The sequence below is a fragment of the Amblyomma maculatum genome, chromosome 2, assembly GCF_055883805.1.
Source record: "Amblyomma maculatum isolate TAMU_Amacu chromosome 2, ASM5588380v1, whole genome shotgun sequence".
Taxonomy (NCBI): domain Eukaryota; kingdom Metazoa; phylum Arthropoda; class Arachnida; order Ixodida; family Ixodidae; genus Amblyomma; species Amblyomma maculatum.
Genome location: NC_139345.1, coordinates 33,484,535 through 33,556,623, shown reverse-complemented (window position 1 = coordinate 33,556,623; position 72,089 = coordinate 33,484,535). Strand labels below are relative to the sequence as shown.

The window sequence follows — 72,089 nt, the reverse complement described above, 5'->3', positions numbered from 1 at the left end:
CCAAGCTGCACTCAGCGGGGATTCGAGACGTCGAAAGAAACTCCCCCGCGTTCACACGCGGTCGGAGACGTCGGCGCTTCACTTGCTTGCTCGCGCACCGCTAGCACCGAGAAAAGTCACCAGGACAGCGGGGCATCCTCGGTGGGGCGTCCCTGCAACGGACAACAGGGGCACAATACCGTTCCCAGATCATCGCCTGTGATCACCGGGGTTTTGGGCCGTGAAAAGGGGACGCTTTACGATCCGGCTTCCTGACTCTTCGTGTTCCTCATTAGGGAGCCTCCCTGCCAGTCCAGAAGAAGCAGCGCGAGCTACTTCTCCTTCGTTCCTTTTTATTTTCTTATTTTTTGCCAGTTTTCTTCACTGTCCCGTTCCCACGAGCCGCTTTGTGGACGGGCGTTGTGTCCATCAGAGGCTCGTGGAAAAGCTTAGGCTTCCTCACAGCGGTGTCCGCTGTTTCACGTGACTTCTCGCTAGAAGCCTCCCCGCGTGTGGTCAGCAACACAAAGAACAACAAGAAGGGGCAGAAGTGGAAGAAGGAAGAGACCTCCTCGCTCCAGATGCGTGCGTGTGTGGTCGCTGCCGTCATTACAAGGGTGACACACGCGCCCCGCAGGGGTTGCGCGCTGGCGCGACGACGGTGTGCATGACCAGGACGGCGGGCACAACAACCCGGTGTGGCCGCCTGCGGCCGGTTTCGAGAATCGCTAATCATCCCCGGCGCTTCTTCTCAGGCCGCTGCTCGTCAAGTGCCTGGCAGGCCGGGTGACGACAGGCGGTAGCAGCTCTCTTCGCTGCTTCGGGAACGCCGTCGGCCGCGCCACACGACACCCCGCTCCTCGACCGGCCTGGACACTGGCGGGGCCTGGACAGCGACGGCGCACACGCGTGTAAAAAGAGCCTCGTGCGCTGGGTTGTATCTCGCCTTGGTATGTAGGAATCCAGGGGATGTATTACTGCAAGGTTGCCTCTCAAGAGGGTGCGAGAGTTGGGTACTTTCTTTTTCTGGGACCGACAATGAATATTCGGCCATCACACTTTCTACGCGCGGATTGATGGCTGGATGATATCGCTAATAGTTACGTTTCGTGCATGTGGTTTTGCTGATAATACAGAAAGCATCGCTGGTTACATACGTCGTGACAGTGTCTGATAGAGGTTACCCACCTGAAGACTACGATCAAATCTCGATTGCTTAAGGCTCACTAACGACTCCTCGGATAGGCTTCCAGGAAAAAAGCTTTCTTTGGGCTGTGGCGGCCGTTACACTTTCACGATCTGAAAATGGCTGTGCCCCCTTCTATCCCGTGCCCAAAAGGTGTGGGCACGATGCTTTTCCGCAGCAACGGAAGTGTCGGAGACGGGCGGGTTTGCGGGTGGGCGGAGGAACTGGCTCATCTTTGCTTTTCGGCACGCCGCCTCCCATTCTCAACGGGAGGAAGCTCGCTCCTTTGTTCCATGTCTCCGCGGATTCCCGCGAGCTTTCCCAGTTACCGGAACGCTGCGTCGTTTGCATCGTCGTATTGCACGGCACCACTTCTCGGTTCTTTTCTTTCGCCGTGGGTCGCACTGTATACTCTCTACCTAGAACAATCGGGTCAGTCTCTACGGCGAAGCCTCCCACCTCCGTGCTCACTTTCTACTTCGCACAGCCGTGTGACTATCCTTGCGTGTGTATTTGTTTGTGAGAGTGTGCGCGCGCGCGAGTGTTGATCACTTTCTGCAGTCTTTTTCTCCGTTTTCTTATGTCGGCCGCCGCAAAAAGCAGTAAAGGGGGAGGGAGTGCGCTCACTCTCTGACGCCCGAGAGAAACCATCATCATTACTTTTCTTCTTCGCGGGCTCGCTGCTGCCAGCGGTGTCCGCCGTCGCCGCCGGAGAGCGCGCGCACTCGAAGCCAAAGGCAAAGCGCGTCCCGCCGCTGCTCCGCGGCCGCCGCTGCTTTCCAGGGATCCCGTAATGAGCTCCTTTCTCCTTACCGTAGATCGTCTTCTTCGTCTGGCCGCCGCCGCCGGCCGGATGGCCCACTGAGCCAGCGCTCCGGGGCGGTTGTTGCCGTTCGCTCCCTCTCCTTCCCTCACCACTCTCTCTTTTTTTTACAACTGCTCCCGAGCGTCGAAGGGGTGGGGGAGGAAAGTAAAGAGGTGGGGGCAACCTTAGGGGCAACTTTACCCTCCCTTCGACGCCCCCTCACCGATACCGGGAGGTACCCCTCCAGCCCCCTTGGTGGTACGCCGAGAGAACCCGAGCGACCGGCGGCAGGCCGGCTTCAAAGTTAACGCGCGTCGGCTCGCGTGCGGACGTCCTCTCGTGCCTCACCGAACAACAAAAAGAGGAGCGCTGATCGTGAGGAGGAGGAAGGAAGGAAGCGAGCAAGGCGCGTTCTCCACTGCCACTACTGCCACATCGCCACTACCACCTCGTCGGTCGGGGCCTCGCTGGGCACTTTTTGTTTACGCTGTCGTCGGTCCGATGCGTGTCGGCCGCGGTCACGGTCGCCTCCGCCTCCTGCTTCTCCTCCGGTTCGTGGTGATCACCGTCGCGTCTTCGGCCAGGACTCATCGTCATCTTCGATCGTGCGTGATCCGATTGCCGAACAACCGGCGGTGCGCCGCTGCAGCCTGATCGTCCCGCAGTCCACGACTCAGCGATCGCCGGAGCCCGTACACCCAGAGGAAGCAACCATCATGCTACTGGCAGGTTTGTTTTCGCTCTCCGGGTGTGGGATCGGAGCGGTCACTTGTCGAGCCTGTTCATGCTCTTGCGAAGTGGCACATAATATGGTGCGGTTTGCGAAAGATGCGATACTGTTGTGGCAACAACAGCTTTGCTACGTTTACATTGTGGCAAAGTACTGAACCACGTACGAAGAGTACGCTATGAAAGTTAAAAAAGCTTGGCCGCTTACCAGTACTATATGATGCTAGCACGTGGTTTTTCATCGACGATCTTCTTCACGTTTTGTCGCCTGAGGACATCAGCCTGGGCACGAGTTTGCATTTCCGTGGAGTCGGCTGCGGAGAGTTGGACAGTAGATCGTTTCAATTGATGATAGTGCTCACAACCGGCATATTCACAGTGGCGGGAAGACAATATAGCAAATTTGAAGAGTTTAGAGCGGTGGGATCATATAAACTATGCCTTGATACCAGTAATCGAAACTTACGTTTCTGAAATTCGCCTAGTCCGCGTGTGCCTTCCTTTGATGTTTTTGCTGCCCATATAAGACGATATGAATCTATCAAGTTTATTTGAAACTAGTTCTATTAACTCCAAGAGCCTTGATATTTTTGCTGCCACATGCGTAGAAAAAAAAAAGAAATAAGAGAAAAAGGAAAATTGATGTGACGCTCAGCGCTTCTCATCACGTGTTTGGCACCTCTCCCTTTCCGATACATCACGAAACATTACCTAATACTAGGTTTTCCCGGTCGATTCCTCGGGGCACGTCTGCAATAGCAATAGCTCTGGGGCATATTGCTTCGAAGTGGACACATTTACTCAGTTTCTTCGCGACATCCTTGCAAGCTATTCCGCACTATCGCCCCATTCGCGCCGCGAGACGATGCGTCCTCTGCAGCTATAGTAGCGAGGGGATCTTCCCGGTGTGCGACGTTGTCTCGAATCGATGCGACGTGGCCTTGAATCGCTGCCTGCGCGCTCGGTGCAGACCGTAGTACAGTCGCTGCAGAGTCGCGGCGGCGCTATTCTCGACGTCTTGCGTCATGGCTGGCGCGGTGCCAGAGGCCCCCGTGAAAGGGCCGAGGAGGAGAGAAGAGGGGCTAATTGAAGCCGAGCAGGTGGCGCCTAATTGTGTCTGCCCACTCGCGCCTTCCTCTGCCGCTGGCATCAATGTGACGAGCCAGGTATGCAACGGCATGACTCTCCGCTGTCTGCTGGAAATTTTTCTGCTGGATTGCATGCGGGGACGGCTGGATTGCTGAATGCACGCGGGATGACTAGCATGCTATCGCGATCGAGCTCATCATGACCCATGCCACACTGGAGTTGGCTGGAAGGCTCGATACAACAACGCGAGCTCATCATGACCGGCTTGCTCGGCATGAGGATACGCATGTCTGCTAGAAATTTTGATGCTGGGTTGCATGCGGGTACGACTGGATTGCTGGATGCACGCGGGATGGCTAGCATGCTATCGCGTTCGAGGTCGTTATAAAATATGCCACAAAAAATGTGGCGGGAAGAATCGATAAAACAACGTGAGCTTGTCATGAATGGCGTAGCCGGAGTCCTATAGTTAATGCAGTGCCAGTGCAGTAATTAAATCTTATATAGACTGAGCTTCGCTCAGTCTGAAGGAGCCACAGTTCCTCAGATGCTGTTATCTGAAAGGTCGTATTCGGTCACCGGCGTATAGTTCCTGCGGGGTTGTCCGCTGCATGGTCGAACTGTTTCACGCAATTTTTTTCTGTGAATGTTTTGTTGCTCACCACCGAAATGTCTCGATTAAGCAGCACAGTGACTGACTAGTTTAGTGAACACGTGCACACTGACACAAAACTGAATGTTGTTGCCTTTTGCCGCGAGAGATTACATGCATGTTGCTTGAGGCGTTCAGAACAGGCACGTCCACAGGGTTTTTCTTCAGCAGGTGCATGAGGTAATTAAAGCGGGTTGTGTGAGCCTAACAAGAGCACACCTGATAAGAAGGGATATGCAACCTTCCCTTAAATACGTGGCTGGTCCAGAAACTGACATTTTGCGCTAGAATTCTTGTTGAAACCGCGATGCTCACGTTCTTTGCCTTTTTTGTTGCTGCGTTTTGTTGAGAGGATTTTCTGATCCATTTATTATTGGGTACTTTCAGCTAGTATAATATCCCAAGACTTGTTCGTAGACTTTAATTTTCTGCAGAATACAGTGCTAGTAAAATAGAAAGGCAATAAGTGTAAACGAGTCAGGAGCAGCAGTAGGAAAGCTACTGAATTGTTGACAAATTTTAAAAATTTCCAAGGAACGAACGTAAGAACGTTTCTTAGTTGAAGTTGACCGCGTTCATGGTAGAAATAGCACTTTTCACCTTTTTTATTCCCACTCGCGAGGGCATTGTATCTCCAGAGTCGGAAGGATTCATTATGGCACACAAGAGATGAAATGTGGTGGCGCATCTCGACGAAGTGCCGTTATACTGGATTTTTTTTAAAGCTTTTTACTGGCGCAAAACATAGAAAATAATTTGCTGACTTTCTCACCTACACAATTATTACTGTGTTTGGCGCATCATAGCCGCAGTTGCTTTTGGCGCCATAAAACCCATATAACTAACTAACTAACAATTATTCCGGAGAGTTTTATGGATGTTCATAATTTGTTAGCCCATATGGCCATTCGCTTGGTTATATAATCACAAGTTACAAGTGCTTTCGTATGTTTTTGACATCCATGAACAAGCATGGACGAAGGCCTGTACTAAACTAATTGGCTTATTTGTCGCTGCACTATAATACCAACGTGAATGGTAAGCTGACTGTGGCGATGCGCCTGCTAAAGAGCTCGCCTATCAGCTCATTGAACTCGTCGAAGGTCGTCATTGAGATCCGCAGAAGTACTGCTTAATATTGCAGCTTAATTCATTTGTGCACTGTTATACGTTTTTGATTGTGTTTATTGCGGGTGAGAACGTGGTCGACATTAATCTAAATGAAATACAAATACGAAATTGAGAAAGGCGTCCCATTTTTTTTTTTAATTTTAAGGACAGCTAGAACAAATATAAGATGGCCTGTATCTATATACAAGATACCGTATTCGACCGTTACAAAAGCACCGCTTTCACCAAATATCCATTAAATTTTTATAGCACACAAAAGATCAAGTACAGCTCTGCCGCTGTGGATCAGTAGTTAGGGCGCTCGACTGCTGATGCCTAGGGCGCGTGTTCGATCGCGGTCGAGAAGGCCATATTTCGAAGCAGGCAAGCCGCATGCATGGCGCCTGTGTACTGTGCGATTTCTGTACACGTCAAGGAAGTTCAGATGGTCGAAATTACCGGAGCCCTCCACTACGGCGTCGCCCATAGCCGATATTGCTCTGGGTCGTTGAGGTCTTATATAATATCGTGCCCCATGCCAAAGGACCTATAATTCTATAGAAACGAAATACGGCTGTCTACGTCACTGGTGTCTACGTCACTGGTGTCTGCATCACTGGTGTCTACGTCACTGGTGTCTACGTCACCGGTGTCTGCGTCACCGCCCGGAGTCTGCGTCACCGGAGTCTACAATTCGCGAGTGAAATGAGTGTGTCGACCCTCTTAGCCGCTCATTACGCTACGCTAAAGCACCGTTCATTTCGAAAGTTGTGGCAATCCGCCCTTTTCTGCAAGAACGTCGCAAGTTTTCATCGACTGGCAGCAGGATTTCTTTATCTATTTTCTGGCGATAAATTAGTCTTTTATGCCGAAAAAAAAAAGATCATGGCTAGAAACTTAGTCACCTAATCAAGTTTTCCCGAAAACAATAGTCGGTCATATAGAGGCCCATAGTGTCCCGTTAAAGGCGAGAAGAAACGAACAACACGCGTATATGGGTTGCGACTTCGGTTCATTCAGAATATATAAAGATCAATTATTTTTGTGCTGCATATGGAAACATCGAAACTGGCTTTTGACAAGGTATTTAAGCAGACAGGTGAAGAGAAAGGCTGTTATAGTACAGGAACCTTGAAAAAATAAACCCTGCGCCTCTTAACAACACTATTTTCTGCGCCTGCTAATGCTTTTAAAAAATACATAACGGAGTCAGTAGGCGGTTACTGAGAAAAGCGCGAATGTTGTTCTTTTTTTTTTCTTGAAATCTGTGCCCAGTCATCGATGATAAACTGCCAGTATTTGATTAAATCTCCTGTTTCTCTCTCAAAATTAAGCTTATAGCTACTTGAAAATGTCCTCGAGAGTATATGAAACGAGAGAAGGGAAGCGAAGCAAAGAAAGTATATACCCCTTCCGGAGAAAACTATTGTCTCCGTGCCCCTTCTCTTTCACATGCATGTGGCTTACCTATAGTGTCACTCGCTTTCACGTAAAACCTGCCGTAATTCTTCACCGAGAACCGATTATTAGATCTCAGCAACTGCCCGAATTCCAAAAAATACGCCCCATAGGAAACTCAGTTTTGCAATGCACTAAGCCACATGAATGTTGGCGCATATTTTTTGTTTATTACAGCTGGATGTTCTCAGTTACCTGATAATTTTAAATTTCAGTTAACAATCGTTAAATCAGGTTATTCATGAATAACTTCATAAGTTAATCTGAGGATAAGTGAGAGAAGTACGCGTTAGAAATGACAGACCGAAAGACAGATATCGACCATGAAGTACTCTATATCGGTATCACGGAACCAAGCGCAATCCAGCCAAGAAACCTCCCGCTGCAAGCTTACATGGAACTGCCATGCAGGCCGTGATGACGCAGATGACAAAACTAGAATTGTAATAAGTTGTAATAAATCAGAACAAATAAAAGTACAGGTAGTCTCCAAAAAGTAATTATTGTAATTTTTTTCTCGAACAACGCTCATTTGAAATTTGCGAATTCACAAATATTACGTGGGTATATCTGCTAGACCTATGTTATTTTTCAGTGATATCTCGGTCAACATGTAATGCGTTGAGCCCGCGATGGGCATAGCCGTGACATTTGCTACAGCTTGTTTCCTTAAAGATGCCTATGGTCACTCGGGGGTCCGTTGCAACTTCCTATATATATTAAGCGCTGACTTCAACGCGCTCATTGCCTTCACGTACCGCTTTTCAATCCATTGGAAAGAACGGACATGCATTGGTGGCCTACAGTGGTATCCGTGTATGACTCGCGATCGAATGTTCAGGGGTTCGATTCTATACCATGCACTCGTCTACCGAATTTTGCTTTTAAGAAACTTCTTTGTGCACGTGTAACGTGCAACGACCTCTCTCGAATAATCAGGATTTTCCACTTACACCGACGCCATTTTTGCGCCGAACGGGATCTTAAAGCTTCCTCGCCGAAAGCTGAAAAGAAGGCATGCGTGTCTTGTGTTACCGTTTGGGAAAGGAATACAATTTGACCGAGATCACATTGAAAAGTAATATAGGTCTGGAAGATATGTGGATGTAACATTTGCGGATTTCCTCAGTTGAGAATAAACAGTGTCCGAGAAAAAAAAAAAAAAATGGAGCATCACTTTTTGGACACCCCTCGTACCTTATTTGGCAAAAAGGCTGTCAGTGAAACTTTCGATCTTCTATTGTTTATGAAAATAATGAACGAAAAAAAAAAAAGAAAGCATTCATTGTCCAGTACAAAAACGAGCTTTATATAGTTAGCGCTAATTAAAACACCTGAATTATGGAAGATTTTGCTGAATAATGGAACGTGTATAATAATTTTAGCTCAAAACTTATCGTCCGTCTTTAACGCGCGGAATTCTGGATGACGAAAATTATGGAGCGGAGAGTGTTTGCAGCCTTCGCTATTGCAGCATTTATACCGGCCGCGATGTTTCCACGTATTGCTAGTGATTATAAGCAAATCACGAAAAAAAAAAAAAACGAAAACAATATTTATGCTCAAAAAGAAAGGAAAAGAGAGATAACTTGTTGAACTCGTTTTGCCGATAGTTCGCATGTTGCTCCGCTCACACAGACGCGCTCATTTTTTTTTTCTTCTACGCATTCCTCGATCCATTCCAAAGCTCCTCTTTTTCCCAGCCTTCGCGAGAACCCAGTGGTCCCGACTTCGCTCAGGCCGTTCCTTTGTGTACATAATAGACACTTCGGAACATAGAAGCGCGCTTTTCGGAGAGCTGCGCGGTTCTTCGCCTCCCCACATGGAAACGAACTTGTCCCCTATTGGTCGTCAGTGAAGAGAGAAAGGCTCACACTCGCCGCGACAACGAATATGAAAGGTATACATGATTTGTGATTAGATTCGTAATAGGCATACCCCGATAAAAGCAAACGGAAAACATTTTATTTCGGTTGAGCTTCAATATTCAACACTTCCGTGTTGTACTGACAAATATTGAGTGTCGTCTCGCAAACGAGGGATAGTAAATTAGTCTCAGATGTTTACAGTGGTTACTTCTACTAAATTAAATGGCGACCATAGTGCAGTAAGTTTGCAGAGAATGTTTCTATAGACATGAAACAACGAATAGCAGCGAGCCATCCCCTTGCTTGAAAAAAGAATATTTCCTTGCAATCGATGTAAACAAGAGCAATTTGCTCAATGTAATGTCTTAATCAAACGATTAAAGGGCTACACGTTGAAGCCTTTACTTCTCGCTGATTGGTTTAAGCATTCAATGCTGCAAAGAAGCTGCACGCATCCACATGTTGCGCGCTCTCGCCGAACAACAAATGTGCCCCGACGGCTGCCGCATATATTCACAAGAGTAAGAACTGACAGTTTAATTTTCCTTTTTCTGCACCTGTAATAACACACATTCATCAAGCTATGCTTCCCTGAGCATGTTCTTATTTTATGTGCGAGCGAGCGAATTTTTATTGATCGTCACTATAGAGTGCATGCGTGCGAGTAGCAGACATATTGACTCGTCAGCCACGAACAAATACGCAGACACGTTCTCTAATGCCTACAATATCGAAAGGCCTCTCGCGCATTTTGACACTGCGCTTTACCCAAACAGCTGTTAAGAAACCGGCCGCGGCGCCCTGTACTTAGCCGATTTGCTCACCCTTATTCCTGAAGACGTGACCTGTCATTACTAAAGATTAATGGTGCTACATCTTCCGTGTCTTCGACGTTAAATGTACGGTTAGGCTTCCTAAATTACCATCCCGCTGCTACCGTCGTAAATGAGGAGGTGACAGCGAAGCCTCCAAATGGGTGGCGCGTAAATCAGTCGCGAATCGCATTGCACAGATGGTTAAATAATATCAATTTGCGCTGGGAAATAGTGTTTAATTAACCGTATCAAATTTAAAGGCAGTGTCCACGTCCATAACTTGAGGGCCGCCGGGCCCCGCTACATGAACGCTATATATATATATATATATATTCGACGTCAGTGCCGAGGCTTTATGTAGATGAAGGCGGATGGCAAAAGAGCCGGTTAAGTAAAAAATAATTTAGCGCAAAAAAAAAAGAACACAGGGACAAAGAAGAACACATAAGACGTTTGACGAGCGCTAGCGTCTTATGTGTTCTTCTTTGTCCTTTGTGTTCTTTTTTGCGCTAAATGTTTTACTTAATGGATCACCAACTAGCCCGGCAACATGCTCTCCTCAAAAGAGCCGGTGTTTCGTGCGATATCAGTGCCCGATAGCAATCACCAGGTGGTCAAAATTGATCCTGAGCGCTTTACTATATTGCGTCCCTCATGGCCCATGCTTCACTTCGTCACTTTAAACCCAGAAAGTTACATTTTTTTAAAGCGCAGAATCGTTAGACACATTCTTGGGTTTAACCAGGTTGGCTTTCAAGCCTTGGCTCCTCGAGGAACCACTCGATAGAAACTTCGCTGCCATTAGGATTCGTGCCCAGGCCGAGGCATAACAGGGAGCCCATATAACCACAACCATATAACAGTCCTATAGACCACTGTGCCATCGCTGTAGCCGTTTTATTTCGCGTGCTAGACCCCAGTTTTTCACGGTGCGTTCGGATGTCGTTGTTTAGACCTCCTGTGACAAAGTTGCGCTGAAGGCCTTAATTAAACCTCATTCATAACGTACCCGTTAGATTCTTGCCTAAACATGGAAAGAAGCGGAAAAGCAAGTATAAACGAACCAAACTTAACTAAACGAGTGATAAATTTTGCGTCTACACAATTATCCGTTTTTAGCCAAGCCAAATCGCTATTAATAACTTTTGGTTTTGTCGTTTACTTTCAAAGTATATCCTTCTGACTAAATTATGGTTGGGTGTTTATTTACCACGTACCTTTGACTATATATATATATATATATATATATATATATATATATATATATATATATATATATATATATATATATATATATATATATATATATATATATATATATATATATATATATATATATATATATATATATATATATATATATATATATACCGTACTTTTGCGTTTACACTCTGTTCTAAGAGCTAATTGCGTGGATGTGCATAGTACATATAGAATAACAAACCTAACTCTTGCAAGGAGAGTCGCGATCTGAATTGCCCAGTGTATTGCTGCCTTGCGATTTATATTATATATTGCATTTATGATGTTTTAGAGGCTGTGGGAAGCTCCATGCGCATGTTGTCTAGCTATCAGCATACCCTAAAGTTTTCCTGCATGGTGGAAAATTGCATAAGATTGCAGCTTATTATAACAATGACAAGTAAGATGAGAACTTTGAAAAATGTTTCAAAATCCGCTGTTATATGTTCATGTGACGCCGCCTTGTGTTTTATACCACAATACCCTACGAGCCTGTGAGGTATTTCAGTAAATAAATTTTAGCGACACAAGTCGAGCTATGCAGTTTTGTCGTGAGAAGTGAGAAAAACATCACACATTTTGAAAACTGTCAACTGTAGAATATTATAAAACATGCCGAACTTCGAGTTTATGTACAAAAGCGTTGCGCACTTTTTGTGGAGTCACTTGTGTCCCCTGGATGGCAGCTTTTAGAGGACGGTGCCCACCTGGGGTCGTTGCGTTTTAAAGAATAATTTGTCTTCCAGATAAGCGCCACATAACTGTCAATGATGATGATTAAGAAGAAGAATGGTGGCAATCGCCTGGATGCCAAAAACTAGCTTGTGCCACCTGAATTCACAGCAAACCTTGCTTCTTCTTCTTTTCTCGTTTTTTTATTTATTTTTTTTTATTTATTTATTTTTTTTTTTCAGACGGGGGATTAAAGCCGGAAATAAATAAGAAATTCGTTTACGGCTGCTGGACAATTTAGAACCAAGTTACATCCGGTGAATTCGCGGACGGCTGTTGCCGGGAAAGGGCTCGTTCGAACTCTACGCTTGCGGATGTTGTTACTGTATTGCCTAATGCGTCTGCCGCCTTCCGCACTCACGATTCGAACGCTTCGGTGCGGCCATCATAACAGGTGGAGCGAGCAGCATTGTTAGCGCATCACAGGGCGCTGTCCCGCCGACGACGGCCGCGCATTGTTCGAGAAAGCGGACCGTTCATATTTTGTTTTCAGGAAGAAAGCTCGCCGAAAGAGCTCCCGCCGCGAAGCCACGCGAAAAGTCAGTTTGCTGGCGAGAGACGGAGCTGCTGCATGCTTGTTGTACGGGCACTCGGCGGCGGAAGCGGTTGCGGCAGCGGCGCCGGGGGTCAGACGGTAACAAGACAAGTAGAGCGAACGGCCGACAGCGAGACACCACGGCTGGCCCCGACCCGGCGGGGGCCCCCAAAAAGCGTCAACTTATTTCGCCGCGCAGAACAAAGGCGGCCGCCGCCGCGAGGCACGTGTCAATCATCGGCTGCCGCGACCACGCTGGAAACAAGGCCGCTGAGAGGCCAGAAGATAAAAAAAAAAACCGAAAATGGGAAGGGGGGGGGGGGGGGGCAGCCTCGGGACCGAACCAGTTCGCCGCCTCCGCTGCTGTGCCGCCGGCTCCCGGAACAGGGCGCTTTCTTGGAACGGCCGCCGATCTCGAGCGGTTCCTGCGGCAGCAGTGGAGCCTGCTTCGTCTTGAGGCTCCGCCAGGATGTGCAAGTGGCGCCACCTCGTTCCAGAGTCTGAAATCAATGACACAGGTAGAGAGGGTGGGGGGAGTGTTCACGGTGCTGGATTTTTCTATCCGCGCGCTTTATGGACCGCAAGGAAAGCGGAAATAGAAATGCAGATAGGTGTATGTTTGCTGGCAAGCGAGGGCAATGTCTGGCAACTGCTAGTCGTAAGCCTCGAATTCTGTGCCTCGATCACAGGAAAAAATTTAGATGCGAATGTGCTGTTCCATCGCATCATGTTGACTCTGACTGGGGCCTTGTTGCAAAAGAATATGTCGTCGTTTTCACCGCCAGCCAAGTGAAGCACACGGCAGCACAGACTCTCCTAGTGATCTCCTTTTTCCTTTGTTTTGCGCTGGCTACTGTTGCCTGCTATCCCGTCTAGTTGGGAGTTGGATATGGACAGGGTAAAAAAGTTATGTATCTTCACTTTGAAGGTTATCAGTGAATTTTCGTACATGCATCGAAAATACTTAGCAAATGCTTTTCAACTGCGGTCTAGTAAACAGCGGTTGCAGATCATGAGCGAGACGATGAGCAGAACAATCTGAAATATTAGAATTGCAAAGCTCACAAGTCCACATCTTTTGGGATGGAACTGTCTGTGTTCATGCCCTGGGTTTTATTTTTGCCATCAGAATTTAGGAAAGCGCTATGCACTTAAGCTGTCTGTGGCAACATAGTTCCTTGTGACCTCACTGGCCATTCTGGCAGTGTCATTTCGTTTTACTACACATCTGCCAACAGTGTTGAGGCAACAGTATTGGTGAAATCAAAAAATTAAAAAGAGGACAATTTGTTACTCGTGCACATGCAGTGCACTTTAATCTAGAGCTTTATTACATAAACGTGACGTCACTTCTTGTTCGTTAATGCGCGTTAGCGCCTGAAGGTAACGTTTGCTGGTGCCCTGCGTTGCTTCATAAGTTTCCGCACAAGGCAGGCCAAATAGAAATCTTAAATCCATTTTGCAAAGTGGATGAGCATATAGACACAACTTCTAATTCTCACCACTCCTTTCGAGCAACCTCTTGACATCGTTTTATAGATGAGGTCCCGGCTAAGAGCTGAAAAGTGAGAAACAAACGAAATAAAACAAATTGCTCGCTGAAAACGGCTGCTCCCTGACCCGCCAGACGGCCGAATGACAGCCAAGCATTAATCACGTCATCAACAATGGCGAGGCCTCTCACACTGTTATGACACACGCACACAGGACGGCGCTCACAGCTGAAAGAAAACTGCTCCAAAAAGGAGAGTCTGGAACCAGCCGCGCACAAAAAGTGAAACCACCACCCCGAAATGCAAAGCGTAAAAGGGAGAAAAAAAAAAAAAAAAAAAGGAGGGGTAGGAAAGAACTTTTCATAGAGCAGTGGGTCCTCTCAGTTTTTCTCTCTTTCTCTTTTTATTCCCTTAAAATCTGTCGCCAGCCTCCAAATATTTCGACCCGGGAGCAGCGAACCGCAGTGGGTCCATGGCCGCGGCAGAGCCCCCAAAACACGCCCCGTTTGAGTATACAGCATTGAATTCGCTCGTTTGCCTACGTGTGCGTATTTTTAGCTTTGCCAAGGGGAAGATGGGAAGGGAGTTTTTGGGAAAGACGGTTAAGATGGAAATCAAAAATGCGAAGAAGCAAATGTATTAGCACCTTTTTTTTTTATTATTACACTAGAAGTCCAATGAGGGGAGAGGAGCAATAGAAGGTACAGCGGATAAGCGCCAATGTAGTCGTGCTATACAGGGAGGGCAAGAAGTTTCAACTGGGTGCTCGGAGTGACAGCACAACCACAGTCGCCCTGTTTAATGGCGGTCATATATATATAGAGGGGATATGAAACGATGTCGTTATCTTTGGCGCAGATATGACTCGCGGGGTAGGTATCGCCAACGTAGGTCTCTCGAACACGCCGACTTTCCTTCCTCTTCGCTTTCCAAGTATAAACGGCTACGTCACAGCCGCGGGGACTCTTTCTCCTTTACTCGCGTGTGCGTATTTATGTTTACTGTAGCGCTCACCGTGTACTGTAATCATGCACAGCAGAACTCTATCGATCTTCTTTTAACGTGGTACGCTGTATTTTTTTTTCTTCCGTGCACTCGTGTGTGACCCGCGCGCTCTAGGCCTCTCGGGCCAAGCTCAACCCCGAGCTCTACATCAAAAGGAGCCCACCAGAGTGCTGTCTGGGCGCTCACGCCTGGAAGATTTCGTGCTCCGGAGTCGCGAATTCTGCGAGAATGATCAGCGTAGCCTGTTAGTCGCCTTCTTGTGTGAGTGTTCATCCGGTGATGAAAAAGGAAGAGGTGGTACGAAATGGGGAACCGAGGGAGGAGACTGGGAGGACCCGATCGCGCCCCAACCTTTCTTTTCCTCTGCCGCCGTCCAGAGAAAAGCGAGTAAATTTATGAAAGCGGAAGCGAGCCAGCGAGCAAGTACAAGAGTGCGGAACGGGGCTCGGAAGGAAGTAAGTGAGGAAGGAGGGAAGAAAGCGAGGACGTTGCAACCAAGTCGATAGTACCAACACCTTTTTTCCTCCCTGCTCCATCGGAACGCGACGACAAGAGGCTGCGATGAATCCGCATTGTGGCTGTGTTTGCGCGCCTGTTGAGTTCTCCTCACCGCCTGCTCTGTTGCCGGTAGCGGGTGATGGATTGATTGTCTTTGCAAGGGCTTTGCGCGTCTCGCCGACCCCGACAGTCGGAAGGCGCGCCGATAAAAGGGGGAGCGAGGGACGCCTGGAAGCAAAGGTCGCCGCCAGCTTGCGTCCGTATAAAACGCAACCGCGCGTCGTAGCGCGTACGGGCATGCGCGATTTTGTGCATTGGAAGCGCTTTTATCAGGCTGCGGCAGCGAAAAGATGCTCGCACTGCGGGGGAGCATGTCGGAAGGCCACGTACAGGCTGGCTCGGCCATTTGAAGATGCCGAAGGTGACCAGAACGAGTGCGACCAAATAGAGAAATGCATGCACATATGTGTACATCTACAAGAAAACGAACGCGAGAAAAGACGCGCGGTGAAAAGAAGGCGCACAGCTTCCTCTTTGCTGCTCGCTTTCTTCGGTGCCTGGCTAAACTTTTCAGCGGATAAATAAATAGCATGCCGCCGAGCCCCCCGGAGCTCGGCGGAACACTGGCAGTTGTTCCCCTTCGCACCATGCAGCGCTTCACCCTCCTCATTCAGAGGAGCATTTTCTCCTTTTAGCGAAGCTCCCTCTTTTCTCCTCCCACCAGCACCCCTGCATTTTAACCTGAATATGGCGTCGTCACCTCTCTTGTAAGGCGCCCAGGTCGCGTCACTATTTGCTTGGTTCCACTATACGACCCATCGGTGCGCCTTCGCCGCCTTGTCCGGGGCACTCCTGCGGCCTTCGCACATAAGCGTACTCTCGGTGCGCAGTCGGAAGGCCTACGATTTAGACCGCGTTTTAGATTCCGTCGTATACGGGAGCGTTCCTTCGCGCATATGCTCTGGATTTATTTTATTCTTCCCTACTTCTTTGCTTTAATAGTTCGTGGGGTGCTCTTGCACGGCTGGCCACATTTGACGCCGGCGCTCTTTGGCACTTCTGGCTCATTGTAACGTTCGTTCCCCCTCCTTGTGATTCTCCAGAATGGAGTCACCTTCCGTGGCGGCAGCGGCCGCTTCGTTCGGCGGTGGTGGCGTGTTGTCGTCCATCATTCGACCCACGCGGCTTCCCCAAGAGCAAAAGCACACTACGCCGTGCTCTTTGCGCGCGCGTCTCCGCATGCGTGTACGTGCGACTGATGACGCCGAGCTCCTTCTCTCCCCCATTCCTCTCGCCTTTCTCGTTCTAGCCTGGTGAAACGCTTGCGCGCGGAACGGCAAGATGTTTCTGAGCCTGCAAAAAGGAACGAGAGCGGGGGTTATGAAAAGAGGCGGACGGTCCGCGGGCAGAAGCGGGAACTGCTGTGGTTTAGGGCTTGCAAGTCGCTGCGGCTTGTTGTCGGGGTGTAATGCAGCGTGTTCAACTTTGTCAGCATCCAAGAGAGCCCTGTCCTCCCCTCTGCGCCTCTTTAGCGAAATTTCCCCCGCGATTTTGCCCTTTGCGGGCAATAGCCATTGGGTACGGGGGGTGAGCCGGGCTCTTGTGTCGGGCGAAAGGACCCTGATATGGCAGCTGCCTGAAAACCGTAGAGAAAGAGCCCCTTTCAAAGCGGTGGGCTTGAGAGCTGGGCCGCTTGCCACAGCAGTGCCCCTGCTTGCATATCGGCCAGCGGTAATTCTGCTAGGAAGGAAAGCGCTTCTCTTTTTTCCAGGATACGCACAATGCGTAATTACTTACCCTTCCCAAAAGTGATTCGGGCTTCACCCTGTGCTTAGTTGCTTAAAGGAGAAGCACGCTTGTTAGGTAGGCTTTTTTAATCTGGAAACAAAGGCTTGGGTAAACATCTTAACAATCTTCTCCTAACCTTCCTGGCTCCTTTCAATTGTTCTTTTCAAGGTTTTAGGGAAAAATTGGAGACTTTGGCGGCCGCACTTTTAAGTTTTGTGCTTATCACCCGAGATCAACTAATGCGTGGTCAACCGCGTTCTGTTGTTTGTGGCGGAGGTCAGGGTTGTGTATGGTTGTACCCATACATGTCTCGGTTTTCCTCTTTCGTAAGGATGTGCTACGCTTTCCAAAATATAACAGGAGACAAACAGACGTGCGCACTGTCCAGACAGTCTTAGCTGTTCTGTACGAACGCTCCTAGTATAGTGCGCCGTCGCGAACCTTTCGTTAAATTGGCCGAGGTTCAGCTGTTTCTTTTTTCTTAGCTTTCCCAGTCGTACATTCTTCTATCATATTAGACCAAGAGATCAACAATATTCAGAACGTCCGCTAAGGCGATTTGCTGAATTCACTGGCATTAAGCCGCGTTAGGATTCACGGTCCGGCGACAGTCTGGGAATGGCGAACAATTTTCTCCTCGATTTCTTCATAATAGCAAAGGGGGTGAAGGTCTACGCAACGGTCATTTATCGACTGCACTGTTAAGCTATTATCACGGCGCTCATGGTAGGGCAGAATTTTGTGCATGTGAACCCCTTCGCGGGTGACCTTGATCTTGCTCTCGCACATCCGTATGCAGTTGGCAGTTGTGCGTGGCTCCCGGATATTTCGCGGGACGGGCTACAGTAGCCACGGGTCACTCACACCAAAGCTGGGGACTGCGGGTGTGGAATGAACGGAGAGTGGGAAGGGAGAGGGGAGAGAGAGGGCGAAGCTGTAATTCAGCACTAAACAGCTGTTGGCTGACAGTTTGCCGCCCTGAATGGTGGCTGCTCCGACCCCGCTCTTCGCCGGACGCCTCGGCACTCACACACGCACGCACGCACAGGCAGACCGCGCGTTCTCCCTTTCGGTCGCGCTTCACCCCCCCCCCCCCCCCCCCCCCCCCCTTTCACACACACACGCAGCTAGACCCGCTGCCCCTGGTCGTTCGAGGAGCCGTGAAAAATTCTTCTGTTCGCGGGGTTAGACGTGACAGTAGCGCGGCACTGCAGTGTGGAAACGACCGCGTGCGTGCGTGATGGAAGCGTAGCTAGGCTAGCTTTGCTCCGCTAGGCGGTAGCGTATCGGGAGCGCGAAAACTGAGAACGGGTGCGGAGGGCTGTGTAGCGGGAGGCGGCGGCCTCTTTTACAGACGCGACCCGCGTGTGTGTGCGCGACGCGGCGGCGGGACACAGCGTGCAGCGCCTCTCTGCCACATGTTCGGTGGCTGCAGCGGTGCGTGCAAAAGGCGTCGAGGACGGCTTTGCCGCCTTTCTATCCCTCTGCTGGTGCCGCAGGGGTTCGGGATGCGGCTGCGCTTTGGCGATGCGCCGCCACCGAACACGGCAGGGCCGCCGCGGTGCTCCCGCGGTGGCGGCGGCTTCTGTGTCCGACGCAGCGGGTTGTCTCCCCCACCCGACCAGCATGTGTGCGTGCGCTGCTGGAACATGCGAAGGACAGATAGGCTTGGTCGTACAAATGCGCGCAGATTCCGCCTTTGTTGTTTGTTCGCGGACACGAAATACGCCCGTGGTGCATTTCTTGGGAGTGCACATTGAGGAGGTTACGGTTCGTCAGACCTCGCTGCGCTGTAAGGATTTTCGCATATGGGTCCTCGAGTTCTTCTCTATTACGTTCATGTTACTTTGTTAGGCACAGATTACGGATTCGGAATGTAACGGTTAACTAGTGTCACTGAACTGCTGTTTGAGGAGGGGAAAGCTTAGGGTGCGTAGGTGTTGTCGAGCAAAAGAAAAAGAGATGAGGGAGGGCGGGGGATGTTGAAGAGGGCATAGACCAAACGTTCTTAACCTTTGCACGTTACTTAACGGTAAAAGTACTTCCTCGAAGACAGAAGTAGTGGCAAGTTACGTCCAACAGCTGTCTTTCTGTGCGCTCATTGCACGCACTCTAAAGCGATATTAAGCAGATCCAGACCAAGTATTGGCAGTGCAACTAGTTATTCGCACACTTTTGCATTTTCAGCCTTTAGCAGATGCACACTTTTTATCGCTAACCAGATATACGACGTTCGAGGTCATCGTGCAGCGTTCCTGAGTCAGACCGATTAGTTATTCTATATTTGTTGTCAGAAAATTGTGCCAGCTCGGATTATCGTTGACACAGACACGGCGCCTAAAAGACCCTCGCACTGCAGCGTTTGCGATCGAATACTCAGCAGTGACACAGTGGTGCAGTTATCTAACGGCGGTTACATAAAGCGTTATGTTATAAAACGCTCCACTCGTAACGTGGTCAGCATAAAGTTTAAGTAAACATGATTAAACTATTGGAGCCAGGGACTTGGGTTTTTACGAAGTTAAGAACAGCGCGGTCACTTGAAGTGACCAGACCAGCATTTGAAGAAAAAAAAAAAAGAAAAAAAGAAACGTCATTTCCCACCTTTCACACCAATATACGCGCGAGATAATGGATGAATGCAGCTTCGCTGCATCACGTGGCTTCATTCTGCTAAGTTTGGCTTCTTTTCAGTTCGCTAAATTACTACAGTATGGTCGAGCATCACGTAGGGACTATTGTTTACCAACAGTATGCTCCCTTTTTATTGCGCCCAATTTTTAACGTTTTTTTTTGTTGTTTTGCGGTGGCGGTCAGAGTTTGTAGAAAAGGCACTGCTGTCGCTGTATGTCGGGCAATGTGCGCATGCGCGAACAGCTTCACATCTGCACATAAAACACGCTGCTTTATATAATCTGTCTGTGTACGCTTTTCGGGCAACTTGTGTGATTCATCTTTTGGCATACAATTTTAAGGTATATATAGGACTCGATGTCGAGTGGCGGTGCATCACAAACTGTATGATGCCATACGGAGTTCTTGGCTTTGACGTCCGCGAAAATTAAATACACTCCTCACTTATGTGCACTCGCCTTCAATTCCACTTAAACTTATGCCAAAAGTTTACATGAGTGATTTTGACAAAATGGTTAACGAGTGGCATGCTATTATAATCTGTGCTTTTTTGTGCGTATTGGGCACTGGACCGTGTACACGCTTCAAACAAAGGCTCACAATGAACTAGGGTATAAAATCTGAACAAAGTGGTTCAGTAAAACTTTTCGCTTGGTTGGGTGGTTCATAATGTTATTTGGCTGCATTTAGTTTGACATATTTCAAAGAGCGCGTAAGAGTCCATCTGCTACCCATCTTCGTCTTTGTCACGTGCATGTATTCAAACAGCGGTGGTAGTGTTCATGAGATATATCTGCAAACGTACAAACAGGCCCAAGTCTGAAAAATCCTTAAAGCACTGTGTCCCGTTCATCTCGGCCCCCTGTTTTCCTACAGGTGTCTCCTGTAATCGAAGAAGTTTACTAGGTGGCCCAGCTCTTTAAAGCACAGTGTATGAAGACTCTACGCATGACGCGTGTCTGTGCTTGTGTCTATAGAATTTAACTAACTGGCTCATGCAGCCTCCACACCACATGTTAAGCCACTGTCACGACCACTGTCTAAAAGCGCAGGAGTGCTTACAGGGTGCCCCTGTTCTGTTTCTCGTAGGAGCGGGCGGGCGGCACACCGCTGGCCATGCTGGCGGCCCAGTGCAACAAGCTGGCCAGTAAGAGCCCGCCTCCGCTGGCGGACGCGGCCGTTGGCAAGGGCTTCCACCCGTGGAAGAAAGCCGCGCCGCAGGGCAACAGCTCCACGCCGCCGCCGCAGCAGCAGCAGTCCTCGTCGTCGGCCGGACTGGCGCAGCAACACCCGAGGCTGGCGCACTCGGGCTCCACCCCGTACCAGCACAACCACCAGCGGACGCCAGGTACGCATGGGCGCCGACATTCCTTCAACTGCTCGCGAGATGCCTTAAACAGAACGAAAAATTCATGGGTGGATAAGTTGGGGCAGAAGAAAAACTATGAAAAATAGAGCACTGGCCGTACCGCTGCGTACAACGGACTGAAACCAATGGAGAAATAAGCGATTACCGGTTGTTTCATACATTACTTCCTTTTTTTTTCTCGAAAAAGGAAACCATCGCAATTACCATCATGGGAATGGGCTTACTGATTTGCGGATTATTGGTTATTGAATTAGTGTACTTATATGTACATATAGGGTAGAGGTTAGGCCAAACAGTGATGTTAGTCAACAGAGTTGGAACGTTTAATCTTGCTTTACAGTTGCTACTGCGAGAGAGCATGAATTTATCGTTTGGTCATTGTGTGTGTGTGTGTGTAGTGGCGGAGTGGAGCACGTATACCAAACTTTTCAAAAACGAGGGCTGAAATGATGCTCCCAACTTTAACAGAATAGTGAAACTCGTCATCTATCAATAACAGCCGCTAAAAGGAAGTGCTCAATTGTGCTTGTTGCCACGTTTGTTGGCACTTGACCCTTCCTCATCCAAGTAACTGTCCATTACCTTTCGAAACGCCTTGTTTGATGTCGAACATTGGCCGTGCATTCATGTACGCCCACCGTGATGGTTTGCGGAGTAGCTAACCTCCGCACCGTCGTGTGCCCTCCACTTTTTCTTCAGGCTCGGTGGTCTCGAGCGGCTCGGTGACGACGGCAACAACGACGCCGTGCAGCAGCAGCTACCCGTCCGAGTCGCTCTTCTACCCGGGCGTGTCGGCTGCTTCGACGGGCGGCGTGCCCTCGGCATCGGCCAGCGACTCGCTGCTCGCCAAGGTGGAGCCCCTGGGACGCATGTATTCGCACGCCTACTGCGACAACTGGCCGTACGCGGCGCACATCAAGCCCGAGGCGAACGCGTTCAACTCGTCCCCATGGTGGGAGATGGGCGCCGGCGGCTCGTGGCTGGACGCCGGCCACTCGCAGCTGCCCAATGCGTACGCGGCCGCGGCCGCCGCCGGCTCTGACTACGGTCTGGGCTCGGGGCTGGCCGGCAGCCCGCTGCTGGGCTCCTCCCCGCTGCTACAGGACACGTACAAGTCGATGCTTCCTGGCCAGGGCGCCCCCGGCGTCGCGTCGCCGTTCTCGCTGGCGCAGCCGGCGCTGCCGCAGGTCGCCGCCTCCTCCCCTCGCTCCCAGCGGAGGTGAGGCCACTTTCCACGTTGCAATCCACCTGCGGCGCATTCTTTTGTGTCCCGCTTGCTTTGATTGCCTGCTCCCACAACCTTGTATGTGACTGTCCTGTTGCTATTGGTTGGCGCTCCGTTGCATGCGCTTGAAAGTATTGCCCTGAAAGAGCTTGGCGTTTCTCAAAGGAGTACTAAATTTGCTGGAGCAGTTGACAGGATTAACGCGATAATGCCTCCGAGTCTGCTAGCTCTTCAAGACAAATAATCATTCCAGCTTGAGAAAGGACTCGGAAAAGTGGACGCGATTTTTTTTTTTTACCGCTGGCCTTTTGTAAGACCTGCGTAACCGTGCTGTGTCGCGCGCTCCGACGGCCCAGGTACACGGGCCGGGCGACCTGCGACTGCCCCAACTGCCAAGAGGCCGAGCGGCTCGGACCCGCCGGGGCCCACCTGCGCAAGAAGAACATCCACTCGTGCCACATCCCGGGCTGCGGCAAGGTGTACGGCAAGACGTCGCACCTCAAGGCGCACCTGCGCTGGCACACAGGCGAGCGACCTTTCGTCTGCAACTGGCTCTTCTGCGGCAAGCGGTTCACGCGGTCCGACGAGCTGCAGCGCCACCTGCGCACGCACACGGGCGAGAAGCGCTTCGCCTGCCCCGTCTGCAACAAGCGCTTCATGCGCTCCGACCACCTCAGCAAGCACGTCAAGACGCACAACGGCGGCGGATCGTCGGGCGACAAGAAGGGCTCCTCCTCGGGATCTTGCTCCGACTCGGACAACTCGCAGAGCGAGGCGCCCCATCCCATGGGCCTGCCGCCGTCGCAGCTGGGTGCTGCGAGCGCCCTGTCCCAGGGCCTGGCCCTGGGTCCGCCGCCTCCGCCGCACGTGCCCCTCGGCGTGCTGGGCTCGCACGTCGGTCAACACCCGGCCGACGCGCACCGGCACAAGTAGGGCTGCCGCCAGACGGCGCTTGCCGCGGATGCTGTTTCACTCGTCGTGCCGACTGCCTGTGGCCTCCCTCAAACCATTTGCGATGAACGCCTAGTGATGGCCTATCATCCGTGTCTGTGCAGCCGAGAAATTAGCGACTAAAGTCGACACGAAGGGGGCCTTGTCCTTGGCAGTGCTCCTAACGATTGTTTTTGTAGAGACTAAACAGATAAGTGCTCGATGATTGGTTCCCACTTGCCTGCTGGAACTCAAACGAATGCGATGATTGCACACTCACAAAAGCCTAAACACAGTACCTTAAGTGAACGTTGGATAAACGACATACTTTTCTGGACACATACACGCCCGTCTGCAGTCGGTGCCTGAGAAGTGTCTGTGGAGCAGTGCGATTCCCGCCGAGTCTCGCAGCGCCGGCGGCACTCGAGTGAAACAGCAAACGTGCTCGTCTCTGGCGCGTCCTCGTGCGTCGCGTCCTCACCAACGACGCGGCGAGACCAGCGTGGGACCGTTGGGCGGTGACAGTGCGTCCCGGTGCGCCCTGGGGTGCGTCGGCGCTTGTACGAAGGGCCTGTCGGTGGCTGCAGTACTCCGGAGGAAATAAACACCAACCCGTGCCGTGCTCTGGAGAGGGAGGGGCGAAGGGCCGACGGACCTGTGCGACGGTGCAGCGGGCGCACTGCCGTGCTGCTCGCGGACCGAGCACGCGGTGGTTGCTCCGCGGATGTGTGCGCTGCGTGCGGGCAGCTTTCTCCCGGTCCGTGTATTCGCGCTGGTGGCTCGCACTCCGCGCGCCGGGCCGAGAACAGAAGAGCTCTGGAGACTTATAGGAGGCCGTGAACAAACGACACCGCGTGGCGGTACAAGAAATGACATTGTGAAAGTTTCGCGACTGTGATGCCGCTGTTCAAGTGCATATGCCTATTAACGGTAGGAATGGTTGACGCTCAGACAAAAATTGCAAATAACGAAAATTTGTGTTTAGAAAAGAAAAAAGATGACAGTTGAAATTTAGACAGCTTCAAACGCAATGAATAGGACTGCTGATTAATGAAATATCTTACTGCGATTTTAGATCACCTCGTCATGGCTATAGATACCTAAATTAGTACGCAGGCATGAATGATTGCATCTCAGATTTGCTTAGCTTAAAAGCAAGGGAATATAATCTGTGAGGCATCCCGGCGAACTAGTTACAGTCCTTTATGCGTCCATAGCTGTACAGCGGTGACGACGCCATCTCATCAGTAGCCATGATGCTTACAACTGCTCGCAGTACTAGTAATTTAAAAATATTTTTTTGAAAATGTTTTGTTATAAGAGTTTAAGGGTGCCAGGCCTTGTGACGCGCTTCAAGCCAACACGCTAGTGACGACTCCTTCACCAGGCCGCTAAAGATAACAGAGAGGAGGATCCACTGACCAGAGGAGTGAGAAAGCATCGTTGCCATACGTCGCCTTCCTGTCAAGCCGACTTCGTGTGTGCCTCAAAACTCTCAAACTGCTGGCAACACTGTGCATTCACGTGGTTAAAACTATTGTGCTGTGTGATTGTGTGTGTGTTTGCGCGCGAAATAGATTTTTTCCCTTTTTTTTTTTTTTTTTTGGTGGCGGTACGCAGCAGCGTCCGCCCCTGTAATGTGTGCGCGCGGAAAATCGCTCAGCTAGGAAGTCTTAATCGCGCGAATTTTACGCGCGGAGACAACGTTTTCTTGTGCTACTAGAAAAATAAAAAAAGATATTGTCGTCGAGCTTTTTATTGTACTACAATGCGAGTCTTTCTTCAGTGAAGAGACTATGAGACTAAAGAGTTCTGCCACGGGTTTTCAGTGATCTAGGACGTTGTACATAGTGACTCAACAAAGGAAAGAACTCTGTGCAATTGTACATTTTTGCCCACTTTTTGTCGCTCTTTTTATTTTTTGAAATTTGTCCCCGACTGTGTCTTTGTGTGCGTCTGCGTGTGAATTTTGACCGTGGGTAAAGATTAAGTCCCCTGAGATTTGAACTATTGAGGACGTGCTCTTAATATTATTGGAGCGTTTTTAAGAAACGCACTGAAGTGAGATCAATTCTAAACCAACACGCCAGCTGAACATTAGTGCACGCGGCCTGATGCTGACTGATGTCGTTGGGAATTTTGTTCCTTGATGCCGACTGTGCAGCGCACATCCTTGGGAGGCAAGTCAGAGCTGAAGAACTGTCACGAATTCATAGAATGCGGCTGAAAACGTCGGTTACTTTCGAAATGAACGATTGGTCCTAGGGAGAGAGGTAAGAGAACAGAGCCTTTTGTTTAGTTTAGGAGGATGGTCATCGCCCAAGACGAGTCAGTCTCTTACTTTCTAGACGTATTATATGGAGAATTTCGAGAGAATGGCCATTTCAAAACACGGTGCGAATTGCTGAAAGGTCTTCTTAGCTTGATGTCATAGGTATTCATTATTTCTGTGGCTATTCTGGTTGCAAGCTTGACATTTAGACGACATTTCAGCCTAATCACTGGAAAATGTTGAATTAATAAGATTGTAGACGTAACGGTATTTTTTCTCACAGCCGAATATTGATATAGAGCTTATAGTATGCTGATAACTAAGTGCATGATACTTTACTCAAACATACCAGACATGCTTCTGTGAAACACCTGCTTATCCGAGACAGTGTAAGATACTGAAGGTTCCTGGGCGAAAGTATCGCAATATATACGCAGGATGATAGAGAGTCCTCTTGAGCCATGTTGTATCAATCAATTGTGTGTGACCATGGGTTCTACAACAGCTGCAATTACAGTGCGAGATAATTTATCACGCCGCTCTCTTTAGACACTCATGGCTTGATTCGCCGCGATCTAACACTTGCTTGGTATACAATACTTCAGCGAGTCAGTCATTCCACCTTCCATATACCCTGCTCGCAAGCTGCGTGCCATCAAGGCTTCGCCGGACATTGCATGTGATCATACTTCAGCCCTGACTTGCTTCCACGAAATTGAAAGGCGCTCTGTTGCGAACAGCGCACGAAATGGCCGGGCCCGGTTAGTCACTGGTGCAAGCGTTGGCTTGACCTCAGTAATGTGGTGCCATTATATTGCCGCAGAAACGTGTAACGAATGTGTCATTTTCTTGACTGTTCTTGTCGTTGTCGTGACTCTGTATTGATTGGAGAGAAAAAAAAAAGCTGAAAAAATATTCGCATGCGCCTGGATAATGAATGCTTAGATATCCTATTTTTTTTTAAATCTTTTTTTATTGTTTTTCTTTCTCGCAGTATTTTCAAATGTAATTCTCTCGATGATGGCGAATCCAGTGCTATTGAAAAAAAAATGAATAAAAAAAGGCAAATGCAAATGAGCATGTTCCTACACAACTGCGAGTCTTGTGTTGACTTCTTGTTTGACTGTGTGTAGAAAAATATACCAAGCCTAATGTAGTCTCTTGCTTTTTTTTTCTTCTCAGAATATTACACTGTATCATTGTACTGACTTATGAGTGATGATGGTTATGATTTCATTTCGTTGGTTCGAGGACTACTTGGTAAAAGAGTGCCATGACAAACGAGATGGGGCCATGGCCCATATTTTAAGTAACCAGTCGAAGGGAACATGTTCATTGGTAATCGAGTGGCTCCCCGTTGGCACTGCGTGGAGATCAAACCTGGCACCTTCAACATGCAAGATTCTTTGCGAATGCAAAAGAGAACAGTGTATTTGTGCAGAAAAGAGAATTCAACGCACACAAGCCTTGTCCCGGAATCGTGGGGTTCAAACATTTCGATAGTAGCACACGACTAATGGGCTGCATGCGGCGCATGCTCTTAGACATGTGTCCAAATGCCCCAGAACGAAATGCTAACAGCTAACATCAGTTCAGACGGCGTAGCTATAAAGGTATGCTATATCAAGTAAGCCTATATCTGTGATTGTTTAATTCCGCGCAAGAAGGACTTATGTAGCAAACACTTATGATGTGCTGGCGGATGATATTTCTATATATAGCTGCACTGCTGTATTTTTAAAAAAGATTTTCTATCACCTTATATATGCTTCACGAGATGCTACCAGTAACAATAGCGAGTGAATATACAAGTGTGCAGGGTCGCTCAATATCTTTAAAAGAAAACAAAGTCTGAGCAATAACTTAATATTTACTCAGTAATTACGTGCGACATGGGCCATTCTTTCTGCTTAATAACTACAAATCAAACTTGAATATAATATCCAAAGGTCATTTTAGATTTTACAAGACGAATGAGGAATAAATTTTTTTTTTAGCTGACTGTTGTCTTTCATAATGAGCGACCCTGTACAAAGTTTGCGTAGCCTTCATGGACTGTATGGATCCACCAATTAATGGAGCCGGCTACTATAGGATGCGGAACATTGGGAATTCAAGATTGTTCTTTGTAGAACATGGCGGAGCCTGCTGATATGAAATGGAGCGTAAATATTGCAGCCTAATTAGATAATCTGTCCATATGCGAAGTATGCGCGAAAGCATGTCACGTTTCATTTCGCTTTCGATCTTTAGGCTATGGCTCCATGGTCAGGTTTACGGCTATCTTGAGTTGTGGATGCATGCATTCTAGATAGAAGGGTGCTAAATGTATATATGAAAGTTGCCGTTTGCTTCCAGCGCGGCCAACATTGCGTGCACACATTTTTAAAGCCTGATTATACAACATAGTATTTACCACTCAATGATATCTGCTCGCAAGAAGTATCGTGTGGTTGCTCAGCGCCAGATCGTGTAATAAATCTAGCAGGAGGATTAAAAGATCTGGGCCCGCTTGCACAAAACAACCTTAAGACTGTCTTAGCTAAGTCCAGACTTAACTGGAGTCTAAAGAATAGGCCACTAGCATGGCCGCTTAAGACTGGAGTCAAGACTGGGCTTCAGTCCTGACTTGAATAAGTCGCTTGTATGATTACGACTCTAGTGTTGTCTTGGTTAAGACACAAGGGCGCCAGGTGTCTAAGTAGAGAAATTAGGAAAATACAGGGATGCGCTGGCACTGTCCCGGCCTGCTGTAAGATGTACACATTCCGTCAATTTTGCGTTGTGTAAAATCCGTGCCATTGATTTTTGCGGCTTAAGATTGTGTTACGAGGAAAAATGCCCCAAGTGGTTGCTGAGGCCGTTCTGGGAAGCCACTCTGGTGAACATGAACCCGAAGCGTTTGACGCTCGGAACACGAGCCGTCTTAAATAAGCTTAGTCTTTCTAAAGACACCATTTAAGTCTGGACTTAGCTCGGACTTTATCGTGCAAGCCGGCCCTGGTGCTGAGAAGCCAATACGGCACTTTTTTTTCCGAGTAGATACCGTTAGGTGGTATATATTGGGTACTGGCTGCGTACCGAAGGAATGTGAATCAGTATAACTCTCGTGGATCAAGACGTCAGAGCATACGAAATAATATATAGTATACAACTACATAAACTAATCTTGGTGCACTGCGGATGGCGTCCTTACATTGGTGTGTCAATGCATCATTAAATCAAATGATATGCTTTTCTCGGACATTAATTCGGCATGTGGAGGAAAGTGCATGCCTTCCCCATGCGCCGACCTTTCTCGTCAGGTTGACTGTATTAGGTTTATTTACTTTCAGACTTTATACGCAGCATCACGCGTTGGTTTCCTATTTTAAACGTGCACTCGCAACCTGCGAGCCGCCGGTGGGTACTAAAAGCTAGGAAAGACAGGTACACGCTTTCTTAGAATCTTCGCCTTTCAGTATATGGCAGAGTCCTTCAATACTCCTAATGGTCAGGAAACTCCCGCCGAAGTTTGCTTCGTTCACAAAAGCGGCCACGACCGGCTTCACCGCGAATTGGGGGACCGACCGCGAGTGGCCAGCTGTCCCGGAGTCGTGTATACGGTGTGCTTGCACCCGAAATTCTTGCTTTCCCGTTCCCGTATTGTCCTGTTTTTATTACTTTGTGCGAAATTGAAACTGATGTACTGTATCTGCTGCACATGCATAATTCTAGTACAGTTTAAGTTTATATAAAAAGGGCGCTACCGCCAGAGCCATGTGCAGAGGGCCCTTGATATTCTAGTCCCTGCTGGGATATTTATTATGTGACACACTGAACAATTGCAGAAGGGCGTGGTGTATTCATTAACCTACAGCATATGAAACTGCGGAGCAGGGCAGCTGCGTAAGGCAAATGCCGTGTTATCAGACAGCACTAAATTAATTTGATTTGCGCTTGCTGATCGCCCGAGTTGCTCAAGAGGTCATCCGATATCAACAGAGGTTTCACAGTACGTCACTTCACCTTGCTGCACGCTGACGACTACATGCCGTGGGATGCTACTGGATGGTTGATAACTAAGCGTCTGAGACTGTAGCGTACGAACGTTAAAAATGCCGCACTATTTCTTGCTGTGCGCGGCATTCAGGCACTGACAAGAAAAGTACATTCTCGCTCGCTATATTTACACAGCAGAGAACATTTTCACTTGTTCTTCTTTTGAGTATATTATTGTACATTTTGACACACATAGGCTTACCATTTTGTCGGCATGGTGTCATGATTTTAAAACTGAAAATGTTACGTGACACTGTATCGCTGAATTCTCCGACTCCGATCAAATAACACAGTTTTGAATTTCGACGCGCTTAGATACACATCACAGCTTTGTATCGAGGTATTTACTACAACAATGTGAATTATTTCTCCCAGCTTAGCCAGCTGTGTCATCGGCGATGCACATGCGCAAAATAAAAAAGCGGGCTTCTTATACAGAATGAACAATGTATTCACATACTTTCACGTAGTTCGGAAGAGAAGAAAACAACGAATGGTTTTCCAAAGAAACACTTTATTGGGTTGACAACCACCGACAAAGAAACGCACACTCGGATGCGCCGATATTAAGAAAGTACCTGGCGCTCAAGAAAGAGCTGGTAACTTGATAGAAATGTGTTTCTCACGGTATTTAAATGCTCCGTTCGTCTTACAGCGACGTGCATGGTGTTTGGCGTCTTGAAGTAACTCAGGCTATGAGAGATGCCGTAGTGGAGTGCTCCGAAAATTTCTACCACCTAAGGTTCCTTGCACTGACATCGCACGCAGCGCAGACCTACAGCGGCCGCCACGGCCGGCACTCGATCCCGCGTCCTTGGGCGCAGCAGTCCAGTATTATTACCACTGCTCCATCGCGGCGGGGTAGAAGTTGTAAAAATTAAAACTGATTAGAAGTACAGTTGTAGAGTAAGCGAGTGAAGTAAAAGTAAATTTGTAGACATCGGAATAGCAACTAAATTCAGAACGAGCTCATAACGGAACTGTGGCACGGAACTCACAGTGCTTTCGCATTTCCGTCCGTGAAATGACACCCCTCTAAATTTTTTTCCAAGTAGTCGACATTGCCGGCTGCTGTATGTAGTATATCTCTTGTCAATTTTATTTACACCCGCTTCACTGTTCCTATTTTTCGTAACAAAGTGTCTTTTTGTGAATCCCTCTTCAAGAATAATATATATTTTTATTTCTCGGCTGTGTTATGCAACATTTCTTTCTCTCCATTCTGCAATGCCTTTGAACTCCGAGGTTATTTAAGTGAATAAATATACGCTTTCAATATTCTGCCTCCGCTGGGTGGACTATTAATATGCACAGTCGCTTTCAAGGCGTTGACGTTTACCCCAGTGGAAAAATGTACGCGGCCTTTCAGAAATTATGAAATATGGTACCATTTGGGAGATCAGCAAGAACGCACGTGGTTTTGTCACCGCTAAATAATATCGGAGCCCTTCGAACATTTTCGAAACTGCTACAGACATAAGTTGTAGGAGCTTTTCAAAGACACAAAGTTTCCTATTCTCTTCGAATTTAGCGTACGCGATGTCCATAGTGCCTAAATATTTCCCAGTAACACACGTTTGGGAAGTCAAACCAGATGTCACAAACTTCGTCACAAACAAGGAAGCGACACCTTTCGTGGTTGCTCCCAGAGCCATAGCGCCAACCCATCACGCAACACGCTGAGAGCATCGTTAGCAGAACGCAATGGCTTTATGAAAGCAAGCTCATACTTTGGCAAAATGCCAATAAAATCGCAGCGAAGCGAAAACTCTACAAAGCACCCCTAAGACATCACTTTTCACTCAGACAGCCGCCCGCTTCACAGTCCGAAAAAACATGCCCCTCAATCGACGCCGGCGCCGCCGTAAGGCCGCTCTGGGCAGCGTACACAGCTCTTCCAAGAGTGACGGAGAAGTTTAATGGCCATAAACTGGTATTGAAGGACTATATGGTACAGGCTTCGTCCTGTTCCGTGGCTCGAACACAGGCGCAGGATGAGTGTCACCTGTCCGGAACAGTCACTGTATAAATTAAACTTAAGGACGAGAAGAAAATGGTAGGGGGTGAGGCTTTGTCTGTCTTTAATTCCGAATTCGACTTGCCACAGCGGCACACTGTTAAGCCCCGATAAAGGTTGCCAACCCGTAAAACCTCGCCCTTAGCGGCTGCAGGTAACGATACTCCTGGTGGCCACTTTCCAGTACGGTGTCGGGACTCGGGAGAGTGGGGAGTTATCATATACACTCTTGTGGTACTCTTGCGCCTTCGGTAACCTCTTCAGCCGCGCTTGACAAGAGAGAATGCACTCCTCTAACCGCAATTCAAGCGAATTCGTTTAGTTGATTGCTACTTTTCAGAATCACTGGCTGACCTTGCGAAGCTTGGTCCGGCCTGCGCCACAGCAGCGCTTGAGACGGCAACAGGATAACTAACCCTGGTCTGCGCCTTTATAAAGGTGGCGTCAAGTTTATCGTTTGGTTGAATTCATGATACATTGCTGCCCTAAACAGTACGGACTATCACAATACGTGCAGCCCAACTGCATACAGAACAGCTTGGGAGTTGGGACATGGTCGTCAGGGAATAGCTGATATTGCTGCAAGATAAGGTGAACATGACGGAGTTGGTAACCAACTCCGTCATCATTCACCTTGTCTAACCGACTCGCCCTGCTATTAATTATATATGTATCGAGAATACAATCAATGTTTAATTTGGTGAAGAAGAAGAAAAATGGCTCCAGGATGCTCGTAGCAGAGTTACCATATTTATTTTGGGCATGCTCTTGTTAATTGGTGCGGAAACTTTCGCCATATTTAAAAACGGCTTTTACGTATTTAGCGGATGATTTATGCTAGCAGGTTGCTGTTGCCACTAGCAGGAGAAATGCGCTGCAGACCTCCATGCATCGCAGCTAACGTAACTAGGACTAGCTGGCTGTCGATTTAAACCTTGGACAAGTATAGGCTACGTGCATACTGTACGTTCGTGACTGTCGCAATTTTCTATCAAGCTGGCATCATCATAGTTTTTCACATTCAATAGCAAGTGAATTGAGGTCCATTGCAAGAGCTGTATGCAAGCAGCATACCTGTCGATTTCAACTCAAAGCAGATCTGCCCGCTAGCTGCACACCGAAATGGGAAATTAAGTCGACTCATCAGAGTGCCTCTAAGAGCGTGATTGACGCATACATTTCAGCTTCTCTCAAAATGTCTGCGTCGAAGTGCTCACTAAGGAAGCTGACAGATATTTTCATAAAAGAAATAAAATGCGTACTGTATAATTGGTACTTGTGCTGCGTAAGGATGACGCAAAATACCTGGAAGCGGTTTTTGCGCTAACCAGGCTGCTGAGCTTAAGAGACAAAACTACCACAAACCGATTTTCAACTAATGTGTCTCTTGCGACGCTTCTTCAATGCTCTCGGAAGCTTAAAGGACTGAAGGAACCAAATTTTAGTGTCACTTTTCTTCATGTTAATGATGCGTAAGTCATTCCTGTATATCAGTCCCCACGCAGTTTTTGCCTATGACCGCTAAATAATTTATAATTGAATTTTCTTTTCTCACCAGTTTCGGTTTCGACATTCAAGAGGTGGCTGTGACGTCACAATCATGTCTTGATGCGCAGCATGAAAAAACAGCGATAATATCGCTCATTACTCACTTGTAGTGATTCCTGTTTTTGAGGCAGGCTGGATTTATAGTTGTAGTGTTGTTGTTGTTGTTGTTGTTGTTGTCCAAATAACTTATGGCACATACCCACAGTGGGGGATCGGCCAAGAATTGGGTAGCGAAGAATTTTTTGTTTTTTAATATACTTGCATAAAAAAAAAAAAGATTTGAGGGGTAGAGCAAAGGAAACAAAACGGGAAATAAGTGAAAGATAAAATGAAAAGTGGTAACACTCACGGGAGATTGACACTACAATTGTAGAGCAAGTGATGTTTAAATATTTAGCAAGGCAAACGATTTGAGTCCATTAAAAAATTTTGCATGGCGGTAAGCACAGACCTGTGACTGTGCCCAAGGATGGTGGCGCCAAATGATAACAATGTCGGGCTGCTTAAACTAAGGCCAAGCTGTTGCAATGGCCTTTCCCTCAACTGTTTTCTCAGCGTAGTAAAGCGGCGGCAAAACAATAAAAAGTGATCTAATGTTTCTTGTTCACCGCAAAATGCGCAGACGGGAGACAGTGCCAAACCAGACCTGTAAAGATAGAAATTTAAAGGTGGGATACGGCATCGCAGCCTTGTTAGTGAAATCTCAAGTTGCCGTGAATGACATAATTTTCTATTCCAAGAATAATTTAGATGCAGGTAGTCATCAGATCTTAAAAGATGTCCATTTTTCATATTTAATAGGACGTTTCTTCGAAACCTCGCTGCGGTGATGTACGCGGTCGCCGGAAGGATAGATAATACGGGGCCATTAAGGGACTCTTTTGCCAAATTGTCAGCATATTCATTTAAAGTCACATTGCTGTGGCCTGGTACCGATACCATATGTACAATTTTCAAATGTCTAGGGATCAGGGAGACAAAGGTTTTTACTATTGCAGAATCCACCGACGAAGAGAGAGATGAACACAAGGATAGAGAGTCGGAAATTACTGCCACTTCAGAAAAAAAGGAGTCTAATTTCCGTAAAGCGAGCACCACCGCCAGAAACTCCGCCTCAAAAATTGGGGTGAAGTCCGGAAGACGGACAGAAAAAGACCAGTCTAAATGTGGACAATATATACCCACACCCGCCTTTTCATTACTTTGAGATGCGTCAGTAGCTACAACTAAACTAGCAGAAATACTTCTTAAATGATCTTCTAAAAATCCGTTTAGAATAACGGATGATAAGTTTTTAGCATTATTCGGGAATATGTCGTCAAAGACAATTTTAATAGATGAACCGATGGTTTGTATGGGTAGAATACTAGGAAGGGAAACATTTAAAGGGTCCAGCAAATTTTTGACCATAACAACCTGCGGGGTGTGAAATTTAGACCAATGGACACCGAAAAAGGAGGTCGGTTGACAGCAAAAAATAGACATAGATCGGTGAAACTCTGATTCATATATCCTTAAGTACGTCTGAACGGTTAGAATTTGTAATCTATATATCAAGGGTGGAATCCGGGCTTCAAGGTAGAGCACATTGTTGGCAACAAATTTTGGAAGTCCCAAACACAACCGAAGTGCTTCTCGCTCCAACAGAACAAGCGGTCGAATTTTATAAGTTGCTGATCCAGAAAACAAGACTGAACCGAACTCTAAAATTGGACGCACATACATAACATAAATCATTAAAAGGACATCTCTCCGCATTCCAGACCTGCACTCTTAAAAAAAAGGTAGTTGTGGTTACTAACTTTTAGGGTAGTAACTGCTTGTCACATATGTTACTAACTAGTTAGTAAGTGCAGGTTAGTATCTGCTAGGTAGTAGCATATACTACCTCTAGAAGGTAGTAATCAAAACTACCTCCAGCAAATTTTACTACTTCTAGATGTAGTACCAGCAACTACATTTAGTAAACTTTACTACCTATAGAAGGTAGTAATCAGAACTACCTCCAGCAAATTTTACTACTTCTAGATGTAGTACCAGCAACTACATTTAGTAAACCTTACTACCTATAGAAGGTAGTAATCAGAACTACCTCCAGCAAATTTTACTACTTCTAGATGTAGTACCAGCAACTACATTTAGTAAACTTTACTACCTATAGAAGGTAGTAAGAACAACTACCTTTACTAGTATTCACTACCACTGCAGGTAGTAAGAGTATCTACCTTCAGCAAAACCTACTACCTATAGGAGGTAGTAAGAGAAACTACCTTTAGCAAAATACACTACCTCAGAGGTAGTAATAGCAGCTACCTAAATCAACATATACTAACTCTGTAAATAGTAACAGCCACTACTTTTAGCAATATGCACCACCTACAGAAGGCTGTAACAGTAATAAACTGTAGTAAAAATACTACACATTTAACAAACTCCTCTGCTTTGTTGCTATAACCACTAACCTGAACACTGGATTACATAAGATGGAAGCACTCAAGCAGTGGTCATACATGGCTTCCGAAAAAACAAACAAATTGAACACAAGTGTGGCTAAGAAGATGCGACTTTATTTCTCATTATTCAGTTCAAGCATTCAACTTTCTAAACAAAAAAACAGTTGCCCGCATCACAAGTGGTGAAAAGGAGATTGCCTGAAGATGAGAAAAATACTCAAAAAGAAAGCAGGTACTTTTGTTCTGTTTTGGTTATAACTCATCACACATTCATATGAGACAGTGTATTTACACCAGAGTTGAGTGTGTTGAACTTGAAACCTTTATAGGAGGTTAAGGTATTGAAGGCTTGTAGAGCCTGGTGTGTCTTTGAGCACCTTTAGCAATAATGATGACAACTGATAGAAGGAATAACATACAAGAACTATCAGGATATGTATAGGGAAGTTGCTTTACAACAATAATTTAACCAGACATGTACAATAAAAATCACAACTAAAAGAGGGTTTTTTGGCTGAGAAGAATGGAAGTACCAGCTCATACACTGCCTAGCCTTTTGCCTTGGCTGCTTCTAGCAATACCTCAGGTATGAGGAAATTTTGTGCTCATTATTTGGCCATTAATATCCCGCATATGTATTGAATACTTGTCGGAGCCATAGTTAAAACTGGTCAACTGTCCGCTCTATGGCAACTAAATGAAACAGATGTTAGATCTTCCTGAAGCACTATAAAAGGATATTAGCAATAGCTATCATAAGAGACTGTCAGAGTCACAAAAGAATATGCCGAAATTGCTGCAAAGAGAATGTGTTGCTTATATCAAACAGACCTACTAATACACAATAAATTGAAACAGCACATCAGCAATTCCTACTCAGACTCAAAACTGGTTTAGTTTGGTCTGTGGGGCCTAATGTTCCAAAGCGACTCAGGCTATGAGACACCATAGTGAAGGACTGCAAAAATTTCGACCACCTGGGGTTCTTTATTGTGCACTAAACATCGCACAGCCCACGGGCGCCTTGCTTTTCGCCTCCGAAGAAAAGCGGCCGCCTAGACTAGAATTCGATCCTGCGTTCTTGCGCATAGTCGAGGGTCGCGATCACTGCACCACCCCAGAGACTCAAAACTGCTTCCCAAAAATGCCCATTTGAAACATTCCTCACATCCTAAAATTATGCAACAGACAGCCAGCTTGTCACAATGCATATTACTAATTATTAAAAGGACACCTGTTAGGTGTAAATTGCTGGATAGACCTGCTAAATAAGACCAAGCTCATTAAGAATAACTGAAGGCTTTTAGAGTAGTGTTACATAACTTGCAGTATTTTATTTGTTCTGCTGACTTTATTGATTACAATCATTAGGAAAGACCAATTTCCTCTTCCAATTTTGGTTCAAAAAAAGAAGTGCCAATAATTGCTTTGAAATAGCAGATTGAAATATTTGCACCAAGCTACTGTTTATATAAACTAGTTTTCCCACTGGCCTTAAATGATAAGTCGCACAATAAAAAGTGTGCTACATGCAGCTGTACCCCTTCAGCAGCCCAAGACGCATTCTGGAGAACAAAATCGCTTTTCGCTGGAGTGCTTTGTTGCTGAAACCACGCTCCGTTAATACACTCTTTGTTGCTGAAGCCAGCAATTAAAAAATTAGCTAATGAGTTTTATTAATTAATAAACTTCAGAAAACAAAGAAATACTCCAGACTAAGCTATACAACTCATGAGCTCTCATCTGATTTCAGTGGACTAGGCCACTTATTGTAAATCAAAGAGCATAGCGCGGGAACAAAAACGGGGACGACGACAAGAGAGGACAAGCACTAACTTTCAAATGAGCGTTTATTGCAGAAATGATCACATATATACACTTCACGATCAGCAGTGAATGACAAAACACACAATTACTGTCAGACAGCCACATGCTACGCCAAGAATTCAAGCTCCTTGCTTGGCAGTGCAGTGCAGTGTTGACACATTTATCCCCTGTCCGAGCTAGTGCTTCCATTATCTCCCTTGTCAGCTCGTTACGATGTCGATACACTATGACTGTCTTTTAAAACAGGGGATGGCAAGATAGTTCCGCATCACATCTTCTACAGTGCGCAGCGAGATGGCCGTCTGTAGCAATGCTGTCAACTTTTTTATAGTGCTCCAGAAGACGTAAGTTTAACATCAGCCAGTCTTGCCGACGTAGTGCTTTCCAGATGAAAGTGGAATTTTATAAACAACCCCCCTCCTGCAGGGCACGTAAAGGTCTCTGTGTTTAATCGGATACTTAGGCTTCAGCGTTTGCATAGGACAGATTTTTCTGCACAAACTCAAAAGCTTTTTTGGTGCAGTGAACAGGACGTTTACGCCAGAACATTGCCCCACCTTCCTTAAGTTATGAGAAACCTTATGCAGGTAGGGAATGACAACTACTCTTTCTTTATTCCTTCTTTCCTCCTCCTTTTTCTTCTCATCCGCTCGCTGTTCGTCACTCATGCGTGGCGCAAATTTCTTTCTGCGATGCAGTCTTTCAGCAAAGGAAACAATGACGTGTTTAGGGTAGCTCGCCGCCTGCAAACGCGCCACCTGCATACTGACACTTTCATCCATGGCATGATCACATGACTTGCAGAGAGCTTTCTTTTTTGTCTAACGCTCTCTGCAAGTCATGTGATCAAGCCGTGGGTGAAAGTGTCAGTATGCAGGTGGCGAGCTACCCTAAACATGTTATGGTTTCCGTTGCTGAAAGCCTGCTTCGCAGAAAGAAATTTGCGGCACGCATGAGTGACGAACAGCGAGCGGATGAGAAGAAAAGGAGGAAAGAAGGAATAAAGAAAAAGTAGTTGTCATTCCCTACCTGCATAAGGTTTCTCATAACTTAAGGAATGTGGGGCAATGTTCTGGCGTAAATGTCCTGTTTACTGCACCAAAAAAGCTTTTGAGTTTGTGCAGAAAAACCTGTCCTATGCAAACGCTGCAGGCTGGGTGTCCGATTAAACACAGATACCCTTACGTGTCCTGCAGGAGGGGGGTTGTTTATAAAATTCCACTTTCATGTGGAAGGCACTACGTTGGTAAGACTGGCTGATGTTTAAACGTGCGTCTTCTGGAGCCCAATAAAAAGTTGGCAGCATTGCTACAGACTGCCATCTCGCTGCGCACTGCAGAAGATGTGATGCGGAACCACCTTGTCATCCCGTTCGAAAAGACAATCATCATGTATCGAGATCGTAACGAGCCAACAAGGGAGATAACAGAAGCACTGGAGATAGCTCGTAGAAGGGATAAATATGTCAGCAAGGCGTCTGTTGCACTGCCATAAGAAGAGCTTGAATTCTTGGCTTAGCATGTGGCTGTATGATAGTAATGGTTTGTTTTCTCATTCATTGCCGATCTCGAAGTGTATATATATGTGATCATTTCTGCAATAAACCCTCAGTTGAAAGCTAGTGCTTGTTCTGTCTTGTCGTCGTCTCCGTTTCTGTTCCCGCGCTATGCTCTTTGATTTACAATGTCTAACCAACACGCCCAGTCTTATTCACTTCTAGGACACTGTCTTTTAAAAGCTTGATACCTTGCGACACCTTGGTGTATATTATATTGACTGGTGTGGACTGAACAGTGTTGATTAGAAAACAGTTTTGCCTATAACTCGAGTGGGATAAATAAAAGGCCTTTTATAAGAATTGCATGCCTTCTTCCAGATTGTTTTCATGTATGTAATGGTCAGTGTAGAGGAAAAAAGTGCAGGCATATAGTCGACTATACATTTGTCATTTGCTAATCCTACACAGGTGACCACAAGCATCAATCAACTGTTATTGCTGATTTTTTGCTCGATTGCAGTGTCAACAAATAGCTAACATCATATATGTGCCCAGATATTGCCGAGCTGGGTGTCCTCCTAAAATTTAGGATGTGAAGCTTACTTCCAGAAATCTAACAGACCATCAAAATCTGGCTAGCATTAGTGCAGACCTGAAAGGCTGTTGTGGAGACCGGCTGAATAAAGCTAAATGTTACAAGGAAAAGCACAACACTGCTAGAAGAAAAATAAATTAAATGTTGTGGAAACCAAAATGTCAAATGCGCAGTCGGGTCTATAATGATACAAACCACAACTCAGTGATAAAACCATTTGTTACATTTCACCTAATGACTCTTAGGGGATACCTTGCACATACTTCAGCACATCACTGAAGCATTCATGTATGGAGCCAAGTAACTATCACATCTTCCCTACAAAACTCATGGGATAATTTCAAATACAAGAGGCATGGTCTGCAGTATTTTCCAGGTACCTGTACATTTCAAATTCACGCAGTTAATAGTTGGTGAGATAAACATGCTGTGACATTTACAACCAACACAAAAACATAATTTTCAGATACATCACATATGAAATGAGGTTTTGTTTTTGCTAACCACCACAATATAAATAGATTTGCTTCAGAATGATTTTTTTTCACTGCCTACTCCATTATTAAAAGAAATAATGCAGACAGACCAAGGCAGCTGTCCATTCATACTAGCATCGTTAGCAGTGTTTAGGGTATGACCTTAATCGTGCATCCCTGAACGTGTGATGGCTTGCAGAAGGGCACTGCAGTGTGCTTGCTGGTAGATGATTTAGTGCGTCCCTCATTTGTGCTGTGATGTGCAGGTGAGCAGCAGGTAGGTTCCAGGCATTGGCCAGTCTGAAGTGCTCAGGTAACTGCATATATAAAGAGGGGAAAAAATCAAGTGAGACCAAGCACACAATTCCTTTCCCAGTAATGAAAACAGACAATTATAAATTCAGTACCTACGATCAATCAAGAGGATTCTGGGCAAGCAACTTTAACAAGACTGCTCACATCATGATAAAAAAAATGCTAGACTTCAGCCTCAATACAATGTACGGTGTTTGCCAAAAGTAACCAGCCGGCATGGTTTACTTCTCGCTCGTATAGGAGAGACTTTACAGTTTCCCTAAAGATGAAAAGGTCATGAAAGGCAGTTAAGGCTTTACCTTGCCTTCGAAGGTTTAGAATGGGAGGTGGCATAAGCACTTCACAATATGGATGATAGGCAAACTTCGAAGCCTGGTTCCTAGAAAAAATTTCTAACATCCCACAAGTCTCAAATGAGGCTATTTTTAATATTTTTTTTTACTCCATGAATGTGAGGCACACCTACCTTAAGATTAGAAAATGGGTAAGACAATTGGTGCTCTAAATGTGTATGAATGTTTCTGTTATGCATAAAATTAAAGCACATGAAACATTTTCCCAATTATGGCATGTTTGAACACAGAAGGTTGCTTCAAAACTCAAAAGAAAAATTACCCCATCGCTCCGTAAATTCCTCCATAAATTGTATTAAGTTTCAGGAACTAGTCTCCTGGAGGAGATGAATAAAGAGTCTAAGTGAACGCATTGCATTATTCTGCTTCGAACAATGTTATCAAAAATGAAACATACGGCTTATCAAGCATCGTCACAACTCTTTGAATAAAGGTGCAAAATTGGCAAACAATGCCTATTTCTAAAATTTTAGGTTTATGCTAAGGCTGAGACCTGCACTGTGAAGAGGCAGGCTATGTGATTACATTATTATAAACAATTGCTGGTTTGTTACATAAGCAGGATGTAGCGGTACAGCCATTTGTGGGTGCAGGGCGTGAAGTGACGCCCATAGGAATGCACGTAAACTATTGGTTTGAAATTTCCAAGTCTCAGACTGCAACTATGGCACATATATGGCAATTTTCTTCATTTATCATAACTAGGTGCATTCTAGAGCAAAAAAAAAAAAAAGGTTGTGTAAGATGTCATTTCAAAGCCAGTATTTTTAAATAACTCCAACAGGTACTTGTTTGTCCCATTTATTTCACACATCTACATTTTGTTCAAATTTCTTAAACAAGGCAACCTGATTTCCTTATCTTGTAGTACTTCTAATGGGCAAAACTGAACAGGAAATTAAGAAATAGTGTGGAAATGCCTGCTCTACGAAGAAATAAATAAATTTAACTAATGGGAGCAAAAAGATCCCCAACATGTATTTCATGAGAAATGCCTGTTACAAAAGGAAAGTAAATCAAGTATGCCCACAGGGGAAAGACAAAGCAACAATCTGGGCATGCGAAAGTCATCATTGATGCACTGTGAAAAAAAAAATATGTATATATATACATATATATATACTGAAAACTGTCCTTTACAACTGGATATCTAAGGGTGGTGCCACGAGCAGCTATCCACACCCATGGATAGTGGCACCGCCACAGCCTGCGTTTGTCACAGATCAGCCTTGGCTTACAATAGCATAATCATGTATGCTTTCTCTTTATGTTAAAGGTAGCAGGGTTAGCGTATAGGTAATATTCTGAAGAGCGGGGAGTCTTGTATGTTGATTTTGTGCCTTCACTTTACGCCCTTCTCCCAATGCTCGGAAAAAAGAAAAAAAAAAGTTTCAGCTTTGATAACCTTACTGGAAACAATACAATGCAACATGTTTTCTCACATTCTTTCTCATCTTTTAGAAACTTGATCGTTAATTTTAAGAAAAATTAGGACTGAGGTTCTTTCCTTTAATTCCTGAATAAGACTACTATATTGAAATGCATCGAATTTAGGACAGTGTTTAATGTGCTGCATTCCGTATATGCAAAAAAAAAAAAAAAAGATATTCGCAAACATTTCGCTATCAAGTGGTTATGCATTCTGCACAGGTGCGCCTTACAGTCACAGTGAAAAAAAAAATTAAAATGGCCTTGTTTCACACTTGTGGACATCTGAATTTTTTTTTCTAAGTGGTGACTTTCTCACAGTATCAGAAATATGCCTGACATTCTACACTCTCTCCCTTTTGCTCCAAGCAAATAAAATATATTGATTGATCAGTGCCTGCATACCTCAATCCAAATTGATTTTAAAGTTGCAAAAAAAGAGCATGCACCGAAAAGCTGCTTATCCCAAGATGTCAGTCACACTTCTCCTTCCGAAATACTAGCAATAGCACAAAACTAATTTCACTGCTGGTGTATTCAGTTATGTGTGTACAATATTAAGGCAACCAAAAAACTGCGCAAATAAAGGCCTCTAAGATCAAACTAGCTGCAAGTGCAGCGAACATGAAAGACATTAAGGAAGCGAAATGACTTTTTCATTTCTGGTTTGAAATTGTTTACTACTGCAGCATTTTAAAGCTTCCATCAAAAGCCACGACACAACAAAGTATCAACGAATGCAACTGCCCATTACTGCTAACTGCCCACCTGTGATGTGAACAACACTAAGATACGCACAATTCATAAAAAATACAAACGTCTTATTTAGTAATGAAAGCAATCACTCTTGTAATGCACATTTGACTACGTGTGGTCACTCAAATAATTCTTTCGAATCGCCATCTACTGCTAAACACCTAACGGCTGAGTAGTACACGAGTTTGTACCTTGGCGTCAGCCGACCATGTTTTACAGAGAGGAATATTTTTTTGTACTTTCACACAAGCACCAAAACTAAATGCAGCGACTAATGTGAAACATGCGCAACACCGCAATAACCTGCTTTTTGCGCGCTGTTTCTACTCATCGCATTAATGCACCCACCTGTTAGAAAAAAGGCGAGTTTAAAACACACTAAGAAAATACTCATCTAAATGTTGAGAACCACAATGGTTATACTAAGAGATGAATAAATGACAAAATAAAAGCTTATTCGTTCACTCACTTACCTCGAAAAGGATCACACAGGTCACAGCTCGTTTGGGGTACTGATCACATCTGTTAGAAAAGCAAAGGGGAGGGATATGGAAAAGGAAACACTCAACGCACATTACAAGTTACAAAAAAAAAAACGAATAAAGAATAAGAGAATAACAAAGATAACTTGATTAAAGTTTCATACTTTCTCTCGCACTTTCGCACATTTTCTTCGTAGAGCGTCAGCTCCAGTTGACGCCGCACTGCGCACTACTTCGCCTTTCTTCCAGCGCCCGCTCCCATTGACGACGCACTGCTGCTCTGAGTACAGTGATCGCGCACTCTCACACCAAAACATGGACGCCTTATTCGCTGCGCACTAGGCCCATTCAAAAAGGAAAAAAAAAAAAGAAAAAAGAAAACACCACACCCGAAATAAGGCAAACACGGACGGCCCGGCGCCGCCACGTCGAAGGCACGCTGCAGGTGGGGGGTTGTCGGTTTACATGTTCCCAGGCGCACTCACGGGACGGGACGCTCACGTGTGGTTCAAGGTTCACACCGCCGCAGCCAAGGCGGGAATTCCCGGCGCAATAATTCACCGCTAACACATCCAATACAAACCCGCCAAGATTATATCACGAGATATACGCCATAACATAACTTTTTCGCGGTAGGGTCGAACTTGCACATGAAAAGCGACAGCTTCCGAAGAGTTGTATTACGAAGAGATTTTGAGATCACACGCAACAATATTAGGAGCGCGTACCTCATTCAATAGCAACATTAAACAAACAATAATTTCAAGCAGCGTACTCACATTTTCAAGCAATCACGCCAGTCCATTTCTTTCTTCCGTGTTGAAGCCGGCGTTGCCACGGTACGGTGCAAGCGGTGTATGACAGTGAATCTATTTACCACTACTTCACGTAATTCAGAACACCTATCGAAGTGCACATGTCACACATCAATTCTGCAGCCCATTCAAAGAACCACAGCACAAAAAAAGCAGCACAACGCAAGGAAACAGCGTCCACAATCGCACCGCACGACAGCAAAGGCAGCATGATGACATCGCACCTCTCCGCCACTGATGACTTCGGATTGGTTCGGATTGACCTATCAATGGCTTTTGTGGCTTTTTTAACTGTCGCCTCCTATACGAAGTTTCGGTTTCGGAAGCCAGTTTAGGCTATCTTTCTTTCTTTCTTTCTTTCTTTCTTTCTTTCTTTCTTTCTTTCTTTCTTTCTTTCTTTCTTTCTTTCTTTCTTTCTTTCTTTCTTTCTTTCTTCCTTCCTTTCTTTCTTTCTTTCTTTCTTTCTTTCTTTCTTTCTTTCTTTCTTCCTTTCTTCCTTTCTTCCTTTCTTCCTTTCTTTCTTTCTTTCTTTCTTTCTTTCTTTCTTTCTTTCTTTCTATGAAAAGGCAGCGCACAGTTTCAGCCCAGGGCTCATTTATGTAACCCATCCCCTCTATAATGCCTTGGCGATTGAAGGTATGGCAAATAAATAAACATAAAAACAAAATTGAGTAGCAATGTAATCAGGAGTATTGAATATTTCAATATTCCTATCGTATATAGTATCAGATATCTTCTGATCATGGTAGAAAACAGGTAAGGTACATTTACTACCCCTGCTTCCAGAGAGGTAGTAAAAAGGTATTTCAGTCAAAAAACGTAGTAACAGCAGGAGTTACTACCATGTTACTACCTAAGAAGGTCGTACAAATGTAGTAACGGTTAAAAAAGGTAGTAACGGCAGCCGTTACTACCTTTTTACTAACTTTTTTTCTAAGAGTGTGGGACGACTAATTCGGCGCAACATGCCCACGGCCCGAGCCCCTTTCGTAGCAATATGGTTAATGTGGGGCTGCCATGAAAGATTATCATCATAAGTGACCCCTAAATACTTTAATGATTTAACCTGTGGTATTATTTGCTGCTGATACATTACAGACAGACTTACAGAATCTTTTATATTAAATACGAGGACTGCGCTTTTGTTGACATTTAATGTGAGACGCAAGCCACACAACCAATCCGTGTAGTGAATTCCAATGACACAGCAGTGATTATATCACTTTATTTTCTTCCCTCGCTTGACCTAGCCTTGACTTTGACGTCACAGGCTGTGAACCGCAGAAATTCGATTATAAATTATTCAGCAGTCGTAGGCAAATGTGACGTGGTGATCCGTGTACAGCAATGCCCTGGGCATGATTACAAATAATAAAACATGAACCCAAAATTAGGTGTCGATATTCCTTTAATGGCTGAGGTATGCATTACTCGAAAACTCACGCGGACGCGAATGCGACGGCGGCACTCGTCGCCCCAAGCCTTCCGTGAACAGAAATGCATGTGTCGCTTGGCTCGTCGCTAAAAGAAACTTTCGCTTGTTCGCCCGGAAGTGACTGCGCGATCAGCCAATCGCGAAGCGAAGCATTTCGCGATTGGCTGATCGCGTGGTAATAATAATAAAATAATATAATAATAATTGGTTCACAGGAAGGGAAATGCACAGTATCTGTCACACTTGTTTCTGTGGACACCTGAGCCGCGCCTTACGTATGGAAAGAGAGGAATATGAGAGTGAAAGGGGAAAGAGTGACAAAAGGTTCCGTAGTGAAGGACTACGGAGAATTTCAAACACCCTGGAACCTTTAATGTGCACTGACATCGCACAGCACACGGACGTCTTCGTTTCGCCTCCATCGAAACGCAGCAGCCGGAGGTCGGGATCGAACCCGGGTACCATGGAACAGTCTTAACCACTGAACCACCGCGGTGGGGCTTAACCAGCAGCCCGTTTAAAATTAGCGACAACCTCATTTGTGACAACCTGACAAAAAAAGAAAATAATATTTAAACGTATGCAAGTGCTTGCTTTTAATGGGGTGGGGGGTAGGGAAGGGGTATATTTTGTGCGAGAAAGACAGCAAGCTAAGGAGAAAGAAGAAGGGCGCTGTGAACAGCAGTTTCTCTATAGCTCCTGCTAGTTTCTATATATTTTGTGTTTCATTCGTCTTTGTCGTGATCTCGCCGCCCACGGCGATGGCGCATGGTCCGCCGTCTCTGCTGCTTCCAGCGTCCTTGGAGCTACCGGGGTCATCTAGGTTCTCCGACTCAGATGACATGGAGTACGACGGCGGCTACTCAGCGAAGGCGAGCCGGTGTCTGAAAAGGAAGCTCCCGAAGGCATCAAAACAGTATGGGTGCAGTGTGAGTACGAAGCAGTCTAACCGGCCCAGTTCGCACACGAAGACAGTAACGAGGTCATTATGAGTGCCCACCCTCTCACTTACACGATTTCGTACATGCTTATCCATGATAGATGACATCAATACCATCAATAGACAAGCTATAGCTCTTGCACCTGAAGGGCTGGTTTGGAGAAAATTCACAAGAGTGCGCATTAATGCCAGAAGGAATATCCTCTCAACTGACGTCTCCAACCGCGACACCTTGGATAAGTTGAAGGCTCTGTCAGAACTTGGCAACATGCGAGTGCGCTGGTTTTTGCTCATGGCCTCAATACACAGCGGGAGTACGTGATATCTGACGTAGACATTCAGATGGGTGATATGAACTTGGTGTACCTATTATCCTGCTCTGTTCGAATCAATGACATTCACCGGTTTAGCAGAACGAAATGATAATATTTGTGAGGCATCCAGTACGTCCTTATGTACCCCGACCACTATTATAGAGTGATGAAAATTGCAGAATGGGACACGTGAGTGCAGCAGTACGAGCAAGAAAACCTGCCTGCGTTATGGTGGAGACCATGATGGGCCTGCATGTGCAGTTGAAGTGCCGAAATGTGCAAACTGCAGAGGACCTCATGAGGCGACCTCAAGGCAGTGTCCGAAAGTAAGGACAGAGATGAAAATTTTGAGAAAAATGGTGAGACAGATAACAGAGGCTGCTAATGCGGTTCACCACTGGTAAAGGGCACGCGCAACCGACAGAAGATCTCAAATACAGCAAATGAAGTGACAACGCATCAGCAGGAAGATCACTTTTCTCTAGAGACGTCATCCCCTTCACCAGCGCAAGATACAAATATTACAACCTCTATAATGACGATTCTGCAGCTTGGCCACCTCTAACCACGCGCAATGCAACCGCTCAGACACGTCCACCAGCGCGTGTTGTGTCTACCACAGAAGACTAAATTAAGGTTATCCTTAAGCAATTGATAGGTAATCGGCGACAGATCATTGCTAGTGTGGATAAGCTTGTTGCTAGGGCAGCTGTGCAACTTCTAGACGCTGTTGAGCCGTATTCATCGCAACTAGCTCTTTAATAGAGGACAGCCAATATGACTCTACGGTCGCCAACACCATAATTACAAGAGAGAATTTCTCGATTGGCAACGTTTCTATGGAATGCTCGATGTCTGCGAAGCTGCCTGGAGGAATACAGGCGGAGGATACTTCAATACCGGTTTCCAGTACTAGTAATATGCGAGCCCATTATGTGCACCTTTCCTATTCGCCTGTTCGAATACGAGCAATTTCTTTCCGAAGCGGTTGGACATGTAAGCAAGTTTTTAGTATGTATTCTCCGTGACTTGACCTACGTTTAACACCAAGTCCCTGGAGGCGTCTGCAGCGAGTATATAAGTTGCTATTTCTGTGAACCTGAATGGACACACAATTTCTATTATTGATGCTTACATTCGATCCAGGAGAAGATTTGATGCAGCACGACTACAATCTCTTCTGGATTCCACTTTACAACCCCATATTGCATAGCCGGGGATTTTAATCCACATCACCATTGCTGGGCATGAGAAGCCAGCGCCACATGATCTGGAAGACGACAAAGAGAACGAGTAGGAAAAGTGAACGCGTGGCATATGCAGAACATGCCACGTGGAGTACGCAGCACGTGGAGAAGACAGCGGGTGGAGTACAATCGCACACGTGCTATAAATGAGACTGATGCCGTGTGTTAAGAAAATGCAAGTGAGGACATTTTCTCTCAGTCCCTTTGGCTGGTCTTTTTCTCTCCGTCTTCCAGATTTTGGCTGAGTTTCTAGCAGGGGTTCTTGCCTTGCGCAAGCTCTCAAATTCTTTTAAACGGCTTTATTACTTACAGACTCATTATCTTTGTGCACTTCCCTATATGCGTCTATTCAGTCGCAGTTCGTACATTTAAATTTCTCACCCGTCTTCATGTCCAATCGATTAGGATGGTCTGGGTTCCTGGTTACAGGGGTGTTTCAGTCTACTGATGCTTTAGCGAAAGTTAGCCTTGAGTGGTCCGATCTTTGACATCCTTCCAACCTATGCGATCGTCATGGCAGCACAATTTCGTAGTCATATTTTAATGCGAGAATTTGGCATCTCTACGCCTATACTTCCCTCGATCATTTTCATCACCTTCTATTCCCTTGGAGGAGTAAAGCCTGGCGGTCTCGAAAACTTGAGGTTTCCTTCACACGACTTCGTTGTCGTGTTCATCAGCTAAAGTTTTACCTTTATAGGTCTGGTCTTGTAATATCTCATTTGTGCCAATGTTGTGCTGAGCCAGAAACAACTGAATATTTTTTTGCTTTTTTGTTGCCGATATACATCGCTAAGTAGGCGGTTGTCAGAAATGCCATTACAGAAAATTAGCTTGCTCTTGTCGTGAGCGGTGGTTCCGTATTTCCAAACATTTTTCCAAAAATTTTGCGACGTGTGCGTGCGTGCGTGTGTGTGTGTGTGTGTGTGTGTGTGTGTGTGTGTGTGTGTGTGTGTGTGTGTGTGTGTGTGTGTGTGTGTGTGTGTGCGTGCGTGCGTGCGTGCGTGCGTGCGTGCGTGCGTGCGTGCGTGCGTGCGTGCGTGCGTGTATATGGTTAAGGAAGAGGGGTGTTAGGATCGGGGGCTGATTAGAATCGCGCAAACACGGTAAGTTTTCTAGGGCAATATCCCGCCGGCTAGTGAGGTACTGTTAATTCAGTGTTCATTCGGATGACCATTCCAGTAAGCCGGGCGAAAATCTCAAGCGGAGAACAAATCCAATGAATGCTGTCTGCTAAGGCGACCTTTGCCTTATCGTGCACTGCTCTTAGTCGCGGTTCCAGGGACTGGTTTTAGGATTAGGGGGACGGATTTCCTTACTACCAAAAAGAAAAAAACAAAACAAAAACAACGCTGTTTGGTTTACTTTTCATTCGAAAAACAATTTTTGTGCTCTTTGTTGTTGAAGAATGAATGGCGAACGGTATTGTTTCATCATAACTCATGTTTTGGATAATAACGGTTACGTGAGCAATATTCTATAAGACAATCAAAGATATCAAAGGAAGCTTCTGTGCTAAGATAGGCGTGATAAAGGACAAACGAGGCAAGGACCTCACTGAAGCCGCAGAGATAAAGAAGAGGTGGCAGGAATACACAGAAGAACTGTACAAGAAGGACCCGAATGTGCAAACCCAACATAAGACGGTTGTGGTCACTGATCTCGAGCCGGGCATCCTGAAGAGTGAAGTTGAATGGGCCTTAGCCAGCCTTGCTAAGAACAAAGCTAGCGGAATTGATAGAATTCCAGCTGAGTTGCTTCAAAACCTCAACCATGACGCTGTTAACATTCTGCATACATTATGTCAGAAGATTTGGACAACCCTGCAGTGGCCACAGGATTGGAGGAGGTCAGTTTACATCCCCATTCCAAAGAAAGGTAGTGCCAAAGATTGTTCCAACTACCGCACGATCGCGCTTATTTCGCATGCTAGCGAGGTGATGTTGAAAATCCTCCAAGGTATAGGCTGCAGCAGTATGTGGATCGGGAGCTTCCGGACGTGCAAGCTGGGTTTCGCAAGGGCAGAGGAACTAGAGACCAAGTTGCCAACCTTCGCTGGATCATGGAAAAAGCAAGAGAGTTCCAGAAACCCATCTACTTCTGCTTTATTGACTATGCGAAAGCGTTTGACTGCGTAGATCACAGCAGATTGTGGCAAGCTCTCCAAGAGATGGGAGTTCCAATTCACCTCATCTGTCTCCTCAGGAACCTGTATGAAGGGCAAGAGGCCACAGTCAGAACTGGGCATGGTCTTACTGATTGGTTTCCGATTGAGAAAGGAGTGAGGCAAGGCTGCATACTGTCGCCCTGCCTATTTAACCTATATGCAGAGTGCATCATGAGGAAGGCTGGTCTGGACGAGTCTTCAGCTGGAGTGAAGATTGCTGGAAAACGTATCAACAACCTTAGATATGCGGATGATACCACTTTAATGGCAGAAAGTGAAGCGGAACTCAAGAGACTTCTGATGCGCGTACAAGAAGAGAGTGAGAAGTTTGGGCTTAAACTGAACATTAAAAAGACAAAGATCATGGCGTCTTGCCCTATCAAGTCCTGGAGCATCAAGGGACAAGAAGTGGAAGCTGTGACAGATTTTCTCTTCTTGGGCTCCAAGATTACCTCGGAAGGAGACTGCAGCCATGAAATTAGGAGACGCCTGCTTCTGGGAAAGAGAGCAATGGTTAGCCTTGACCGCCTAGTAAAGAGCAGAGACATTAGTCTGCCAACCAAGATCCGTATAACTCGTGCTATGGTCTTTCCAGTTGTGATGTATGGATGCGAGAGTTGGACTGTGAAAAAGGCTGACCGCCGAAGAATTGACGCGTTTGAATTGTGGTGCTGGCGAAGACTCTTGAGAGTTCCTTGGACTGCCAGAAGATCAAATCAGTGAATATTGTCGACCATAAACCCTGACTGCTCATTGGAGGGTCAAATTCTAAAGTTAAAGCTCAGCTACTTTGGTCATCTGATGAGAAGAGAGGAGTCGCTGGAGAAAGATTTGATGTTGGGAAAGGTTGAGGGTCGCCGGAGAAGGGGTAGGCAGCGAACGCGATGGTTAGATGGCATCCTCGAGGCACTGCAGATGAAATTATGTGATGTTAGGAAGATAGTGAGAGACCGGAAAGCGTGGCGTGACATGGTCAATAGGGTCACGAAGAGTCGGACACGACTGAACTGAACTGAGCAATATTCATATATAATCATTTTGTATTTATCTCACAATGATATTTACCTTGGAATACAGCGCCAGCCATAAAATTCCAAGTACAACTACAAACGGAACGTAAATGGTACAGGTATATTTTCTTAATATATAGCGCTTGTTTCGAAAAATTTATCATATAAGAGCGTACCACTTTCCGCGGACGCACCAAATTTGAAAATTAGTCCTCCGGCATCAGGAAAGCGCCACCAGTTTCCGGAAGAAAATATATGCAACTTTGCGATTGCAGGACTTCTGTTTGGCCGTGCTGATTTCTTCCGGAAGCAAAAAGCAGATCTTTTTTTCTAGATAAATGCCTCTCAGAGACCACTAATAGACATCTGGTACCTTACCCACTTATTATTTACATGGGAAAACACTACTCAATAAGTTTAGCCGAGACCATTTATTTTGTTCAGCAAGACAGATATGATTCACTGCTAGAAAAGTGTGTAGGATACGATTTGGAAACGCGAGGGACGGTCAAGTAAGCTCGTTGCCCACTGGATTTTCCGCGCCCAAATATACATAATGCCGCTTACTAAGCAACCAAATCTGTGTTGCAAGTTGCTCCCGTCTTCCCTTTAAGAAATAGATGGATGAGGGTCAATCATTCTGTGGTGAAATAAACACCACCACCTGGCCCTTCCATTATTTTCCAATGTTTTGTGTCCCAGCGTGATGTGGGACAGTTTTTTGTAATTAACCATTTGTCGCATTGCTACCTTCAAGCAGATATTGTTCGAGCTGCCGAGTGCCCACATATAGTGGCGCTCCGCGTCCATCATGGCTTTATTATTCCACCGGCACACGGGAGATGAGCGGGGAAAGGCCTACCCTGACGGTCTGCCGTGTTCTGAGGTCATCCGTATCGCAAGAACAACCTCTTCAGTAATCTCGAGAAGATAGGGGGGTTGTTTAAAGGGGCGAGAGGTCTTCTGCTTTGGCATATAACTAGCAACGCGATCGCTTTCCGCATGACGCTTCCTACGTCTCCTTTCACCAGACTCGGTTGCAGCTTAACCCAGTATCGTCTAAGAAAAATTTAACGGGCGGACTTTTTTTTTTCTTCATTTTGAGCATCTAATGTTGTCTTGCACTGAAAGCCACATATTCCTCAAATTCCACAATGGCTCTAGTTGTTCAAAAGTTACACAGTGTACTTTTTATTGTATACGCTGGGCCCTCAGCATATGGTATACCCACTCCCACTTGCTGGCGTGAGAACTATTGATATGCCCGTGCTTTAGGAAATTCTTAATGGTGGAATTTTCTCTATTCTGCATGTTGTTTCCTCTATAAAGTCATTGTTAGCAAGATGCAAGAAGCGGATTTTCTCTAGGAACCGAATGCGGCTCATGCAGTTGACAATTAACATAAGGTACACAAATATCTTCGTCGACGCGCCAATACATATTTGACCTGGAAGTATGTGGTGACCATTTAAGAACAGAATTCTTATGAATTTTTCCAGGTCATATATTGTAACAGAAAAGCTGTGATCATTTTTCTGTTTTGTATTTCCGGTCTGAATGATGATGTGGGGACACACTTCGTCGTCAAGAATTCTGTTGAACATTTGGCTTGGCGAATGGCCCGCATATTCAGATCTCAACACCAACCGTCGCTCTTCAACTGCATTCATTGTAGGCGACCAGGTATAACTAGGACACCTGGACTTCCAGCTGATGCTCGAATGCTTTGCTCGCTTGACGATTAGGGGCGGTATCAGTGCCGTCTTACTCATCGCGATTGCAGTGGACGTCCAGTGTGCCGGGTAACGGCTCACTAGAAGTTCAATGCAGAAGAGGAAAGAAGCGATGGACGCGCGACGAGGCGCAGCACGAGGCACTTCATCACGATGGGATGAAATTGGAAGTTGCTGGATGATGATGATAATGATGAAGAAGATGATGATAATAATGATAAAGACAACTTTATTCTTCCGCCAGATAAGGAGGCCGCCTAGTCCCCGCCCCCGGCACGCAGGCCTAAGGGACGGGGGCCGCGGGACCTCCGCTATTAGAAGCAAGCAACTAGAGGTCCTGGCTCTTCACGGCTTCTTCGAAGGCGGATGGCTTATTGCTGCGAAGCAGGGACCTCGCTTCCCAGCAACAGGGCTTCTCAGGAGTCTCTACAATTTATATTTGCTTCAGCCCCTGGGCAGCTAGCGCGTTCCCAGATTATGTGGTCGAGGGTTCCTCCCGCCCCACAGTACTTGTATTTATCGTTTTTTTTTTTATGTCTGAATTTCCAGCATGGAAGCTGCTTGAAATATGGGCGTGACTTCGATTGCTGGGTCAGCTCAATACCATAGTTGTAAGATGGTCCGTCGTTGTTTGGAGCAGTTCATGGCGCACGCTGCCCCCATGATGACATGAACCTCGATGTCTGTTGGTAAGGTAGATCAAAATTTGTACGTTCGTGCCGAGTAGCCAACTCCTCGTGTACAATAATTCTGAGTCCTGAACATAGAAGCGAAATCTTCAGGCCCTGGGATGTCAATGCTGGCGACGGCTGTCACATTGGAAGGCGGCCTAATTTAGCCGTTATGAATGAGTGAAAAACATTTGAAGTTTTGTGCAGGGAGGGTAGGACCGTAGGAGCGGTCCTTAAAGGGCCGCCCCTTGCAACCACTAAGTGGGCTCCGTCTTGCTGCAGCCTATTGACATCGGCCGCGCTGCCCAGGCTCGCTCGATAAAGATCCTTTGGGCCGTCAGGTCACAGCAGCCGATCAGGGCTGACGCCCAGTCCTCCCGGAAGGGTTGGGTAAGCGAGATAGATTTCGGTGTTTTTTTTTTTTTTTTGACATGAGACAAAGTGGAACATGTGCAAGAACTTTGTCTCACAGTGCAGGCCTTTCTCCCGTGCAAGCGAGGTCAAATTATTCTGGCACTGCCGCGGGCAGTAAAGTTTTGATGGAACGGCAATGAGAATGCGCTCTTCTGCATTTGTGAGACCCTCGCAGGGCTTAGGATAGATGGAATGGCTGGATCGATAGAATTGAGTGACCTCTTTGAAATTATAGGCGGGATTGGATTCGGGGTCCGTATATAAGGAGGGGGGGGGGGGGGGGGTAATCCACCGTCTCGTTTCCCTCTAGGCTAGTGTGAGCCGGAGTCCAGATAATCGGTTGGTTGGTTGGTTTGTGGGGTTTAATCGTTCAGTGCGCGGGGGCACCGACATAGGCGTGGTTTTGCAAACGTTTGCTGGCGAAGTACGGTATGTGCCCCTGCTTGATATTGTGACAGGCACCCCTCGAGTCGGTGGTTGTAACCCGTGAGTCCTGATCTGCAGCGGCTAGCGTGATGGCAACCTCTACGCTATCCGGTGCGCTCTAAGTGCCTCAAATGAACGGCACTGCTTCATGACATCTGCACCGTAGGAAGGGTCTCGCGAAATAAGGAAGTTATACATGTTCTCAGCAATCTCCCTTCCGAAGGGGCCCTACCTTGTCTTCTTCTAGCATCTGCCGGTTGACAATGCAACAAAGTTTCAGTACTTTTTTTTTTTCGCGATGTTTATTGCCTCAGGGCATAATTCTTCGATGTATCGCGTGCGTGTCTCGCCGGGCAGCTAGGCTATCTGAGAAAGTTGGTACTCAGCGCGTTCCTTTTTCGCAAGAGTATCGATTCAGAAGGCTTAGGGATTTCTTCAACAAACCGACGTCAGGCCGTGCGGATTTCCTTGTAGTTGCATAGCCAAGTCAGAGCCGTGCCAGTAAGGAAGAAAACAACGTTGTACATACTGGCGAAATGGTGGATTCATTCTTGAAAGTCCTCTTCGGGATCGCCGTGGAATGTACGCGGTTCTCGGTGGTGGAGCAAGGTCATCTCTTGATGACCCTTATCATGACCCATGATATGGGTCATGTCAGCGAGCGTCATATCAGCCTGCGTCATATCAAGGTCATCTCTTGGTGACCCATATCAGCCTACGCGCACCTCTCTCGTCTTCTTCCTCGAACTCCTCAGTAAGCCGCTACGCGGCGTAACATATGTTCTCTCCTGCAGCGTTGTTTACAACGAGGGGGTCAGGGCAACAATTGTCTCCTTATTGTTCTTTGGTCTCAGTTGACGAATTTGAAGGTACTAAAGCTACATCCACCTCTTCATCAGGACCACTCAAGCCAGCGACCACTGAGGCCACTATGAGCCGACAAATTGGTTTGTTTCCGAAGAAAAAGTTAAAGAAGTCATGCGTAGCATCCTGCAACAACAAGCGTCATAGTGATTACAGGAAGGCCCAACGTACTACAAAATGTATAAATGTGTATTGTTTACTTAGGCCTCTCCTGCATATGTACACTCGATAAGAGAACGATATGCTAATAAATGCGGCATTGAGAAAATTATAAGCAAAAGCTTACAGGTGACCTTGCCAGGAAGCGACCATCTTGAACTTTCTGCACTGATATTGGTTATAGGACACGCAGGAAGTCCGCCTTGGGGTTTAGGTTGTCAACAGACTCCCTGCCGAAAAAACTGCGAAGCCCTTAAGAGAATATATTCAGTCGGCGCTTTCAAACGTCTTTAAAATCTGACTACTTTTGAAAGTATGCTGTTCCTTAATGGGACAATCACTGCTTTAACGGTGATGACATTGAAATAGTAAAGCGTCTGTGGCTATGAAGAAACGCTGTCTTGACAAGAATGTTGGGGAAGCAGCGCGTTAGAGTGCTGGCCGAGCTTGTATACAACTATCTGCTAGAAAGGGAAACGCCAAGAGCTGACGCCGCAATGCAGTGATGGACTTGATTCCAAATGCCCCAACGCATTTCGAAGTTTTAACGGCTGCCGAATCGACCGCCGGCGTAGGGCGACGTATACGCGTGGTGCCATCTTTGGGGTGGGAGCGGAAGCCTTACAGAGAGAAGAACTCGTCTCGTTAAATCTCATTCGGTGTCCAGATGTTCACATTTTGGTGCCCGGATGAAGGGAAATTGTTGTCCGGATGAAGAACCAGTTCCCGGATATTTGCTCTCGGTGTTGGCTCGACGTAGCCTCAACTGTTTAAACAATAGGAAATAGAAGCATTTCATGCTTAATACGGCGAAACAACAGGCTAAAAGTCATTTGAACTGTTTGGGTCACCTCAGACTTAAATTCTTCACTTCACCATATTGCCTTAAAGATCCCACGTTAAAGACAACCACCGTATCACGGCCAACGTATAGTTGCGCGGTCTGCTACAGTTTGGCTGCCCAAAATGAACGCCTTTTTTTCTGTTAGAAAGTGCATCTATAGATGGGTTAACAAGGTGCTTGTGTATTTATTGTTAATATTTTCTTCGCAATGTAAGCATCTGCCAAGTATTTATATAACATTCAATTAACGAACAATTCCCAGTTTTTTTTTTATTCTTCGGACAGAACGATGTTCAAATCCGCAATGAGTGCCCCCAAGGAAGAGCGAAAGTTCTTTATTTGCCTATTCAAAGTTTGCCACTTTGAAATCAAATATAATCTTTCGTTATTTCGTATAAGCTGAGGACGTATAGTAAACCTTAGGAAAAAAGAAATAAAGAGTGTTCGCTGAGTACAGGCAGGAAGATTATTGTGCTTCATACCGAGGTTAGTGGTGAAAATTAGGTCAAGGATCTTGTTAACAGAACTGCCGATAACGCGTGTTGGACGATGAGCAATTTGAGGAAAACTCCGCTACCGAGGGCCACCAATGAAGTCTGGCTTACAGCTGTCTGAAGATCTTAGGCACATTCTTCTTTGAGCATCGTTAAAATACACGATACGCGGAAATGTATTTTCGATATTGATACCCAAATACTTTTATTTTCAGCATGCAATCTTAATTACTGATGTACAAAATGTACCGAAAAATACTATCGGCGAGGATAAATGTAGTACCTTCAATACAGCCTATGCCAGCTCTTAAGGAACCCCGGAAATACGCAAGCTATCCGCCAATAGCAATTGACCAAAACGGGATACGTATAGCTTTCGACAGAAGAGTACTAAAGGTGACAAGACGAGCGAAATTAGGTATGCGCGTTAAGTGTAACACATCAACAAACAGTAACACATAAATTTGCCATTAGTGCCCAGTTGTCGGCTATTTTATTTTTAAGTGTGGAACGTGGGAAAGCTCACCTGCGAAATTTCGCATGAGGGTATGAACCCGCGTCCGAATGTTGTTGTTGTGGCTGTAGGAAGAAGGAAAAGAAAATGCACGGGCCTGCTACTGGCTCTGTAGCTGAGCCACCTCCGCTGCCTCGTGCAGATAGAAGAGAATATAGAGAAGAAAGAAAAGCAAGAGGGAAAGGAAGACGCGCGCCGCAACAACAGCCGTTGTCCACCACCAGCGGTGGCGTGTGCAATGACGGCCTACAACAGATAAAAAATTTGGAGGACGCTTAAGCTTCGCCTTCAAGAGTGGAACGCGATAGCGTTACTGCACCTCGTTCGCACCGCCCACTCATTCGCTCGGTATGCTCTTGAGCCCCGAAGTGGAGAAGCGGGTGAGCGAAGATAGTGATCTAAAGAAAGGAAAGACCCTTGATTCTACAACCCGTGAGGGTGCACGGCGAAACGTCAGGGGCGAGCGGCGCGCCACGTATCGGGGCAGCGCCGCACATTGCGAGGAGAGGTTCTTCTGTGTTTGCCGCAAGATGGCTCTGCATGTGCGCAGAGCGCAGAAGAAATGTAGCGGAAACGTACTTCGCTACTCGTGTAACTGCGACTTCTGTAAGTAACATGCTCATAATTACCGATATACACCGCAGTATAACGTTCTATGGCACGTTTCTAAGGCAACACCGCATTCACTAGAAGCGCTTTTGTACCGCTTTTAAGCATCGAACTCGTGTCTGAGTGGTAGCGTCTCCGTCTCACACTCCGGAGACCCTGGATCGATTCCCACCCAGCCCATCTTGGAAGTTGCTTTTTATTTATGAAGTGCATGCCGGGATTTATCGCTCACGGCCAACGACGCCGACGACACCGGCTTTTCTGCGACACGAGCTCCTTAACGCTACCGCGTTAAAATTCGGTGCCAGGCCAGCCCCCGCCGCAAGCAGCGGTGACCCACCTGCACCAGCCCCCCGGCCCACGGGATGAAGGATAGTGAAGTAAGGGAAGAGGATATCGGTTGCAATGTTTTTTGTACTGTTTCGTGCCTTTTCTTTGTACCGGCTAGTGGTGATTAATGAAATTTAGGACGAGTACTCAAGAGGAGGTTCGAAGCGTTTGGCGGGCGTACTGTTTCGACCGTGCACTCCACCCCACGGCGGCGATGATACCCCGAAGCAAGCACGGGCTTGTGCTTCTCTATGTCGTCTAACGTCTAAGCTTTTCTCGCGCACGCCCCCCTCCCTCCTCCCCCCTCCCACCCTTTCCTCCTATCTTTCTTCCCCTTCTCTGTGTAAGCCGGCTATGAGAATCCCAGAAACCTTCCCATTAACTGCAAACGCTGTGTCGAAAAATATTCCATTGCTACAGAGTGCCCGCTTGCCCTTATATACCTCTTCGTTTCTGAGTTTATTATGGTACAGACCAGGAAAGCGACAAGACTTGTACAGTGCCGAGGAGAAGAAAGTTAGTTCAACAAAACTTGAAAAGAACAAAATAAAGCGTGCTGTTTGATTTGAGACTTTGTGACGTATGCATGCACATATGGCAATTATGATTTTTTTATTTATTTATTTGAAATATCCTAAAGGCCCAGTAGGGCATTATACATAGGGGGGGGGGGGGGGGGATGTTGAAGCAAATCAAGGTAGAACAAAAACAGGATAACAGATGATGTTATGGTGGCATGTGAGGGAAGTATATAACTAGTCATAGTAATCTTTATATTATTCTATTTCCTATTCTGACTGATAATACGTGTAGATCCGCCGAGACTATTTTTTTTTTCTTTTCATTAGAAAGAATATTGCGCCGCGTGCAGCAACCTACACCTACGAATGAGGTGGCGCTTAAAAATGATGTAACCACATATCGTTTTCACACGTGTTACTATCCTACAGTGGAAAAAAGAAAGGAAAGAAAAATGCACGAAAAAAGCATAGACAAGAAGAAAATAAAGACGAGGCGAAGATGTACGGCAGAGGGAGAGAGAAAGACAGGGAGAGGACAGCGTTGTTTCACGAACGTCAGGAAAATCTCATACGCGCGACCTTGCGTCGCGTCCCCGACCGAGCAGGCCGAGTGCGCGCGCGGTCGTCAACAACCTTCCCGGGGCAACAATTCGAGATCCTAAGTGCGTATCCATGCAACATTCGCGATCGTCTTGGCGTCTTCAAAACACGTTTCGCCAATTTACTGTCCGCCTCGGTGTAATAGCCCCGACGGGACCGCGAGCAGCGCACCTTACACGGGCTGCACGAATGTGCACACACAAACGCACAACGATCCACCAGCTAGGAAGAAAGGTGGAGGGGGAGAGAGAAGACGCCGATCGAAAGACACTGGAAGTCCTGGCACGGAAACAAAGGAGCCAGCGAACGGAGCAAGTGAAGGAGGGCACGGGTAGGAGGGGCGGGTCCTGTGTCTGTGGTGCCGAATGCGGAGCGATCGTTGTCCAGTTTCGAGACGTGGTGAGCGTGCTCGAATGCACGCTCGCAGCCTCTGTTTGCGGCAGCAGTGACCGAAGAACAGAAAGACGAAGGCTGCGAACGAGCGAAGACAAAAAGAAAGCGATGCGGCGGGAACGTGGTACCGCGATACCTGATGACAGCTCGAGAGACTCTCTCGTCCCATCGTTTCGGCGGCGACCGAATGGAACCGCAATTTTGGTCGTAATGGTGTGCGCCCGAGGGTTGGCGCCACCGGAACGATTATTCGCGTAGCAGCAAAGGCGGCAGCACCCCGGGAGACGCCGGAGGCGACACCTCGTGTGCTCTCCCTTCCACCGCCACCCTCCCTCATCAGCAGAACGAGCGCACCAAGGGCGCCGGCGACCAACCGCACCGCGTGCAGCAGAAGCTGCATAGCTGGTGCGTTTTCCAGTTTGTACTGAGCGGCTTCATAGCTGTGAGTGGGAGGGAGGGGGTGGACAGGGAGGTTTCTGCTCAGATTGAAGCGTGGCCGATATAAACGAGTTTTCTCTTGCCAAGCACGCAAGACAGTAAGCGTCAGTCGGCAATGCATTTAGTTCATTATTTAAAGATAAGACTGAGAAGAATCTCTGTTTCTTTGGTGTTTTGATGGAGGAGGGAGAGTGGAACGGGCAAAAGTAAAGAAGGAGGTTGATTGGTCTCAGTAAATCTTTATTGCTTTATCGTCAGTTTGAAAACGCAGGTTGCAGACAGCACTGAATGTCCTAATATAATGACTTATACATACGCTCTGAAATCCTTGTATGCGTAGGTCACTCGGCGAAAGCACATTGTTAGGAGGCGAACTCGCCACAATAAGAAGAATGCCACGGACAACCAGAATGACCACTCGTATTGCGGGCTCGCTATAGGCTATGCACTTATTACGCCGCATTGGAATATTTTGTGTGTCCTATCCCCATTATTGCTATACTTACTGTACATCGAGCACTTTCGCGGCCTCACTGACAGGTTTGACCCTGTTATTCCAGGTTTAACAAAGGAATTCGATGATGGTAGTTGCAACTGTGCTGTCGACAATTCTTTGACAAGAGGCTAAAGGAGCTTTTTCAATATTATGACCTGAACCGTGGTGGCATTTACTCCCCAACCCCGCCCTCTCCCTGCCTGTTTCACGCGTGCCCACCCCCGCCACACACACACACAATGGTGTTACACGAGGTAGCCAGCGGGCGAAACAACCATCTCGCAAGGACAGTTCTGCCGTTCTGCTTCCTGATGCCGACTCTGCGGACACGGAGAAGCTAGGTACCGGTCTCAGTCGTTCTTCGCTCGACTACAATGCGCACTGTGTATGAAGCCCATTGTAAGCAGGTTAGCTCAATTTTCCCACCCTCTAACAAGAATGGCGTGCTAGTTCACATTGTGGAGGGAGCCCTTCGATTTCACATTTTTCTGCTGACAGCAACAAAATACGTTGGCATGACCCTGGACTGTTTAATGTATTGCAAAGAACCGAAGACATCATTCAACGAAAGGACGAAGAAGAAAACGAAGTGCCGTGCTTTTTTTTTTTTTCTCGAATAAGAACGTATCTTAACTAGCCGAGCGGTACGTACGTGTGAGTAAGCGCCATTTAATTATTTGGGCACATCAACGGCAACAATATACAGGCGAGCACTATGCATGCATTTTTTTCTGCGTAATAAGACAGGTTTATACTGATATTTTGTATCACAAATATCAGTAATCTGGTACATATATTAAAAACTTGAGAAGATGGCTTTCCCGACAAATGCTCATCCAAGTTAACGCAAGCTCGGAAGTGATTTTCTGCTGAACGGACACATTATTTTATCATTGGCGCAATATTAATCACTGCATACTCTTGCCTGCTGTCTCATATGATGCAGCCTCCCAGCCAAAATAGGAGCCAGGAAGGGAAGGGGAGAGTGAGCTCCACCTCTTGTTTGACCCCGTCTACAGCGCCCCATTTGGATCGCCTTTCGAGCATATGCAACTTGCTATTCGCTTAACCACAAATTCCCCAATTTGTGCCTCTTGCTTCTCACGTATATATAGTCCTTATAACGCAGTTGTTGTAAGCTGCACCATTTTAAGGCGAAAGCTTTTAATGCCTCATTGTTGTCGACATACGGTTGTCAGCACAGAGGTGTCATGCTTTCGAGAGCTAGAGTTGAAAATAAATTAATAAACCTTATGGCACATCATGTGGGACTGTGCCAGGTTCCCGACCGAAGTTACATCCAAGACATAAACACCCGAACTTCGAAGTGCTGTACAAAGTACAGACAAGGACATTCAACTATTGGCCACCCAGAAGGCCCGGGGTGCGCTCGAAAAGCACAAACCCACCACAAATGGGCCAAAACGAGGTAATGCAGAGTAGGGCATAGCCCCGGGTCGACGCTTGGCCAGCGTCACGACGAATTAAACCGTCGTTTGCCGGCATCTCAATAAAGTTGTACATACATAACCTTTGTCTCCACCTGGTGTCAAACCTCCATCCCTTGGATCCCCTGCCGAGTGCTTTACCACTGCGCCACGCCCCGGATCATGAAACGCTCTTCATAATTCCCCTTGTCTACCGTGAAAAAGGCTGACCCCCGAAGAATTGACGCATTTGAATTGTGGTGCTGGCGAAGACTCTTGAGAGTTCCTTGGACTGCCAGAAGATATAATCAGTCGATATTGTCGACCATAAACCCTGACTGCTCATGGGAGGGTCAAATTCTAAAGTTAAAGCTCAGCTACTTTGGACATCTGATGAGAAGAGAGGAGTCGCTGGAGAAAGATTTGATGTTGGGAAAGGTTGAGGGTCGCCGGAGAAGGGGTAGGCAGCGAACGCGATGGTTAGATGGCATCCTCGAGGCACTGCAGATGAAGTTATGTGATGTTAGGAAGATAGTGAGAGACCGGAAAGCGTGGCGTGACATGGTCCATAGGGTCACGAAGAGTCGGACACGACTGAACGACTGAACTGAACTGAACTGACCGTGAGGATGACAGCAGGATTCCGCGAGTGACAGATACAGCGCATTTCCTTTCCTGTAAGCGAATTATGCTGGTTGTGTTCGATAAGGGGCGCGTTATGCACCGTCATGACAGGTCATGACGTCACCACGTGATTCATGCATATACGGAGCTGACCCCACCGGGCGTCCAATCCATGGGCATCCGTGCGGCGCCTTTCGTTTGCCCCTTCCTCGAACGCCGCACCGCACAGCAAGCAGAAACAGACCCAGATGTCTAGGAGGCGTTTGTAATGCAGGCGTCAGCGGCGTTTGAAATGGATTTACAGGATATAAATGGCGCAGTATCTGTCACAATTCTCCGCGGACACATATACCATGCCGTAACTCTAGCGAAAAAACCGTATGAGTCACAATAACCTCATACAGATTTCTCATAAAAACTCATACTAAACTCATACAAATCTCATACAATATCATATATTTCTCATACATTGAATGATATTTGTATGAGATTTTATGAGAATTATAAGAGTTTAGTAGGAGAAATCTGAATGAGGTTATTGTGACTCATAGGGGTTTTTCGCTAGGGAAAGGAAGGGAGGAAGGAGGGAGTGAAAGAAGAGAGAGAGATCGAAGTGCCAAAGTGTATAGGGCTACAATCCACCGCTCTATGGCTCTCGCCTCATCGCACTTTAGTGGTTCAAAGTGCTCTCTAGAATTTTTGTGGAAGGCCATACCGCATCCATATAGGGCCCCACTTGATCACGCTTGCATAGCCTAGAATTAGCGTGTTGTACTCAGAATCCGAGGGTCCCGAAGGATTCGATTCCGATCTCAACCTCTATCAACCTAGATGAATCGTTACCAACTCGCCCGACTCTGTACTTTACTGAACTCCATTTCTCCACACTCTCTGCGCTCTGGTCCGTCGTGTTCTATTTGTGTTTTCCTGTTTTATGTGCGCCGTTTTTATATGAATCTCATCCTCCGATATCGGAGGAGCTGACTGAGCTTGCAGCTATTGTCAACTCGGATATGTCACGTGACATCTGACGTCACGTGACCCTCCTTCCAATCCGTGTCCCCTGCCAATTGCCTCCTGCCAGTGGCATGAGCGTGGTTTTTCTCTCACAACGTCGGCGGCGGATTTCCTGCAGAACCGGGGGTTAATCTCGCACTGTTAACAGGCAGGCGTCTTTCCATTTTTCCAGCCTTTAAGAGGAGGTGTTCCTAATATTTAAGGTGGTTTTTTCGCAGAGCACTTCGCTCAACTATACAGGACACTTGGACAGAAGTAAGACAACGATGAAATGATAATCACATGCTCTAGCTTCTCATATACATCTGCATGGTGTCAGTGAAACTATATTGACATCTGCTATAGAGTATAACGACAAGAGGTGCGCTTAGATTTCATATCTGCAATATACTGCCCTCTCTGCCATTAGTTGATGTTTATTTCCTTATGCTATTGGTGGGATCATTTTTTTTTTTGCTGTTTTTTTTTTTTCTGCGCAGTATATGATATTCCTGCTCGATCAAAAGAGGGAGAGCTTATTTTTCCATCTCCTTCTGTACCAGCTCAAGTAGCAGTACAATTACATATATTAACGCTCGTATTAAGAACTATCGTTTTAGATGGAAGACGTGTACAGCCGTAACAAAAAAAATTAAAATGTGGCAGTTAAATGTTCATGAGGGAAACCCGTATGTGGAAGTTTAGTTTTGAAGGACTGTTAGTTCTGGTTTAATTCTATTTCGAACGAGAGGACCGCGCATCGTGTGGTCCGCATGTTGACGGTAGCGATAGAAGTGCCTTTCCCGTCGTGAAGGCCAGAACAAATGTGCAGTGGCGTGCCGTCTACGTCTAGTTTCGAATCCATGGTTGCTTCTTACGGCTGAAAATGTTGACAGTGTCCTTAATTGCTGTAGAAAACCCCCTCACTAAGTCAACAGTGCTTGTCTACAAGGTGGAACCTCCCGATCCTCAACGATTTGTAGGAATTCGCGGATCAATGCCTCAATACTCACAAGCAGGGGGTATCATTGCGAAGATAGCGCTCTACCATCACGTTCCAGGCATTGGTACTTTCTTATCTTTATGCTGTGACCTATGCCCCGATTGCTGTAAAATAGATAGCTAGTGGGGACTTGAATGCAAATAATAAGTTTTGCGCTGAAATAGATATAAATAAAAACGAATTCGGTCTACTTTTATGCTGTTATATAAGACGGCGAAATATCTTTGAAGCAGCAAACAGTTTCCGCGAATTGTATGCTCGAGAGCACAACTGCTGGAAATAATGCCGCAACGCAAACAAAATTTAGCTTAATATAAATAAATGAAAATGGGAATGACGCGCCTTGTCCACGCTACCAAACGTCTATAACAAACCATTGCATGGCAGAGCCTGGAATTCGAAGCACGCGTAGACAGAACCTAAATAGAACGCTAGAAAAAAAAAAAGAAAAAAAAAAAAAGGCAGCAGACATACAGATATCCCACAGTGGCGCATAAAGGCATTCGCTTTCCTGTATTGACTCAGAGCTCTATGTGGGTACTTTTTCGACTTACTACATCATTACTTGTTCCGCGAATTTTAACTCGAAAGCGTTTAAGGCCTCGTAAAGCGGAAAACTGGTGTTGGCGTAGTCTGCACTGTGAACAATCACGACCATATCTCTGACAGGTTGTAGTGGGCAGGTGGCAAGGCCAGGTGGGTGGGTTGCGTGACGAGACGACACGGGACCGTCAGATCCCGAACCATACAAGTTAGCAGTCGACCACGCAGACACGTTCATACGGCTTGGCTAAAGCAGTCTTCATATCTATGTCTGATAGTGCTGCAGATAATGTCGTATAGTTTACGACTGTATGTTAATGAGTGAGCATGAGGCATAGAGGCTGCAACGAAGGGATGATCCGCGCGGGAAAACGCAGACGGGAGTCTAACGCAATCGCGTTGTATATGTATACCCTCAAAAGAGCAACTCTGAGGGTTTTTCGACATTCGCATGCAAGTATACTGACAAAACTGTTGCCGTATAGGCTTCACGCTATCACGATTACAAGTCGCATTTCAGGACGGACATATTTGTTTGCATTTAAAATAAGCGGGAACAATAAATGTGAGCTCGAGTTCTATGGCTCATGAACAGGTCGGCGTGGGCTTGAAGCAATATTCGTTTCTGAAAAAAATAAATAAATAATAAAGCACTGCGTTTCCTTCCTGCGAGATATGTTTGCTGCTCAGAGGGGCTGCACATCTTTGACGCGTGTTAGGCTTAAATGTAGCAGCGACAGCGACGTCACACTGTACATTGAATAGGCGCTATACTGTCTTAGAATGCCTAAGTCTTTTCTTCCTCCTATCTTTTTGCTTCCTAAAAGAAAGACGCGGCGGAGCGCTACGCCATGGCACCTGGTGAGAATTAATGGTTAGTTTCTAATTCTAGTACCAGCGTGCGAGGTCGAATGCCTGCAGGGCTGCCGCCGGGACTCAGAGGGAGCCGGCGGTTCGGGCGCTGACATGGTGTGGAACGTTACCTCGCATAGCACTCCTGCCAGCCGACAAATACCGCAATCTCCGCGCTGTAGCATGCGGCTATGTTCACGTAACTTACGCTGGTTTCACTGATGTCGAGCTACACGTGAACAGTACTACCAATTTTAAAACGTTGCTTTACTGCCTGGAAGCTGATTTTCTCCGCGCACGACAAAGGCTACATTGTGTGGGCAGGAACAGGCACCGTCTATCCCTTTCGAAGAATAATTAATAAGCATTGCTGGTTCTACATAACGGCTGATATAGCTTGAGCTGTATAGTGGCTTGGTTGCGCTTGTTAGGGTTCAGTCGACTCTGCGGCGGTCGGTTACAACCGGAGCTCGTTTTATTCGGCCGACTTAGGGAGGCCCGTTCCGCCTGCATGTCATTTGCGTTTATCTTTTTCGCGCCTCTCCTATGCAGTGCATCCCATTCCCTCGAATGAAATGAGTGCTGGCAGTCGGCGCCGCTGGAGGACAATGCGCTTCCATACAGAGGGTAGTTTCCAAAACAGAAAACTGCCTCCTGGTGCGTGGAAAGAATGAAACAGCAAGTTCTTTTTCAGCCGAGCTTAGAAAGGCGCACAGAAGAGTGGGCGGCGCTCTATAGACACCCATTCCCTTTGTTTTCGGAAAACATACCCATTCGAAACTTGGGCTCATTTCTCTGTACCGGCTTTAACGCTGCATGCAACCACAGGTACTCGGAGTGATGAAAAGAGGGAGGGAAAGGCGACAATTTCTCTGGAGTCTCGTCCGCTCAGTTTCTTGTCTGCGTACGCCAGAAGCACCCAGCAGCTGAATCCTCGATGTATATAGTCAGTCAGAGACCGAGACACAAGAAGGGACGAGAAGACTGAATATAGGCCCGTGTGTGCAGGGGCTCCGCGGTTTGTCTCGTCACGATTCGTGTGTCGCGTTTGGTTGCCACGTGCAGGCGCTGGAGCGAGTAGACAGCGGGAGGTGACGACGTGCGGCCACGGAAGAGTAGGAATCCATCTCGGCGCGGTTCGCAATCGCGTCCTTCATGGGATGTGCGAACCGTGCACCATGTGCGGTTGGCGGCAGCGCGATTCCTGTGGCCTCGAACCGCTTGGTGACCAGCCTGAAAGTAAAAAGAAAGAGAATGGAGAAAAATGAAATGTGAAAGGCACGATGACGTTTTTCTATATACACCTTTGCTCGAGGTGTTCCTGAGCTCCTTTTCGTATCCTCAAAATCATTCTTTTTTTTTTTTTTTATTGCTCCGGCTGCGTCGACAGAAGCGAACGTATACGTAAAGAATATGCGTTTGTACAGGAGGTGGGATTTAATCTTACTCCATCAAGAAGCTCGGAACTGATGAAGGATTCTGCAGGGGAGGGGGCATTAGATGTTATATTCCAAAGAAATACCTTTTACTTTTTGCGTTTTGTGTTCAAAAATTCGCTCGAAAATTTCACTAGCTAATCATGCATATACTTGCGATAATTCGGTGTGTCCTTTTTTTTGCGATCTCTGAAGTTTGTAATGGCGCGAATGAAAAAAAAAAACAAAAACAAAAACGACATGCAATAGCATGAATGAATAAATGGCGTGGAAAAAATTATATTGATTGGTGCATATGGAAAGGTGCCTCTCTACAAAAGCACAGCCACGGTAAGTATGAAATTTCAACAGGTCCATTTTGGTACCTGAAATTGGCAGTTCATGAAATACTTGCTCCATGCGCTCGATACCATTAATCCGACACAACAAAATAGAATTGTATGCAAGAGATATACGCACTGTAAAAATTGTCTGCCCGAGAACCGTTTTTACGAAGCTTGTACGTAGCAAAGTATTCGTATATACTGAATTTTTAGGAATGTTTTCAGTTTAGATTTTTCTTTTCTCTTCCTCCCAAAATGTTCAATATTATACTCCCTGACGCACCCAATGCCGCCTATTGGAATGCTATTTTGAGAGAGACACGTTTACCCCCGACTCGCAATCAAAATCGATACGTATACACGTAAGAAATAACCACTCACCTCCCCCCAACCATCCGCGCTCTTTGTGCGTTTTTTTATATCTTATTCGACGCTGAGACCTTTGTCGAACAATTCGGGTGGAGTTCAAAGGGAAAGCCGCACTTCATTATATGCTAATTCTATCCTCTCACTTCAAAGCTTTCCTTTAAAGAATAAATAAATAAAGAAGGACGGAAAGCACTGCGCGAAGGCAGCGCGTGCCGCTCGCTTCGCATCGATATAAGGAGAGCCACGTCGCGTCCGGACGCTTGGCGGAAGTGTTCAGGACCTTTTTTTATTGCGTGCGTATGCGTTAGAAGTGTAGCGGGTTTATTGCGTCTACCGGGGCGCACACGATCTTTCAGCGACGAGCCGGCGCTGGTAAAGGAACCCCGCGCGCAACCCTATACGGCTTCCCGAAACTTGAAATATCCTTTGGCCCGCTGCACCCATGAATTGGAAATCGGGGCGTCTCATGGAGAGGAGGAAAAAGAGCGAAGAAAGCTGGGAATCCCGGAGCTGGCGTGGGTTCCCTTCATGAATGCGAGTGCTCGCGCATGAAGCAATGGGAATTGTATATATAGCATCTCTTTCGGCTTAGGCTTTATTGCTGGCGCGATGAGGACGCATGCCACATTTCCAACCCTACTTTAACTTCCGTGTACCAATGCCAAGGCATGGCGAAAGTACCGGCTACTGAAGTTCTACATAATAAGAATGAACTTTGCCGGAAACAGTGCAGGGATCTCTACAACTGCCGTTTCCGGAAATTAGAGACAAAAAAAAAAAAAAAAAAAAAAAAACAGTAAACAGCAGCAACGGCTGGGTCATGGCCAAGGAGCCTATTACACGACGCTAGAAGGCCTTGGGGAATGAACAGGAAATAAATATATTCAGTCTGCATGGCTATACTTGGGCTCTCCATACGAAATCTACCATTGTAAAATTTCGTAACCGCAGCTTTCATCTGCGGCATTTTTTTCGTTTCCTTTAATACTCATGTTGCATCTCCTGCTATGTTCTTTCTCTCCTCAAAGCATGAGCAACACATTGGCAGGTCTAAAGAGCAGCCGAAAACGATAGCTTTTTTTGACAGATCTTTTTTCTCTATCTTACGCCTCCGCCGCAATACGTACAGATGTGCCAGTAATGACTATTAATGACACTAGTCCAGTTCGTTCGCAACAGCAAAAAAAGAAGACACGTGACTATCTACTTTAGATCTATAGATTATTCAAAGTCTAATCAGAAGCAGCCGCGAAGCTGAAGTAATAAAGATTTTGAGTATACTGTATAGGACAAGATGTTTATGAACTACTTGAATGCCAGACTCTCATTGGAGCGTAAAAAACCACAACTACAGAAAAACGGCATCAATTTTGCACATGCGTTATGAACTTTCCGCTTTGATAAAGTTAGTGTGGATTCAGGGTGCGCTTCTCAGCCTTGTAGTGGAACATTTCATACACGCCAAACAATAAGAAAAGGTCTTAGGAAAGAGGATGACGAATTTCCTTACAAGAAGTGATTTAGCACTGGTGAGGTGGCATGACGCTCCACTGAGGGTCGAGAAGCAAACTCTATGGTCTGGTTAGTTTCACCTAACACGGTGCGGCTGTGGAATCCTTTGGAGCTCAATTTGAGGTTTCCAACACCGCTGGCTATTACGCCAGCTTCACTGCATTACACAGATGGCGCAGAATGCATATTATGGGCGTAGCCAGTGAGTGCGTGCGTGCGCGCGTGTGTGTGTGTGTGTGTGTGTGTGTGTGTGTGTGTGTGTGTGTGTGTGTGTGTGTGTGTGTGTGTGTGTGTGTGTGTGTGTGTGTGTGTGTGTGTGTGTGTGTGTGTGTGTGTGTGTGTGTGTGTGTGTGTGTGTGTGTGTGTGTGTGTGTGCGCGCGCGCACGCGGGGGAAGGGGGGGGGGGTCGATGTCAGAATACCCTGCAAAATTCTCTGAGCTCTGTCTACACCCCCCCCCCCCTTTTTTTTTTGCATTCAATTAAATTCCTTCCATCGTCGGAATATAGCATCACCCGGAAAGTATTTCTGGCTACGTCACTACATTTCTTACTTACTTTATTTTTATTTCGCATCTCTTCCTCTGTGTCGATGCGGTCGTGGCTTTTACAATACAGTCTTATCATTTCATCGGACTGGGACTGGTACTTGTTTGCAATCTGAATATGGTAACCACTTAAACGCTCCTTTCGCTCCTCACTTCGAGTTTAAAAAATGCCCTGCATAATTTTCTGTTTTGGCGTAGGCTGCAAATTAAGTTTGTCAAACTGCGTAGACCAGGCAGGTTAAGGTAATGTAAGCAAGAAAAAATAAAACTGGAGGTATTTTTATCCCCGGTAATATCCTTCATACAACCATCCTTGTGAAGCTAACACGCAGGCGGCGCAGACGGCATCAGCGCTTCAGAGCCGGACAGCCCGGTCGCATGCTTGCGATGCTGACATCTCTGCTTCTTTCCCGCCTGTAAGCACGTCTGTTCCTACGAGGCTAGAAAAGAAGCAAGAGCGACAGACAGATTCCGAGCCAAACGATGTGCCGAGAATCGCCTCCGCTTGCCTCGGCGTCGCGTGCGGCCGGCACGGCAGTTATGCGGCGGGGGTGACGCCGAAGAGACTTCCGCGGGGCCTCCCATCAAGCGGCGCGCAGCCGCCGGCGTCGCATATCGCGTGTGCGGGGACAGCACCGCTGTCGTCCAGAGGCGGCATAGTTCAAAGCGCGGTCGCCTCCTTCGAGTTCGCGCAACGCGGGGAGAGCGAGCTGCACGGCAGCATTCAGTTGCAAATGAGTGCCGCGTGTCCTCACCGCGTCCCGCACGGCGAGGGTGTCAAGCAGCGAAGCCGCCCCGAGCCGAAAAGAATACTACTGCCTGCGCGTGGCCCACCCGGCCAGGCCTGCGCCCGACCTGCTCAGCTTTACCCCTCTCCTGGCTCCTTCTTGTACGCCTTTGTTGTAACTTTTTACCTTTCGGAAAGCGAAACACTTGCGCGCGAATATTGCTTCGTCGTGTAAACGCACAGTACAGTCGATGCAATAGGGCGGAATTGATTCCACTTTAATGAAAAAAAAAATAAATAAATAAAAGGAAGGATGGACAAGGAAGATGTATAATAAATGTTTGATTAACCTCTCATATAATGTGACCTTCTACCAGATCTGAATAGCTTTTCTGTTGGAGAGGGGTGCCGTTAGATGTCGTTGCGCACGGAGTTGGGGAATTAAATTAGAATCGTTCGGATAACCAGCATCGTAGAAAATGCAAATAGGATGAACTGCACAATTGTATGAAGTTAGTGTCGTTGGTATCCAATGATATTAAAAACGCTCGCGGTATCTACATTACCATTTTCCCTCCTTTATGCTGTTTCAGATATAATACATTGAGGCAGTTTTCAATTTGCAGGGGCTGACATGTGGGCACATTTTTGTTTTTTTAGAGCGTTAAGAGTGTCGTGAAGACGATAACTGTCAGTCGTCGGTGCCTGCATGACGCCGCCACCTGCTAGCCATGGAAGGTGAAATTTAGGGAGATCTCCCTCTCTCCACTTGTAGGGTAGATAATAAAGAGGCGTGATTAAGAATGGCTCAGAAAAAAAGGACAATGACTAAGTATAACTCCTGGGAAATGAATAAAAGAAAAGATTGCAAATGAGAATGCAATCGAAATAGAAATAGATTGATGACTGACATACAATATAAGCGAAATTAGATTACATTGATGAGGGAAAGAATAATGACACGGCCTTTCCTCAGCATCAGTCCTCTTGGTCGATGGTAAAATTCTTTGCGAATTGGAACACTGGCTGTCCTGTGCTGCTGCACTTCTCCCCTATTTAGCTTCTTTAAGAGTTAATGTTTGGGCAACAACAAA

At 46.5% G+C, this 72,089-nt stretch overlaps 1 protein-coding gene and 1 long non-coding RNA gene across 2 annotated transcripts; one reads left to right on the top strand and one right to left on the bottom strand.

Moving 5' to 3' along the window:
* Positions 1-18,492: 18,492 nt before the first annotated feature.
* LOC146198305 (transcription factor Sp9-like) lies at positions 18,493-23,209 on the top strand. Its single transcript, XM_084591884.1, has 4 exons — positions 18,493-18,612; positions 20,708-20,966; positions 21,687-22,206; positions 22,569-23,209. Exons 1-4 carry the CDS (start codon positions 18,493-18,495, stop codon positions 23,143-23,145), a joined length of 1,476 nt encoding a protein of 491 aa, XP_084448010.1. The 3' UTR covers positions 23,146-23,209.
* A 12,358-nt stretch (positions 23,210-35,567) lies between these two features.
* On the bottom strand, positions 35,568-44,492 carry LOC146198304 (uncharacterized). Its single transcript, XR_014704973.1, has 3 exons — positions 43,983-44,492; positions 43,195-43,243; positions 35,568-40,186 (listed from the first exon to the last, which is right to left on the bottom strand). It is a non-coding gene; the product is annotated as an uncharacterized LOC146198304 (long non-coding RNA).
* Between the last annotated feature and the right edge of the window lie 27,597 nt (positions 44,493-72,089).

Excerpts from the sequence above, each read along its gene's own strand:
- LOC146198305 (XM_084591884.1), top strand. The coding sequence starts at position 18,493 with ATGCGGCTGCGCTTTGGCGATGCGCCGCCACCGAACACGGCAGGGCCG. Across the intron at positions 18,613-20,707 it reads CTCCCCCACCCGACCAGCAT|GAGCGGGCGGGCGGCACACC; the intron begins GTGTGCGTGCGC and ends TGTTTCTCGTAG. Across the intron at positions 22,207-22,568 it reads TCCCCTCGCTCCCAGCGGAG|GTACACGGGCCGGGCGACCT; the intron begins GTGAGGCCACTT and ends CCGACGGCCCAG.